At 38.5% G+C, this 72,089-nt stretch overlaps 1 protein-coding gene and 1 pseudogene across 4 annotated transcripts; both read left to right on the top strand.

The window, feature by feature from the left end:
• Positions 1-15,153: 15,153 nt before the first annotated feature.
• Positions 15,154-52,035, top strand: LOC145167267 (dammarenediol II synthase-like). Of its 4 annotated transcripts, none has more exons than XM_079086412.1 (14): positions 15,154-15,354; positions 17,991-18,179; positions 45,066-45,155; positions 47,580-47,774; positions 47,892-47,976; positions 48,101-48,267; positions 48,439-48,627; positions 49,231-49,584; positions 49,680-49,841; positions 49,957-50,003; positions 51,036-51,179; positions 51,270-51,528; positions 51,622-51,705; positions 51,777-52,035. In XM_079086412.1, exons 1-14 carry the CDS (start codon positions 15,154-15,156, stop codon positions 51,885-51,887), a joined length of 2,277 nt encoding a protein of 758 aa, XP_078942538.1. In that variant the 3' UTR covers positions 51,888-52,035. The 4 variants fall into 4 exon arrangements, with proteins under 4 accessions (XP_078942538.1, XP_078942539.1, XP_078942540.1 ...); XM_079086413.1 differs by having other exon boundaries at positions 51,768-51,850; XM_079086414.1 differs by lacking the exon at positions 15,154-15,354 and adding an exon at positions 17,491-17,678.
• Positions 52,036-57,614: 5,579 nt separating this feature from the next.
• LOC145164668 (secreted RxLR effector protein 161 pseudogene) lies at positions 57,615-58,259 on the top strand (annotated as a pseudogene).
• The last annotated feature ends 13,830 nt before the right edge of the window (positions 58,260-72,089 follow it).

The following is a 72,089-nucleotide window of genomic DNA, read 5'->3' as shown; positions in this document are numbered from 1 at the left end:
GTCGGGTCAAGTACATACCAGAAATAGTTATGGACTTAGACACCTTATCCAACAACGATTTGTTAATATATTATAAGTTCTAATATATTAATATGAAATCATATTATTTAATTAGTATTGATCAAGAATTAATTTGGAATTAATTTTGTGATCAAAAGGAGACTAATTAAATATATGGGGATTGATTTGTAAATCATTCATTCTTATGTAGTAGGCTTATGGTTAATGATTCACTAGATTGGGCTAGGACCCATTGGGTGCTCCATGGATGCTCAATGGAGGTTATAACCCATGGATCATGAAGGAAATGAAAAGCCATGCACATTAGGGTTTACATGGTGTAACCCTACATGTGGCACACTATATAAAGAGCTCCATAGCTAGCAAAATCGGCCACTACTACAAGATAAGGAGGGCTAGCCGATTTTGTGATCAAAGTGTTCTTCTCTCAAGTTATTCCAAGAGTTGTGGGTGTTGTGTGAAACATTTGGGGTGCTAGGCTCACAAGGTCTTAAGGAATCCAAGCTACAAGAAAGGTATGTCATTCTACTAGTTTTATATTACAAGTACCCCATGCCATGCTAGTTAGGATGTAAACCTTGGAAAATTCTTATTTGCATGAATATTAGAGAAAAAATAGATCCAAGGTTTCTAGGGTTGCATGTATACGTTAGGAGTGTTAAAATGCTCAAAACCCATCAGTGGTATCAAAGCCTAGGCTTGATTTCTTTGTATTTGAGGCAAACTGCTTGAAAAGGTCGAGAATTATGCAATCTGAACAATGAACTCGTCGAGTCCATGAGGGGACTCGACGAGTCCATGGCAAAATGCATCCTACTTGTCGAGTAGGTTCTTGCACTCGACGAGTAGGAGCCCATGTGTGCAGAATTTTGAGTTTTGCTGCTGGAAATGGACTAGAATCATTACCCTAAACTGTTTTGGACTTGTAAAACTTGTTTTTGATGGTATAAAGACTATGCTAATCCATTTTCAATTGTTATTATCAAAATTTCAAGTGTTTATATGTGTTTATAAGATTCTTGAAATTGTTGATATGGATGTTCATACTTATGAGTTTTAGAAGATCATAGAAGTTATTTGCAAATTGTTTGTTAGTGTAATTCTTGATCTTGATGCCTATTGATGGAGCCCATAATTTGTCCTCAAGTTATGGATTACCAAAAGTCACTTCTTTAAATTGTCATTAAAGAGCCATAGGTTACATAATATGAAGAGTCTTCATTTTAATAAACCATTAAATCCATAAGTTATGAACATGAAAGGTTTTGAATAGTTTCAAAACTTGCCCTCAGGTTTTGGAATTTGTAAAGTCTTTTAGAAAACTTTAATTCCAAACCCTAGAGTTTTAAAAGTTAAAATTCAACCCTTATACTTTATAATATTATAAGTTAATAATATATATATATATATATATATATATATATATATATATAAGAGCAAGTCAGTTCTACCGTTAGTAGGCCTCATTCACGAAGCCGGTCTACAAGGGGGGTATAAGGTTGTTGCCTATAAAATGGCAGCTTAATGGGTGTCCATTCTCACCCACCGCTTCCTTGACTGGTGGAGGGTCGTTAGCCGAACGGGTAGGACAATGACTATAATTCTCATTAAAAGTATAATGAAATAAATAAAGTAACTAAACTTTTATAAATTCCCAATCTTAGTTACTTTAGGAAAATGTGAAATTGATGCTAACCCATGAAATTACACTTTGTACCTTACCAAGTCGTAGGTGGAGCGTGTGTGGGTAACCGGCACACTAACATGGACTAGTAAGAGTGGCAAAGGGTGACTTAATATTTATCATAGATCGGTGGAGCGTGTGTGGGTAACCGGTACATCGATTAGGTGATAAAGATTAAGGGTACCAAGTAAATTTTCATGGTTATTCACACCTTGTTTGTGATCCTCGGCATCCCAGTCACAAACTTGAGAGGGCACAATCGAGATTTAAACATGCCATTGAAAAGTTCAATGAATCTCAAAAGAATCTAGGAGTTTCAATCCAATTAAAACCTAATAATTCATTTAATTTTTCATGGTGGAAATTGGTGAATCGTTATTCACCTACCTTCAAATATTTCATAGCTTGGATTACGGCATCCCTCTTCCAAGTTATGAAGTATTATGTTGGGTCCTAGCCTTAATATTACATTTGGGTGTCTTATTAAGGATTCTATATCTAATCTAAACTTGTCTTTCTTCTTTTTCAGATGTCTTCCAACAATGTTGCTTCTGGCTCAAACCCTACCGGCTCCTTCTCTCTCATGAATCTTTGTGGGAGAGTCATCTTTGATGGTTCAAACTTTGATGATTGGATCAGGAACATCAGGATGGTCACTCGTTATGAGGACAATGAATATGTCCTTGACAAGGAGCTGAAGGAAATTGATGAGTCTACTGTTACTCCAGAGGAGATCGCTGACTTTATGGCACATGAGAGAGATGCTACCAAGGTGGCATGTATCATGTTGGCCACAATGAAAGTTGAACTCCAAAAGTCCTATGAGGACTTTTACCCATTTGAGATGCACATGGACTTGATGGACCGCTACCATCAAAGTGCTCGTCAAGAGAGGTATGAAATCATCTCTTCCATGATAACAACCCGAATGAAGGATGGTGAACCCATCACGGGCCACATGCAGAAAATGCAAAGGTATGTGGACCGTTTTCTCAAGTTGAATGTGAACTTCCCCGAGGAGTTGGCTATTGATATCATATTGCACTCCTTACCTACTTGTTATGATCAATTCCAAATGACATATCACATGAACAAGGAGGAGGTCACACTTAGAAAACTTCAAGGGCTCTTGAAGACCGCTGAAACTGGTCTTAAGGGCAAATCGGTTGTTACTACTTCTACTCCTACCGCCGCCCCTGTTCTGGCAATCGGGCAAAGTAGAGGGAAGAAGAGGAAGAACCCTTCGAAGGGTACCAAGGGAAAGTCTCTTGATGGCTCCTCTTCAAGTGGAACCAAAGGTGGTTCTGTCACTCCTTCTTCCAACCCAAAAGAAGCTCAATGCTTCTATTGTCAGGAAAAGGGGCACTGGAAACGAAACTGCCCCAAGTACCTGCAAGATGTTAAGGATGGGAAGGTCAAACCTACCCATGCAGGTATTTACACTATATTGTCTAATAACTCATCACATTCTACTTCTTGGGTTCTTGATACAGGTTGTGGTATTCATATATGTTCTGATTTGGAGGGCCTAAGAAGAAGTGAGGATGTGGAGCACGGAAAGATAAAATTGATCATGGGGAATAGGAAAGTTACACCTGTCACCAAGATTGGAGTTTATTCTTTGTTGCTAAGTAGTGGGTAAGTGTTAGATTTGAATAAGTGTTGTTACTCGTCTGAAATGGAGAAAAATATTATTTCATTTCATGGCTTGTACAAACAAGGATTTACTTTTTCATTTGATAATGAAGTTGGTGGTATTAATGCTTTATTATAATAATGTTCTTTATTTTAAAGCATTACCTTATGATGGTGTATATGAAACTGTGTCGGTTGTAGACAATTTAGGAAATAATGTATTACAAATCGATTCTTCCACTTGTTTGGATAAAGCATCTTTCTGGCATTGTCGTCTTCGACATGTTAACAAGAAGCACATAGGCCAACTCCAGAAGGCTGGAGTCTTGGAGTCATTTGACTTAAAGTCAGATGACAGTTGCGAGTCTTGTTTGCTTGGAAAAATGACAAAGTCTCCCTTCACTGGTACTTGTGCTAGGGGTGAAGGTTTGTTGGACCTCATACACAGATGTGTGTGGACCCTTCAGAACCACCACAAGGGATGCTAACCACTTCTATGTGACTTTTACTGATGATTACAGTAGATATGGTTATGTCTACTTAATCAAGCATAAGTCAGAAACCTTTGAAAAGTTCAAAGAGTTTAAACAGGAAGTGGAGAACCAGTTGGGCAGGAACATTAAGATGCTTTGATCCGATCGAGGTAGTGAGTATCTTAGTATAGAGTTCCTTGACTATCTTAAGGAATGTGGGATTGTCTCACAATTGACACCTCCCAGAACACCACAGCTTAATGGTGTGGCTGAGAGGCGTAGTCGAACATTGTTGGACATGGTTCGTTCCATGATGAGTCAAGCTTCGTTACCAATCTCATTCTGGGGGTATGCCTTAGAGACTGCCGCCCATATCCTTAATCTAGTCCCTACCAAAAAGGTCGCTAAAACACCTCACGAGATGTGGACTGGGAAAGTTCCCAATTTAGACCACATCAAAATTTGGGGTTGCGAGGCTTTCGTGAGACGTGAGACTCAGGATAAGCTCGAACCTCGAAGTGAGTGATGTATTTTCATCGGCTACCCACAGAATTCCTTTGGTTATCTCTTCTACAAACCCAGTGAGAATGTGGTCTTTGTGGCAAGAAGAGGGGTCTTTCGTGAGAGAGAATTCATAAGCCAAGGAAATAGTGGGAGGCAAATTGATCTTGAAGAACTTCAAGAGTCAAGCGGTGAAGGAACCTCAAACCCTAACAATCAACCGGAGGAGGAAACTCCTGTTGATGAGTCTGTACCTCTGAGGTGTTCCACAAGAGTTAGGAATCCACCTGAGCATTACTATGGTTTTCATATTACTGCGAAAGGTGATGAATTTATCAGTGACAGGACACTGGTAAATCTAGATGAGCCTAACAACTTTAAGGAAGCCATGGCAGGCCCTGAGTCCACCAAATGGAAAGAGGCCATGGGTAGATAAATTCAGTCCATGTATAACAATCAAGTTTGGAACTTGGTTGACAATGTACCGGGTCGTAAGATAGTCGGGTGCAAATGGATCTTCAAAAAGAAGACCGACATGGATGGAAATATACACACTTACAAAGCGCGACTGGTTGCGAAGGGCTTTACTCAAACTCCGGGAGTTGACTATGATGAGACCTTCTCACCAGTAGCGAAGATTAAGTTTATTAGGGTTTTGCTAGCCATAGCTGCATTTCATGATTATGAAATATGGCAAATGGATGTCAAAATCGCTTTCCTTAATGGAAAGTTGGCTGAGGATGTTTACATGAGTCAGGCAGAGGGTTTTGTCGATGCAAAGCACCCTAATAGAGTGTGTAAGCTTGAGAAATCCATCTATGGATTGAAACAAGCATCTGGCAGATGGAATCTTTGTTTCGATGAGAAAGTCAAAGAGTTTGGTTTTTCGAGGAGCGAAGATGAGTCATGTGTATATGTTAAGGCTAGTGGGAGTATAGTTAGCTTTTTGGTATTGTATGTGGATGACATACTGCTCATAGGAAATGACATCCCAACCTTGCAGGAGGTTAAATCCTGGCTTGGGAAGTGTTTCGCTATGAAGGACCTTGGAGAAGCTGCCTATATCCTAGGGATAAGATTATTGAGAGAAAGGAGTTAGAGACTAATTGGACTTAGTCAGAGTACCTACTTGGATAAGGTGCTGAAAAAGTTCAGCATGTAGGATTCCAAGAAAGGTGACTTACCAATCCAGAGCAACGTCAAACTGAGTAAGACTCAGAGTCCGAGTACAGAGGCTGAGATAGCTGAGATGAGTCATGTACCATATGCTTCCGCTGTGGGCTCAATCATGTATGGTATGACTTGTACTCGCCCTGATGTGGCCTTTGCTTTGAGCATGGTCAGTAGATATCAAGGGAATCCGGGAAAGGCTCACTGGACTGCGGTGAAGAATATTCTTAAGTACCTACGGAGGACTAGGGACTGGGTCCTTACCCTTGGTGGGAGTGATGACTTGAGAGTAGTGGGGTATAGCGATGCTGGTTTCCAGACTGATAGGGACAATTTGCGCTCTCAGTCGGGCTGGGTCTTTACCCTAAATGGAGGAGCAATCACTTGGAAAAGTTCCAAACAGAAAACAATTGTGGCTGATTCAACTTGCGAATCAGAGTATATAGCGGCAAGCAAGGCAGCAAAGGAGGCAATATGGCTAAAGAACTTCATTGGATACCTTGGAGTTGTACCAGCTATTAAGGAACCTATGGAGATTTTCTGTGACAACGAGGGTGCAGTTGCCTTGGCTAAGGAACCAAGTGATCACGGCAGATCCAGGCACATCGACAGAAAATACCATTTCATTACACATCGGATAGAAGAAGGAATCCTCGTGGTAAAGAGGGTATCATTGGATGAGAACCCAGCAGATCCCCTCACGAAGGGACTGTGTAGGGTTAAGCATTTGCAGCATGCGAGGCGCATCGGGCTGAAGGATGATATTAGTTTTACAGATTAGATAGTTATTTCTGAAACTTGTAAAATATAAATTGACATTTGATGATTAAATAAAAGTTGTTGTTTATTTATAAGTAAAGTGTTGCTATCTTGTGTCAATTATTTACTATTGTTTCAATTTTGCATGTTTTGACTTCCAGAATAATTTCTTTATCCAAACTCTCCACAGTCAGTTATATGTTGGAAGTAGATATGAATCAAGATTGTCATGAATTGGGTTTGTAGATGTCTAAGGTGCTAGACATAGCAAATGGTTGCTACAACATTCATAAGTGCTCATAAGTTCTGAGTATGGGATTCAACCCACGCTCACTTGTATCACTTCATGGAATTTATCTCGAGTGATCGTGAGACGGTAATATCATATAACTCTTCAAACCTAGAGATATGAGTTGTTGATTACGATTTGGTTGTGCATTGAATATACGAAAACGCATTGGTAACTCGATGTTATAAAACGTGCTTTTGTGTATGATTCAATAAGTGGTTAGTACAAGCATATGAGTCGAAAGTCCTTGGAGAATTAGAAGTGATATCTGGGCCCCTCGATGATTTTGTTTTGACCCATGTACCGGGCCCGGTCAGAACCAAATTGATGTGTTCAGTTTAGTTCTATGTCAAACAAATCGGAAATCGGGAAACAAACTGCTAGACAATAAGTACGACATTGTTCCATGTATTTGTCCGGCTGATATCTAGAACAGAGGATTATATGATCACTTATCTTAAATGGCGCATCATCATCTCAGTTCCGCGAGACTTTGAAAGAGCTACGATTGCTGGTCGGTTCCTGAAGTCATACCTGTAACTATAGTTATTAGACTTATCCAAGTGGGAGACTGTTTGATAAGGTGTCTAAGTCCATAACTATATTTAGTATGTACTTGACCCAGCTTAGCATGGTCCATTTGGGTTGCATCTTCATCTCAACTGTTGGATAGACAAAATGAGAAAAAGGACACTTACGATTTGTTAATATATTATAAGTTCTAATATATTAATATGAAATCATATTATTTAATTAGTATTGATCAATAATTAATTTGGAATTAATTTTGTGATCAAAAGGATACTAATTAAATATATGGGGATTGATTTGTAAATCATTCATTCTTATGTAGTGGGCTTATGGTTCATGATTCACTAGATTGGGATAGGACCTATTGGGTGCTCCATGGAGGTTATAACCCATGGATCATGGAGGAAATGAAAAGTCATGCACATTAGGGTTTACATGGTGTAACCCTACATGTGACACACTATATAAAGAGCTCCATAGCTAGCAAAATCGGCCACTATTACAAGACAAGGAGGGCTAGCCGATTTTATGATCAAAGTGTTCTTCTCTCAAGTTATTCCAAGAGTTGTGGGTGTTGTGTGAAACATTTGAGACATCACATTTGGGGTGTTAGGCTCACAAGGTCTTAAGGAATCCAAGCTACAAGAAAGGTATGTCATTCTACTAGTTTTATATTACAAGTACCCCATGCCATGCTAGTTAGCATGTAAACCTTGGAAAATTATTATTTGCATGAATATTAGAGAAAAAATAGATCCAAGGTTTCTAGGGTTGCATGTATACCTTAGGAGTATTAGAATGCTCAAAACCCATCAAGCCCGACTCCAAGCGTCGCGTGACCGGCAAAAGAGTTACACTGACAAACGACGAAAACCTCTAGAGTTCCATGTCGGGGATCGGGTGCTATTAAAGGTCTCTCCTTGGAAAGGGATGATACGTTTTGGGAAACGGGGAAAACTAAACCCACGATATATTGGGCCATTCGAAATTCTTGCCCGAACTGGTCCAGTGTCTTATAAGTTGCAGCTACCTGCGGAGCTCAATAATGTACACCCCGTGTTCCACGTCTCGAATTTAAAGAAGTGCTTATCAGATGAAACTCTTGTCATTCCTTTAGAAGAGATCGAAATAAATGAGAATATCTTGTTCATCGAAGAACCGGTCAAGATTATGGACAGAGAAGTGAGGTGTACAAAATTGGGTAGAACATAAAAGATTCGCGGAATCTACAACTATATATATTTGTTGGTGAAATCAAGTGTTGATACATTTGATACCTCGTGCAAGTTCTAGTTTATAACCTGAAAGAGAGTCGTATTCCGATTGTGAAGTTCGATGAACGCCAAGCGTGGACCAGAATTCACATGGGAACGCGAAGACCAAATGAAGCAGAAGTACCTTCACTTATTCTCTCATTCATAATCCTACCTTCCAAAAGAATTTCGGGACGAAATTCCCTCTAACGGGGGGGATGATGTCACAACTAGTATTCTCGGCTAGGAAATTCTGTCTACATGTAATCAACTTTTGATGTATTCTGCAACTTTAAGCTTGACAATATATGATGTTCATTCCAAGAACCAAATTCAATGTATGTTACATTCAACACTGGGTCGTAACCCTAATGGTTCAATTCAATCTCAAAATGATCCATGATCTTCTTACTGGGCCTAATGGGTCAGTAAACCTCCAATTTGGTTATGTTGGGCCAAGGAACTCTATTGGGGCTCTAATTGGACCCACCTTTATTAAGATCTAGTCTTTTGGGCCATATTGGGCCTAGAATGGTTCATTTTATTTCTAATGGGCCATAATTGGTTTTAAAAGCCCTAATGGGCCATATACTCCATTTCTTTTATCCTATTGGGCCGCGAACCCTCATAAGGGCCCAATGGGCCGAGAACCATCCATTTGGGCCTCATAGTATCGAAGTCAAGCATGTAAGGCCCAAACTACTTCTCCTTTCTTCTCTTCTCCCTTATTCTCGGCCCAACTATAAAAAAAAAATTGCATGGAGTTAAATGGTGACACCTCATTGTTGTTTAGAGGATAACCAAGCCATTTCACATCATGTATCTAAGCATGTGTTAACCCTACATGTAATAACCTAGTTAACCCCTCCCTCTCTTCTTCTTAATCTTCGGCCGAACCCACCCCTCACCACCTTCAGTTTTCTTTCAAACTCTCTCAAATATCCTCTCAAGAACTCCCCTTTCCTCCTCAAAATTTCGTGAGTTTGTGTGTGTGTTTCAAGAGAACCTCATCAAGAATTCATCCATTTTGGTAAGCTACTCTTACTCAAGAAGTTTAACTTCATGATTTTGTTAAAACTTGTTACTCATTTTCTCTTCAAACCGTGATCTATGCACCATGAAGCTCTTAGAACTCGAAGAACTCATCAAGGGGGTAGACTAGGCCGAAAACAACATCATTTCCTCTCATCTCTTCATCAAAACCGAATCCAAACCCCAAAGTGAGTTCATACCCCTTGTTTTCGGTTTTACTATGTTTTGGGGGAGGATACAAGTTGGTTATGTGATAGATCTATGTATTTGTGCATGTTTATGTATGTTTTCTAAGTTATATGTTGTGATTGTGTGAAGAAACTTCATAAATCTCGAAAACTCTATCAAATCTTGACAATATTTGTAAACTAAAACACTTTATGCAACTTACCATAAAGATGAAAGTGTTAAATATGTTAAGGATGTTGAAAAACTAAACAAAATCTTGTAAGGGACCATTTTCGACAAATGAACAAAAAGATGAAGCTTTTATGATACTTACGGTTTTTTTCAAGGAACAAAGAGTCATTTTTGTATAAAAATGGGTCTTTATGATATTATGGTTTTGAAAAGGGCCAAAAGAGTAATTTTTTCACAAAATGGGCTTAAATTGGGCCTTCACAGTTTTATGGACCAAATTTGGAAAAATTATGACTTTTGTGGACTAAATTGTCATTTTAAACAAATTTGAGCCAAAAATGTTGTTTTTCGGTTAAAAAAGGGCTGAAATTGCCAATTTTATTAAATTGGGCCGAAAATGTCAATTTTTATATAATTGGGCCAAAAATGTCAATTTTTATATAATTGGGTCGAAGATGTCAATTTTCATAATATTGGGCCGAAAATGTTATTCTTAACAAAAGTGGGCTAAAAATGTCATTTTAATTGAAATAAGCCCATAAATGTAAACTTTTGGTCTTAAGGGACCTAAAGTGTCAATTTTGTCAAAAAAAAGGTGCCTAAATTGTAAATTTTCGGCTTAATGGGCCAAAACTGTCATCATTACAAAAAGTGGGCTTTTTATGTCATTTTGGAAAACAATCGAGCTAAAATAAACAATGTAATAACAAACTAACTAAATACATTGATTACATGATTATTGGACATAATACTTACATTTCATGTTTATTGGGCCTTGGTGGTCTGCTTATTGGGCCTGGACTATACATTACATGTTTATTGGGCCTTAGTGGTCCATTTACATGATTATTGGGCCTGGAAATAACTCACATGTTTAGTGGGCCCTAGTTGTCCTTTTACATGTCTGTTGGGCCTCGTACATTCACATACATACTCGTTGGACTTTTCTATCATAAAACGTACACGGAAACATTATACATAACATAATACAATATTCATGTAAACTTGGTTAAGGATCTGGTGAGACATGTCGGTTGACACCTCTCGAGTGTACAATCGTAGCCTGTAGTTATAACCAGAGTCTCCTAGAGGGAGAGCGAGAGCGAGAGGTTGTGTATAGATCTATACGGGGTGACACCCTACACCTGAGCTGTTCGCTACAGTTAGACTAGGTCAGTCTAGGGTGACAAACCTTACTTTAAACAAGCTGGCGCCTGAAAACGCCACGACAGACGAATTCGTGATAATCAAGTATGGTTAAAACGGCTCACATAGAGATTCTCTCCATCATAATTTTACGGAATACATATAAAATCTTGTCGATACGAAAACATACATACATTGATAATCGATCTTAGGGTTTTGAGACCACGACACTTTTATAAACAGAAAATATCGGATTTTCTGGGGAAACATACAGTTAAACAATACCTTCTACTTACAACAGAAAATACAAGATTTTTTTCCGGATTACATTTTTATATACATTCCAAAAACAGAATACACACATGCATTAATACTTGATTTTGATACATCACTATCAAACCATATTACAGAAAATATCGGATTTTCTGGTGTTTCACGAATAATACAAAGTTTTTCATTCAAACATGCTTATGAACTCACCAACATTATATATGTTGACATTTTCAAAATAACTTGTATTCTCAGGGAATCGTTAAGCAGAAAGGTCAACAAGAACATGTGAAATTTGTCGTATTTTGTTACCATCATACATTGAATATTTTGACATGTAATTTATGATACTATACTTGATGTAAACAATGTTGGTTGTATTTTGATATGTATGATGATGTTGTTGTCTTGTTTCAATTATATACATTGTGATGATATTACAAGATGAAGTCACCCAAGCCCCCAGACGTTTCCGCCGTCTGGTTCGGGGGTGTGACAGTTAGGGTGAATATCAAGGATCAAAAGAATATATTAATGCTAATTTTTCAAAATCTATAGAAACTACCAAAAAATATTTTGGATTTTCAAAAAAGGCCATAAAAATACTCAAAGAACAACAAACCAAAAAAAATATCAAATTGAAATGTACTGATGATACCTTTTTTAGATGCTTTGAACGAAAATCCAAAGAAATTGTGATTCCAATGTCCATCCCCATCATCTAGTAGGTCAAATCCCAAATCAAAATAAAATAAATACACATTCTTTCAATAAGAACCCAAACCTGGAAATTTTATAATCATTGCTAACCTAATATTACATCCTACCATATCAGATGTTGAACATAGCATATTTCAGGAAGGCATCATCTTCTTTACATCAATAACATAAATCCATGCTCTTTGGTGAATGTTTTGTTATCTGTATAAGATTGTGTGTAATTGTGTGAATTGTTAAAACAATAACATTCAGTGGAACTCTGAAATTGAAGAGCTACAATAGAGTAATCAATTACTATTGATTTCTATAACAGATTCCACACACCTGAAGCAACTTATGAGTTTGCGTAGGCTTAGCTTGCTCATGTGGTCCTCCCACATGTTTCCCTCTTCCAGTCTTTTGATGCTCTTTATTCCTTGTCGACTACATAAAACCCTCAAATCAATACCTACAATCAGTTTTACACTTACGAGAAACAGAGAGAGATTGACTGACCTTCGAAGGAGTAGCCTCAGATAGGAATTCATAGGGATCGAGACCGTATTGTTTGAGCAAGTCCCTCTTCTCTTCCGTGGAATTAGGTGATTCTGGAATCACCCCCCCCCCCCAAAAAAAAACACCAAATTAATCCGTTATAGGTGAACAATTGGAGAACCAAGAAATGGATTTTGTATATATAGGAGTGGAGATGGATTTGAGAAACTTACTGAGAGATGTCGAACATATGATCGTTGAAGGCCGCCGGGTAGGGCGCTTTAACCAGAACCTCAACGCATCGACGACAGTATCCGGGTGCACCCAGACCGCAGTCCGCGACAGCAGTAGCTAAGGCTAGGGTTTGCGTTTGTTTGTGGTATAGCCAAAAAAAGGAAGCAACAGTTGGTGGCGGCTGGTTGTTTGTTGTCGGTGTCGGAGGTTGAGAATATGTTGCTGATGGCGGTGGTGGACAGTCGCCGGTCTGAGCGACGCACAATAAGTTTTTTTTTGTAGAGAGAGAAGTGCATAATCGGAAGGGAGATGGAACCGATGTGAAAAGAGAGATCGGCGTAGAAGAAGGTTAGATAAGGGTTTCTTGCATCTGATTGGTGAGGGAAGGCGGTGGTAAACAAAAAAAAGAGAAGAAACAGTAAAGTAAAAAGAAAACACGGAGGAAGAGTATTGGAGGAGGATGGCGGCAAACGAATGTGAGGAACAGAAGATAACGATGACAAATTGTAAGGCGGTTTGTGGTAGAAAAGAGAAAAAAAAATTTGAGCGGGCAAGTGAAAAAGGAAAATTGTTCGGTTAAGCTTTTTGACAATTAATAGTATAAAATATTGGAGTCGGTGTAATGGAGGGGAAAAAATATTGGAGTCGGTGTAATGCAGTCGGTGGAGGATTGAAGGGGCTAAATTTAAATTTTGAAAAGCGTTGTGGCAAATGTTTAAAACTCAGAAAAACTTCTGGCAGAAATCTAAATCGTAAAAGATTCTTGTTCACCAACTTTTTAACAATTAATAGTATATACAATATGTTAATATCTCTTACCTATAACAATCGTCAAAGTTATATATATATATATATATATATATATATATATATATATATATATATATATATATATATATATATATATATAGAGAGAGAGGAGAGTTCAATTGAGAAAAAAAAAAGGTTGAGAATGAGGGAATCATTCTCAGCCACACATTTATTTTGCCGCAAAACACTTAGGCGTACCGGAGGAATTTGTAACGGATACACATGTGTTTTTCCAATCAAACATGTTTCTTTAAAGTATGCTAATCATTACCTTAATATATAAAAAAACATTTTTTTTGTTTTCTTTTTAGAATGCTATTTTCATCGAAAATTTATTTTAAATATATCAAAATTCATAATTTTTTATTCTCTATAAATAGACATCTATATTGATATAGTTTTAAGATAAAATAAAAAAAATATTTTTTTTAAAGTTTCAGCTATCGTTATTCATAAGTGAATAAAAATGCATCAGATTTTATTAAAGTACATTCGTTATTCACTTATGAATAAAACACATTCTTAACTTTTTTACAGTTTAAGTATTGTTTATATATGAATATAGCACATTATAAAGTTTTCTTACATAAAATATATTTTTTTACATCATCTTTCGTCACATGTTATATTTATATATAAATAAAACGTATATTAATTGTCGTAATATGTTATATTCATATATTAATAAAACATTTTTAAGATTTTTGTTACAGTTCATTTGTTATTCATATATAAATAAGTAGTATGTTAAAAAAAAGATGAAGTGTTTTGAAATTTTGAACTACTTATTCATATAGGAATAACAATTGAACTGTAAAAAATTATGATAAATGTGTTCTTCGTATATAAATATAACCTGTGAGGAAAGTCAATACATGTTTTATTCATATGTGAATATAACATGTGACGAAAGTTGGTGTAAGCTGTAAAGAGTTTATTATATGTTATATTTATATATGAATGATACTTAATCTGTAAAAAAAATTAATCATATTTTTTATTAATAAATGAATAACGAATGTGCTGTACTAAAAATCTGATGCACTTTTATTCACTTATAAATAACGAATGCTGAAAATATAAAAAAAAATATTTTACTTTAAAACTATATATCAATATGGATGTTTATTTGTAGAGAATAAAAAATCATGAATTTTGGTATATTTAAAATCATTTTTCGATAAAAATAGGTTCTTAAAATTTTAAAAAACGAAAAAAACTATGTTTTTGTATATATTAAGGTAATGATTAACATAGTTTAAGGAAACATGTTTTTGTTGGAAAACACATGTGTATTCATTTCCCATTTCCATTGGTACGACGGAGATTTTTTAGACAAAAATAAATGAGTGACTGAGAATGATTTCCCTATTCTCAACTTTTTTTATTTTTCTCAATTGAACTTTTATAATATATATATATATATATATATATATATATATATATATATATATATATATATATATATATATATATATATATATTGTTATATAATAGTATTATTTAAAAGATAGGTTTTGTTTTATCGACTATCCATAAATACCCCTTGTTCAAACATAAATAAACATTTATTGGTGAATGTGTAATTCATTTCGTAGGACCGTTTGACTTTTTTTACTTCAATGAGTGTGGGACTGCCCTTAATCAGTACCCAATATGGGATAAAAATAAATACGACAACTACTTGTTTACGTAAATAAAAATAATCTACAAAAAAAAATAATAAAATCTAAAAGTACTTCAACACTATAAAATATAGGGAACAACCCATCGCTTTTACAAAGAAAGAAGATGTGGAAATTGAAGATTGCGGAAGGGGACAATCCCTACTTGTATAGCAGCAACAACTTTGTTGGCCGCCAAACTTGGGAGTTCGACCCAGATGCAGGAACACCGGAAGATCAACAGGAAGTCGAAAATGCTCGTCAATATTTTCTAAACCGACAAAAGGAAGGTTTTCAAGCGTCCAGTGATTTGCTCATGCGGAAACAGGTATGTATGGTCATATTCTAAAAATAATATAATCTTAATATGGAATGTTGATGGTGTAAGACAATTTTATACAGAAACAATTTTAAAAGATAACAGAAGGAATACTAACTCCTCTTAATTTTTGTTGCTCAAGTATGTCATTTATAGAATCACTATACAGTTGTTAACTTGAAAGCGATTAATCTGAAAAGTAAATCTATATTCTTTATCAATAATATTATCATTTTTGTTCAATAAGATATCAAAATGGATGATTGATTCATTTAATACTAGAAATAATAGAAGTAAATCCTTTAATAGTATACATTGCTCATACTTAAATAAATTGAGAAAATTGCAATAAAGTCCTTACATATTAGCTTAATAATCGATTTAATATTTATATTTTTTTTATTCAATTAAGTCCCCAAAAGCGGTAATAGTATTCAATTTAACCCTTTTACCCGGTTAACAGACCATCCAACTTTAAAAAAATACATTTTTGGCCCAGATTTCAAAATTTATTACAAATTTTGTCCAAAATTTACACTTTTGGCTCAGATTTTAAATTTTATCATAAATTTGGTCCTAAATTTACCCTTTTAGCCCAAATTAAAACTTTGATATAAATTCATTCTAACTTTAGTTTTTTTTACAACTTTTTTTTCTCAAAATTTTGTTTCGAATACATTTTTTCTTTATAAAATCATATTTATATAAAAAAAACATATTTTCACATAAATATCTTATATTTTCTATATAAAAACTTTTTTTTAAACATTTTTGTATATGAAGTATCTATTTATAAAAATAGGTATTTATTAAATACATAAATATATACAAATCCGTTTTTATATTAAAAAAAATGTATACAACATGTATTTTATAAAAAAATGTATACAAACACCTATTTTATTATAAATACATTTGTATACAAACACATATTTATAAAAAGGTGTAAACAAACATCTATTTTCATAGAGAGTGTGTGTGTGTGTGTGTCTCTCTCTCTCTCTCTCTATATATATATATATATATATATATATATATATATATATATATATATATATATATATATGCACACATGACAAGTGATTATGATTATCAATTTTTAGTTTACTGAAATATACCCACAAAGTGTTTGTTAAAATGTCAAGGTGAGTTTTTAGTTGTTACAATCGATATTTGCCTTAAACCTTTTTTTGTTATTATGTGAATTTGTGATTTCATGAGAAACACGGTGGTGATGGCTGGTGATATAAGAACGAGAGAGAGAGAGAGAGAGAGAGAGAGAGAGAGAGAGAGAGAGAGAGAGAGAGAGAGAGAGAGAGAGAGAGAGAGAGAGAGAGAGAGAGAGAGAGAGAGAGAGAGAGAGAGAGACCCTTTTCATATTATTTCATTTTTTTTAAATAAGAGAAAACATCAGAAATGGTCAATGTGGTAGTGAAATGACGAAAATGTCATTCAGTTAACGGACAAAACTTAACGGAGTTAGCAATAAGGACCAATCGTCAAAATTTTTGAAAACACATGGACCATCTATGATGTTTTTAAACCACGGGAACTAAACTTCAGATCTGAGGAAACCACATGGACCATTTATGATGTTTTTTCTAATTAATACAAAATACTAAACAGTGCAAACATTCTGTTATAAAATCAAATTTTCTTTCACACTTACAGATTCTCTTCTAATAAAGATAATTTTTTGGAGTAAAACAAAACAAAACTACTTATTTTTTTGTTTTTGAAAAACTACCTGGTTTTTGTTTTTGAAAAGTTTTAATTATTTTTTCATTTTGAAACTTTTATAAAGAGTCAAATATGTTAAAATTTTATAATTTTGTTACAATCTTAAAATTTTACTGGTTGTAACATTCTAAATGGTATTGGGCATAGAATATATATCATTAGAATTAGAGTAAATTACACTGATGGTCCATATGGTTTAAGGTAATTTGTCCGTTGGTCCCTAACATTTTCTTAAGTGTTTCCTATGTTTGGTTTTATTGTGTATTTGGTTTCTATTACGCCTAAAATTACTATATTGTCCTCAATATTTTTTTAAAACAATTTATTAACTATTAATTATTTAATTATATATTTAAAGTATAAAAACAAATCCTCAAACGCCACGTTCGCACCCCACTACTACTCCAAACCAACTTTCTCTTTTTCTAATCATCTGATTCCTTCTTCTCTAACCATTCATTGACACCATTACTATCATCAACTGAGAAACATTTGGGGTGACATCGATAACCATTAGGGCACCTCCACCGGTAACTATTAGGCCGCCGCTACAATCTACATCAAACCCAAGATCCATCGCTGCTGCTATCATGGTTATTTACAACGAACAAAAACCAGAATAGACGTTTACAAACTCAATATCATGTCGTCTCCGCTACTAACATGAGTTTTTTTTTCATATTTTTTGACTATGAGATGTATGCTAGAAATATTCTCTTTTTTATCACAAAGCGAAGGCATAGCTTCAAACTAAGATATATATATATATATATATATATATATATATATATATATATATATATATATATATAATTCTTAAACCTCATTTCACGGAGTCTTACGTGAAATATAGTCGTTTATATTCTTTTGGTATATGAATTTAAAATGTGGATAACATTATGCAGTTGATCAAGGAAAGCGGAATCGATTTATTGAGTCTACCACCGATAAGGTTGGGAGAGGAGAGGGAAATTCATTATGAAGCGGTGACGACGTCTATAAAGAAAGCACTTCGACTTCATCGTGCCATCCAAGCTAAAGATGGTCACTGGCCTGCTGACTATGATGCCCCCTTGTTCATCACCCCACCCCTTGTGAGTTTTTTACCGTTAATTAAAAATTCGGTCTTTAGACTACTTACATTCGTTTGCTATTAGAAATGGATTGCATACCGTTAATTAAAAAGACTACTTACATTCGTTTGCTATTAGGAATGGATTACATACACTTTCACAAGAAAACAGACTAAATTATATCTAAAAGATAAAACTTATAAATAGAAGTGACTCATCTACGCAACTTAGTTTTCAATGGCTTGGTAACCCTTTTTGTTTGCCACGTATCTGTATTTGTTATTTCATTTATATTTGGGTTGTAATATTAGTCATATACGAAAGGGACAAAGGCACTCAGGTCAATTATATATATATATATATATATATATATATATATATATATATATATATATATATATATATATATATATATATATTCTAAAAATCAATTTTTTATGAGCTCAAAGCTGGTTTTTGCAAAAACCTGTCGGTTCTTACTGCTTCCAAATCAGACCGGTTTTGGAGATTAAGAACAACATGAAAGAAGAAGTTTAAAACAAGGTTTTCTCATAAAATAACATCTACGGTTTGGGTTTAGGATTTAAACGTAACCCCTTAAAACTTAAGAACCATCAGAAGGGTTGGAGAATTAAGTACACTTTACCGCCACCATGGCATAGTGGTGTCATGGTGTTGGTACAATTGTTATATGTTGGTTGAAATAAGACTAGAAAAACTTACTAAAAACTTCAGTCATAATTAACTGTCAATATTTCGACCTCCAAACCTTGAAATATAAATCTCGTCGGTCAAAACCTTCATATATGACTTAGGAGGATAGGTCCAAAACTCATGATGATCCAACGATTTAAAATCCGGCGATCGTTTGAGTACTAAGGTTGTATCACCTTTTTCTTGATCAGCGTCTCTCTGGATATGCACTCTCTCTTGAAGATTTTTTCAGCAGTTATTACACTAAATTCTCTAGGAACGTAGATGAACATATAGACCATGATGCTAGGGAAATTTCTAGTATCTATGCTTAAAACTGATCGTTTCCTTATTTTCGTGACTCACAAATTATGATCTCAACCCTAAGGTATTGTGGCTATCAGAAGAAAATGAAAAGCTTACTTGGTAAGAATGCAATGGCAGCCACAAGAGACCTCTTCTTCCTCCCACATTCTCCAACCTTATACCTCCTACCCTAAACCTTTCCAATTTCTAATCCTTTCTCGCTTCTTTTTCGCTTGGTTCTTTCTTTTTCTTTGTCGAATATGCAAACCAATGTTTAAAAGATAATATAATCTTTAAACTTAAATAGTTTTTAGTTATATCTAATTTCGATTTAATGTTTTCTTCAACTATTTGTGTTGTTATTTAAGTTAAAAACTATTCTACTCGATCTAAAATAATAGTCTTTAGACATTTTACTAGTTTCTTTGACATTTAATACAATTTTTAAATTAATAACTTAAGTATACTGAGTTGAAAATTTCGAAAATAATATCAAAACTAAAGTAATATAGAGTTTTAATTTAAATAAATCAAATTTCAATGGTACATAATAAAGATTTATTTTTAACCACATGAAAAAAAAAGTTATAAACATAAGATACACCCAAATAACTAATATTAATTAATATTAGAGTAATATAGAATATCTTCCATCATATTTATTTAAAACTTCTAATATTGATTCGAAAATTACATATATATATATATATATATATATATATATATATATATATATATATATATATATATATATATATATATATATATGGAAAAGTTCAATAGAGAACCATAATTATTGGTTTTTCAACGAACCAAATCTTTTTTTCAATTTCTAGAGTTTATTCTTTATCGAAAAAAAATCTAAAAATGTCTAAATTCATATATTAACATTGTGAATGTGAAAAATATTTTTCAGATTCACCGTGTGAATCCGGATTCACATTGTGAATTTGACGTAAAAAAAGAAAATCGAATTTGATATCATTGGAAAAAGGATAAAAAATTATGAATTTCTGTATTTTTAGTTTTTTTTTTTTTTTTGATAAAAAATAAGTTCAAAAAGTTGAAAAAAAGATTGGTTCCTTGGTTAATTATGGTTCTCTATTGAACCTCACCATATATATATATATATATATATATATATATATATATATATATATATATATATATATAGAGAGAGAGAGACCAAATCCGGTGAAAACTACGAGGATAATTCTTAGCCTATCGATTTATGAAGGGTAAATTTGTTAAAATTAATTAAACAAAGTTGGGTTATATGTTACAGCCAAACTGGACCACAGCCAAACTGGACCACTAACGTATAGTTGGACTTTACGTTGCGCGCCGCCGAAACTTAGCCGCTTCCTTTTTATTGGATTGAATAATGTTGGGTCGAATATATATCTTTGCCAAATGCCTAATCAAATTATGAAGGCGTGAAGTTTTTGTGTATGTGGCCCACGAGTCTGTGCAACATAAAATGAAACTAAATCAATATTTTTCTTTTGAACGGACGCTATAACATTATAAGGGGTGTTTGACAAAACTTAAAAAATGAGCTTTTTGACTTATTACCGGTTTTATATTGGTATAAGTCAAAAAAAGTGTTTGGATAAAAAACAACTTATAACTGTTGGCAACCTCTAATAAGTGAAAAAGTGATAAGTAACCTATTCCGTACTTATTAAAAACTCTTTATTTCACCAAAATAAGTTATAAGTCAAAAAGTCATAAGTATTTTTAAATAAGCTTTGTCAAACACCCTCTAAATGCATTCCATTTGTCTTTCCTTTAATATTATATAGTTATATGATTATAAAATTAATTAAATTTTTATTAATAAATTATTATAAATAATTTTTTTAATTAAGATATATATATTTTTAATTATGTAAAATTATAACCGTTGATTCAAATAAATATATGAAATTAATTTTGAAGATATATGAGACACTCTTTATTTGTGAATTAATAAAAAAAAATAATGATATTATATAATAAAATATTAAATTTATTATAAAAATAAAACAACCACAGTAAGTGAAGTAAATTAAAACAAATAAGGTATATTGTTAAACTGGACATATGTAATTAAATAATTTTTATTAATTTTATTTATTTTTAAAAATGATATCGAATTTTAAAGTTTGAGACATTCTGTTTATCAATTAAATGTATTCATATTAGTTGATTTAGATATAGCAACATAAACATATATATATTAATATCTTTTTAGTTTTTTTTGTTTAAATATGTTATTTTATATTAGTATTTAAATAGAAATAACTATAAACAAATAATTATGACAATATAGTAACTCTCTGCAGATTTATAGGGATTATTATTTATTATAGGAGTAAGCATGTGAGTGACACGTGATAAGCATTAAAATTGGAGATATAATAGACTGACATGTGACAAATAATTAATATGGAGGTGTATTAGAATGATACATGACCAAAAAAAAACTATTCGTTTATTAGTATTAGTAGATTTGTGCAAATCAAAATATATATATTTCTTTATGATATTTCTCTTTTCTTATTTTTTTAATTTTCTTTTATATAAGTTTTTTAATTTAAATTTGTTTTGGATCGTAAGATCATATAAATATTATATTAGATTATAACTTTTTGTATCATATTATTAGATCATTATTAGGTCATTTTAGATGATAAATTGCTTTAAATTATTATATTTTTTATATTTTTTTATTTTTCTTCGTTTTTTTGGCTTTTTTATGTTTTATTTTTGTTTTTTATTATATATTATGAAGTTATTAGTGTTTTTTGTTTTTGTTTATTTTTTTTTTATTTTTTTTTTTTGAACTGAATATCGGTTAAAGTTTTTGATGTTTTTATAATTATAAAAGTTTCGAATCATTAAGATATTAAGGATAAAATTTTGGATCATAAAATTTTAGATCAAATCCTTTTGAATCATTGTATTTTGTACCATTTTAATTTTTAATGATCTAACTTTGAATCCATAATATATTTAATTAAATAAAGTTTTTGTTCATAACAAATTTTAGATCAACATATATTTTAAATCATTTAATTTTGAATCACAAAAAATATAATTAAGGTTCATAAATTATATGAATCAAAATATTTTAAATTATAACAAATTAAAGATCATAAACATGTTGAATCATAACTATTTTGAATCATATATTTTGGATCGTATTATGTTCAACTTTTTTTTTTACAAAAACTTATAATTTTTTAAAATAAAGTTTGATATCTAAACAACCTTATTTTTTTAAATTTTTTTTTTGGAAAGTTAATAATATATGATATATAATAAACCTTTAAACAAATTTTCACTTTGGAGAATGAAAATTTTCACATCTTATTTTTTATAAAAAGTTAGAATCATTTAAACAAAACATTAGCATCCTAAACAATAATATTTTCAAAAATTTCTTTTACAAGCTCACTAAAAACTTTTACGAAGAACTATATCATTTGCTTTTTTAAATTTAGATAAAACAATTTTCGTTATATTTTATAAAAAAAGAATTCTTTAAATTAAAATATAAACACTTAAGGATCATAAAATGTTGAATCATAAACTTTTTGGATCATAGTATTTTAAATAATCTTACTTTAAATCATATTATTTTCAGTTTTATATTTTTTTTAAAAATTGTAATCTTTTAAAATAAAGTGTGATAGCTAAACAATCTTAACAATACTATTTTCAAAAAAAAAAATTTATAAGCTCGCTAAAATAGTAAGACCAATAACTTCTTCCTTCGCTTTTTTGAATTTGGATAAAAAATCGTTATATTTTATAAAAACTATTCTTTCTTAAAATAAAATATGAACACTTTAAAAACTTATTTTTAGATAATTATTTTTAAAAAGTCACTTTTATAGTAAATAGAAATATCACTTAAACTTTTATGATTTTTGGAGATTTTGTTTTTTATTTTTTGGTTTTTTACAAAATAAAAAATTAGAAAAATATTTTTTTTTTCAAAATTTCATTATTATGTTCATTTTTGTAGAGAATTACATTTTAAGAATTTTAGTATTTTCAGATTTTTTTATAATGAAAAAAACAAGTTTTGGTTAGAAAATGAAATAAGTAAAAAATAAAACAATCTTGCAATAATATAGGACAGAGAGGTGGTGTATCCATCTCTTTTCCTTGGCACGCACATCTGATGACATAAAGTGAATTAGTTACATGCAAGTGACAGTTCAGCCTGTCACAGTCCAAAACAAGAATATTTTTTTTTCAAGTTTTTAAAACAAATATCACAGATATAAAAATTGTTCCAAAACCATCACAACGTATAAATATTACGTCATTAGAGTACAATATCTAAAATGCGGAAATAACAAAGAGAATGTTGTGCCATCATGTCGGGCCCTTCCCCTTAGTAACGGAAGTACTTGAAACCATAAACACAAACTGTAAGCAAACACTTAGTAAGTTTCCCCCAAAGTACCACATACCAACATGCAAATTAATGCTATGGGCCAAATCATAGTCTTACATATATTTCTTGCCGAGGGCCAGATCCCGGTCTTCCATAAAATTGCTAGGGGCCAAATCCTGGTCTTTCATGCAATTGCCTGGGGCCAAATCCTGGTCTTTCATGCAGGTGCCATGGGCCACATCCTAGTCTTTCATATAAATGTAAGGGGCCAAACCCGAGTCTTTCATACACATATCACACAATAAACCGTATCCTATAACACAAATAATGGGTCGGCCTTGGTGCCTTCGACCCATTGATACATTGAGGAAACTCACCTCAGTCTGCTGGAAACAAGAAGATGCTCGGCTACTGATGTAACATCCCAATTTTCAAGTCCAAAAATTTCTTTTTAATTAACCGGCTTATAAAAACATTCATAAGAAAATACTGTGAAAACACATCATCTCATAAATAATGAATCATGTCTGAAAACCCAAGTCATAAAGTAATAACATATCAGAGTACAATCCCAGAAAACTCCATGCGGAAATCATGTGTGTGTGTGTGTGATGCGATGCTACGCCGCCGGCTCCTTCCCCTTAGACGAAGAGGTACCTGAAATCAAAAACGAAATCGTAAGCACAAAGCTTAGTGAGTTCCCCCATCATACCATATACCAAGCAATATCATCGGTATCTTTCAACCGGTAATCATCATCGGTATCTTTCAACCGGTAACCCTCGTCGATATCTTTCAACCGGTAACCCTCGTCGGTATCTTTCAACCGGTAACCATCATCGGTATCTTTCAACCGGTAACCGTCATCGGTATCTTTCAACCGGTAATCATCATCGGTATCTTTCAACCGGTAACCATCGTCGGTATCTTTCAACCGGTAACTGGGGACTATTCCACCCCCTACCACTAGCATACAACAGCAAGGTACAAACACGCAGTCAGGCATATCCGGGTACTGACCTACCCTACGGCCCTAAGGGCCGCTGTCAGGGAACCTAATCCCTACAATACACGTAACATATCATGCAGATAATACTCGTGACCAAAGCACATAACCAAACCAAGATAATTATCACAAAGACAATCATCTTTTGAATACTCCTCTTTGGTGGGCCGGCATTGTGGCCTTAGACCCACCCCTACTGGAAGGTAACTCACCTCGTACAAGAAGTTGCTGATAATCTGTGCGGGAAACCTCCGTCCGCTGCTGCTCCGGAAATCCTCCGGCTACAATCCCCACAAACACTCAGTTAGAAACTGATATCTACTCTTAGGGTAAAATGACCATTTTACCCCCAACCAAGTCCAAGTCAAAGTCAACTTCCAGTTGACCCGACTCGCCGAGTTGGGCCGTCAACTCGTCGAGTCCCTTCCCTTTACTCGTCCTTATCCACGACTCGACTCGTCGAGTTTGGCAACGACTCGACGAGTTCCCCTTCCTTACGAACATCAATGAACCTTCATCCGACTCGCCGAGTTGTATGAACAACTCGTCGAGTTCATCTTCAACCTTAAGAAGATTGCCTTGGGCTCGCCGATTCTGTTCTAGCACTCGTTGTGTTGGGTCACTCTTTCTGTCTTGTTACAACCCTTCTAACACCCAACTGAGTCCTTTTAACCCTCAACAGATATGGGACTCAAAGCCTTGGACTCGTCGAGTCCCAAGAACGGACTCGCCGAGTCGATGACATCCACACACTAAATCCTCGATTTCTGAGGTACAACACTTGACCAAAAGGTAGATCTGGGCTCCTACAATCGTTCTAGCACGTAAAGTTACAAACTTTACGTGCATGCATGGGACTTTGAGTCCAAAAGGTCCTACAACAAGCTCTTGGGTTGCATGGAGTCTTTCTTGGGCGTAAAAGCACCCACTTTCTGCCTTGTGACCCCTTTAAGGACCTAGATCCGAAGCCTTGTCCCCAACCACGCTTTCATTCATGGTTGGCTACCTAAAATGGCTTTAAAAAAAGCCCTAAATCTCCACAAAATGTGATCTAGCAAATGAACAAGCAAGTTAGCAACTTTATACCTTCTGATGGCTGAAGATGAAGCACAAACTCGAACCCTTATGGTCTCCTCTTGTTTCCTCAAGCCTTTCTCCTTCCTTCTTAAGACTATCAACACCAAAATCCACCAAAATGGATTAGATTGCTTCAACAACGGCTAGGGTTTTCTATAGAGGGTTTTTGGGAGCATAAAGGGGCGATGGAGGCTGTATAAGGTTGTTTAAATAGGGTGCAACCCTCATATTAGGGTTTTGTCCATACAGAGCCTACTCGTCGAGTCCGGGACCCGACTCGACGAGGCCATCACTTAAATCCCGCGTCCCATCCCGCTTCTACTCGGCGAGTTGGTCCTTCAACTCGCCGAGTCCAAGGCCAAAAATGCAAAAGTACTTAAATAAAATACATACCAGGAACTAGGTGCTACAAATCTCCCCCACTTATCTTAGACTTCGTCCTCGAAGTCTGCTGCTCGATCCTGGAATAACTCTGGGTAATGCTCCATCATCTCATCCACCGGCTCCCAGGTCCATTCTGAGCCCTTCCAGTGCTGCCATTACACCTTCACGAGCTCCACCTTTTTGTTCCTCAGATCCTTCGACTTCCGGTCGAGAATCGCTACAGGCCGCTCAATATAATTCAGGCTGTCATCGACCTGAATATCCTTTAGTGGTACCACCGCCGAGTCGTCCACCAAACATTTCCGTAACTGGGAGACGTGAAAAGTGCTATGAATCTGACTAAGTTCGGCTGGTAGATCCAACCTATAGGCCACTTTGCCCACCCGGGCTATAACCCTGAAGGGTCCAATATACCTGGGACCCAACTTGCCCCGTTTCCTGAATCGGATGACGCCCTTCCATGGCGACACCTTCAGGAGAACCATATCCCCGACCTGAAACTCCAGGTCCGATCGCCGCTTGTCAGCATAGCTTTTCTGCCGACTCTGCGCAGTCTGAAGTCTGTTCCTGACCTGCTGAATCCGTTCGGTCGTCTTGAGCACTACATCAGTGCTCCCCATGACCCTCTGGCCAATCTCGCCCCAGCATATCGGGGTCCTGCACTTCCTCCCGTACAACATCTCGAAGGGAGGTCGATCGATACTCGCATGATAGCTATTATTATACGAGAACTCCGCCAACTGAAGGTAGGTATCCCAGCTACCTCCGAAGTCTAAAACACATGCCCGCAACATATCCTCTAGCGTCTGGATGGTCTGCTCGCTCTGGCCATCTGTCTGCGGGTGAAAGGCGGTGCTAAAATGCAGACGAGTACCCAGCTCGTCATGAAACTTCTTCCAAAACCTGGAAGTAAACCGAACATCTCTGTCTGAAATCACCGACACTGGCACCCCGTGCCGCGCCACCACCTCTCTGATATAAATGTCGGCCAGCTTCTCGGCCGAGATGCTCTCCTGAATCGGAATACAATGAGCGCTCTTGGTCAATTGATCGATGATGACCCAAATCGAATCCACCCCTCGCGCGGTCCTGGGAAGCTTTGTGATAAAATCCATCGTAATATCCTCCCATTTCCACAGCGGGATATCCAACGACTGCATCTTGCCATGTGGCCTCTGGTGCTCGGCCTTGACCTTCCTGCAGGTTAAGCACCGCTCCACGTACCATGCTACGTCCCGCTTCGTGCAGGGCCACCAATAATCAGGACGAAGATCTCTATACATCTTCGTCGCTCCGGGATGGATAGAAAATCTGGATTTGTGTGCCTCCTCCATCAGGATCTGGCGTACGCCTCCATGATAAGGGACCCACACCCTATGGTGAAGAGTCAATAACCCTCGGCTATCATAGTCGAAGGAGGAAACCTGTCCCACAATCCGCTCGCTCTTCCGATGTTCCTCCTTCATGGCCTCCTGTTGGGCCTCCCGAATCTGCTCCAACAACGGAGTCACCACCGTCATCCTCAGACATATATCCCTGATCGGCGTTGCCTTGCGGCTAAGCGCGTCGGCCACCACATTGGCCTTTCCCGGGTGGTAGAGGATCTCACAATCATAATCCTTTACCACATCAAGCCACCGACGCTGCCTCATATTCATATTTGGCTGGTCCATGAGATACCTCAGGCTCTTGTGGTCCGTGTAAATCATACAAAGAACCCCATAAAGGTAATGACGCCAAATCTTGAGGGCGAACACAACAGCCCCCAGCTCCAAATCATGCGTCGGGTAGTTCGCCTCGTGAGGCTTCAGCTGCCTCGAAGCGTAAGCAATAACATGCCCTCTCTGCATCAATACTGCGCCCAAGCCCGAGATGGACGCATCACAGTACACGACGAGATCCTCCATGCCCTCTGGCAGGGCTAAGATTGGCGCCTCACACAATATCTGTCTCAGTGTCTCGAATGCAGCCTGCTGCTTAGGCCCCCAACGAAAGACCACGACCTTCCTCGTTAGCCTGGTCAGGGGTAAGGCTATCTTGGAGAAATCCTGGATGAATCTCCGATAGTAGCCGGCTAATCCCAGGAAACTCCGAATCTCAGATGGAGACCTCGGAACCTCCCATCTCATCACGGCCTCCACTTTGGCCGGATCTACCGAAATCCCGTTCTGGTTGACAAGGTGCTCAAGAAACTGCACCTCGCGCAACTAGAACTCACACTTAGAGAACTTAGCATACAAGCTCTCCCTCCTCAAAGTCTCCAGAACCTCTCGCAGATGCTCCTTATGCTGCTCTCGCGTCTTGGAGTAAACCAAGATATCATCGATAAACACTATCATAGACCGGTCTAACATCGGTCTACACACGCGGTTCATGAGGTCCATGAACGCGGCAGGAGCGTTGGTGAGCCCGAAAGGCATCACCACGAACTCATAGTGGCCATAACGCATCCGAAACGCCGTCTTCTGTACATCCTCCTCTCTGACCCTCATCTGATGATATCCTGAACGCAAATCAATCTTGGAGAACCAAGATGCTCCCTGTAGCTGGTCAAAGATGTCATCAATCCTCGGGAGTGGGTAACGGTTCTTCACCGTTACCTTATTCAGCTCCCTATAGTCTATACACATCCGATGCGACCCGTCCTTTTTCTTCACGAACAGAATCAGGGCTCTCTAGGGAGAACTACTCGGTCTAATGAATCCCTTGTCTAACAGCTCCTGCAGCTGTGTAGACAACTCCTGCATCTCGGGAGGAGCCAACCGATACGGTGCCTTGGCTATCGGAGCCGCACCAGGGACTAGGTCGATCCTGAACTCCACCTGTCGCTCCGGAGGTATCCCAGGCAGCTCCTCGGGGAATACGTCCGCGAACTCTCGCACCACGGGCACATCGCCCACCGTCGCCCTACCCGCCTCCCGGGTATCGATAACATAGGCGACATAACATGTGCAACCCTGCTGGAGGTAGCGCCTAGCTCTCGCTGCTGAACATAAAGCTGGTCCTCGCTGTGGCCTCTCGCCCTGAATCACCAACTCTCCCCCACTTGGGGTCCTGATCCGCACCAACTGTTGCGCTCAGTCAATCATTGCCCCATTGGGGCTCAGCCAATCCATACCGATAATAACCTTGTTCCCCCGTAAAGGTATGGGAACCAGATCTACCAGATAACGCTCCTCAAACAGTCGTAGGACGCAATCTCGGTAAACCTCCGACGCTCGTACCGACCGGTCGTCCGTAATCTCGACCTCCAGAGGGCAATCCAGCATGCCCGAAGACTCGGGAAAGTTCTTGCTAAGCGCAAGAGAGACAAATGATCGGGTGGCACCCGAATCAAACAATACCTGAACTGGGATACCGTTCACATGGAACGATCCTAAACAGTGCACATACATAACATATCAAGATCACAGCGCCATAACATAAAAGCATAAGAAAGGAACCATACCCGTCACTACATCAGGTGCAGCGCATGCCTCCTCAGCTGTCAACTGAAATGCTCGGCTCCGCACCACTAGAGCCTCTGTCTTGGCCTTCCGGCCATTTGCAACCCGCGCTGTCGCTGAGACCGGCGCCACTGCTGGCGCCGCTGCTGACGCTGCTGACAATCTCGGGCAGTTGGCCTTTTTATGGCCCCTCTGATTGCAATGGAAGCAAATCAGGTCTGTCATCTGTACCGCAGGAGTAGGGGCGGTGCAATCTCTGCCAAAATGCCCAACCTTGCTGCACTTATAGCAGCCTGAACCCGACCCAGTGCGGCAAGCTCCCTCGTCTGACCGACCACATTTCCCACAGCGGTCCCGCCCAGACTGGCCCTTCGGCCTACCATCGGATCCCTTGGGCTTCTTCCCCGAAGCCCCCGTCGTCAGCCCCTCCACTGCCTTCCTTTTTCGGATGTGCTCCAGATCAATCTCCCTCTCCCTAGCCCTGGCAATCATGGAATCCAGGGTAGGGCAAGCTGAGAAACTGACATGCTCCCGGATGTCAGCTCGTAACATATCATGGTAGCGGGTCCACCTCATGTCCTCATCACCCGCATACTGGGGCACCAGCAATGCCCTCTCCCAGAACTTGGCGGTGATCTCCGCCACAGTCTCCGTAGTCTGTCTCATGTCCAAGAAATCTCTGGCCAGCTGTTGAAGCTCCACAGCTGGCGCAAACTCCGCCCTGAATCTGGTCACAAAGTCTGACCAGGTCATAGCCTCAACAGCCGAGGCTCCCCATGAGTCACCAACAGACTCCCACCAATCTCTAGCTCTGTCCCTCAAACACCCTGTTGCATATCTCACCTTCGACCCCTCGGGGCAGAAGCTGGTCAGCTGCGCAGACTCGATGTCTGCGATCCATCTCCTAGCAGCAATGGGGTCTTTCACCCCATGGAAATCCGGCGCATCACTCCTACTGAAGTCCTTAAAAGACAGTGTGCACGTACTCGTCTGGCTAGACGCCATATCACTCCTGAATGCTCGGAGGCGATCCTCCATCGGCTCAACAATCCCTTCCTTGATCGAACCGAAGATAACTGGCGTCGCATCAAGGATACCCCTCGTGATCTCGGATGCGATGAACTCGCGTAACCCATCATCAACCTGCTCGGATCCTGTAACTGAGCCCGATCCTGATCCTGATCCGGAACCTCCTGCTCCATGTCGTGTGGTCACCATGCTGAAAATACACGCATAAATGTCAGGATCATACATACTTCCGAGAGGCCTAACACACTCTCCAAGGTTCCCGGTTCCATCTAGGCCCTCCTTGATTCGAGTACGGGTCCTCTGCTTTCGGTAGTACGGGCCCATACTACCTTCCACATCTACCCGTACTTTCCCCAAGGATTGCTTCGACTTCACCAAGTCCCTTTTACCGATACCCTTTCCACTGACCTCATCCTAGGCTTCCCTAGGGCACTCTCCGACCTACCCTCCGCCATCAGCTGCACTAGGAGTCCCCACCACTTCCCCCTAACTAACTTGCGGATACTGTTACACATTCGTTCATTAGCTAGTTGAAAATGGCCAGAACCCCCATAGCACAAAGCAAGCAGCATTCGTGCATTGGGTAACCAATCAGGCATAACCTACACAGGCCATCCTACTGCTGTCTAAACAGTCCTAGCATACAGCTCATATAACAGGCATATAAGGCATCCTCCTAGATCCTTAGCCCTAACTAGCATGCAATTCTCAGAATCATATATCAGGCACACAAGGCATCCTCCTAGATCCTTAGTCCTATTCTAGCATGCAGTTTTCTGAATCAAAACCATATAGCATAACATATCAAGTATGGGTATCTTGGGGAAAACTTACTTGAGCCCGGCCGGTCGCATGCATCACACACTTCGTCTTTCTTAAAATCCTCTCATTTAGATTTTAGAAAATTATTTTCCTTGTAAAAACCTTTTAGCCCCTCAGTTTGAGTCCAGACACCCCCGAGGGTGTGTCCGAATCCCTCAAACCAGGGCTCTGATACCAACTTGTAACATCCCAATTTTCAAGTCCAAAAATTTCTTTTTAATTAACCGACTTATAAAAACATTCATAAGAAAATACTGTGAAAACACATCATCTCATAAATAATGAATCATGTCTGAAAACCCAAGTCATAAAGTAATAACATATCAGAGTACAATCCCAGAAAACTCCATGCGGAAATCATGAGTGTGTGTGTGTGTGTGATGCGATGCTACGCCGCCGGCTCCTTCCCCTTAGACGAAGAGGTACCTGAAATCAAAACCGAAACCGTAAGCACAAAGCTTAGTGAGTTCCCCCATCATACCATATACCAAGTAATATCATCGGTATCTTTCAACCGGTAATCATCATCGGTATCTTTCAACCGGTAACCCTCGTCGGTATCTTTCAACCGGTAATCATCATCGGTATCTTTCAACCGGTAACCATCATCGATATCTTTCAACCGGTAACCGTCATCGGTATCTTTCAACCGGTAATCATCATCAGTATCTTTCAACCGGTAACCATCGTCGGTATCTTTCAACCGGTAACTGGGGACTATTCCACCCCCTACCACTAGCATACAACAGCAAGGTACAAACACGCAGTCAGGCATATCCGGGTACTGACCTACCCTACGGCCCTAAGGGCCGCTGTCAGGGAACCTAATCCCTATAATACACGTAACATATCATGCAGATAATACTCGTGACCAAAGCACATAACCAAACCAAGATAATTATCACAAAGACAATAATCTTTTGAATACTCCTCTTTGGTGGGCCGGCATTGTGGCCTTAGACCCACCCCTATTGGAAGGTAACTCACCTCGTACAAGAAGCTGCTGATAATCTGTGCGGGAAACCTTCGTCCGCTGCTGCTCCGGAAATCCTCCGGCTACAATCCCCACAAACACTCAGTTAGAAACTGATATCTACTCTTAGGGTAAAATGACCTTTTTACCCCAAACCAAGTCCAAGTCAAAGTCAACTTCCAGTTGACCCGACTCGCCGAGTTGGGCCGTCAACTCGTCGAGTCCCTTCCCTTTACTCGTCCTTATCCACGACTCGACTCGTCGAGTTTGGCAACGACTCGACGAGTTCCCCTTCCTTACGAACATCAATGAACCTTCATCCGACTCGCCGAGTCGGATGAACACTCGTCGAGTTCACCTTCAACTGATGAACAAGTCCTGACCTTGACTCGCCGAGTTGTATGAACAACTCGTCGAGTTCATCTTCAACCTTAAGAAGATTGCCTTGGACTCGCCGAGTCTGTTCTAGCACTCGTCGAGTCCCATGAACTCCAGGTCTAAAATTAAGTCCAATGCGTTGGGTCACTCTTTCTGTCTTGTTACTGTTGGGTTATGAGCATTCTAACACTCCTAAGTGTACATGCAACCCTAAATACCTTGGATCTATGTTTTCTCTATTATACATACAATTATGAACATCCAAGGTATTATCCTAATCTAGCATACAAAATAATAAATATAACAAGATAGAATACATACCTCTTTGATGTAGAATGTCTTCATGAAGCTTGAGTGCCTAGTGCCCTAAGTGTGACACCTCAAATGGTTCCCACAACACCAAATACACTTGGAATAACTTGAGAGAAACTTGAACACTCCTTGGAATCGACTAGCCCTCACACTCACACATTAGTGCACCATTTCTTGAGCCATGGGATTCTTTTATATGGTGGCTATTAGGGTTACACCATGTAACTCATAACTTTACCCATTCCCTATGCTCCATGGATTTTAACCTCCATGGAGTATCCATGGGTCACCCCATGGACTTAGTCCAACATAAGGAATCTTGGATCACAAGCCCACATATATAAGAATGAATGATTTACACAATCAACCCATATATTTAATTAGTCTCCTTTTGATCACATAATTAATTCCAAATTAATTCTTGATCAATACTAATTAAATAACCTTATTAATATATTAGAACTTATAATATATTAACCAACCTTAAGTGTTATTTCTCTCATTATAGTCTATCCAAATGCATGATGCCATGCAACCCAAATGGACCATGCCGGGTCGGGTCAAGTCTTACCAATTATAGTTATGGACTTAGACATTAATCCAACAGTCTCCCACTTGGATAAGTCTAAAACTATTATTGCGTATGACTTCAGGAACCGATCAGCAATCGTAGCTCTCAAAAGCTTCTGTCGAACTCTGACCTTGTCGATGAACTCTGACCTTTGTCAATGACTTGTCCATTAGATAAGGGATCATATATTCCTCCATTCTAGATATCATATGGACTGAGACATGGATTATCAATCATTCTCTCTGTCCATTTGTTGTTTCCCGATTTCCGATTCATGATGACTGACTGATTGAACAATCAAATCAGTCCTGGCTTGGCCAAGCACTCACATGTATCATCTTTAAATCATCGAGGGGCCCACAGATATCGCTTTTATCCCGAAGGTAAAAGGAATGGATAAACTTCGACTCATATGGCTTGTTCTACTACTTGTTGAATCATACACAAATGCACGTTTTATAACATCGAGTTACCAATGCGTTTTCGTGCAATCAATGTATAACCAACTCATAGTAACAACTCATATCTCTAGGTTTGAAGAATATAAGATATTATCGTCTCATGATCACTCGTGATAAAATCCATGAAGTGATTCAAATGAGCGCGGGTTGAATCCAATACTCAGAACTTATGAGCACTCATGAGTGTTGTAGCACCACTTTGTCCACCAACTTGGACCTCTACAAACCAACCCATGACAGTCTTGATTCATATCTACTTCCAACATATGACCGACTGTGGATGGTTTGAATAACTTAATCATTCAGGAAGAGCGACTTAGTTATTCTGGAAGTCAAAACATGCAAAGTGAAACACAAGAATAAATGAATCAAATATGGTATCAAACCCTATGAATATAAATAAACACTTTTATTTATCACCATACTGATTACTCATTATTCATTGTTTCGGTTTTATCAACTTTATACTTGAATTTAAAACAATAGTTGTCCCATGCTCCAAGCATGTACACTATGTTTTCTAAACACTAGTCATGCCATACACCAAGTATGCATACTATGTTTGTCTATGATCTTTACTTAGTAAAATAGATCAATTGAACATCACTCCAATGATCCTCTTTTCACAGTCCCAAATCCTTACTGCAAATGCAAGAATTCCAAATTCATGCCATTTACTGAAATCTGTTAGATTCTAAACTTATATGTATTGATCCTCTTAATGATTATGCACGAAGTCAGAAAGACTTGACAACAATCATTACAGAGCATTCCAAAGGAGATCAGCTCCTTGGAAACATCCTTCTTTCATTAAGTTTCCTAATCTTACACAGATTGAATAATTTCTAACTTTGAAACATTTCCATATTCCATTTTGACTATCACTTCTGAACAAGAGTTGCCTCCTTACAGATTATGTCAATATGGTCCTTCCAGAATTAACATTATACTTCCAACTGTCCTTAAGCAACCAATCTTTGGTAAACCTCAGATTGTCCTCGACAATTGCTTAATCATTTTAGTCATATCCAATTCTAGACCTTTTCCCTTCTTAATGCCTCTAGGCATTTGGAAAAATTTAGAAATGACAAATATTATAACACATGCAATCGATCCTGTACCCAAAGCAAATGGTACACGATTCATGATGTCTCACATAAACACATGATTCTAGACCAGTCTTTTGCTACAATATTTTTATTTGCCATGTTTTCAAAATTTGACTATGAAGAGGGATGCCGTAATTATAATCGAATTTTGAGAACGCAATATATAGAATTTCCTTAAGTTGAACCAATCCAACATGAAATTCATATATATATTCTTGACTAAAGATGATTAAGGTCTCAATCTAAGCCTTTAGAACTGAAATGAAGTATATCCTCTCCCTTAATTATAGCAAAACAACTTTTTCAATCCCTGCAGCCTCACGAATTGAAACTTTTGTTTTCTATAATTAACATTGCTAACTTGCAACACTAACAATAATTATCATGCTCCCACTAACATGATGATTATTAGCATAACACTTATGCTCCCACTAGCTTTGACATGTACTCAGAAATCAGCTGGACTTCTAGAAATCAATACTTTATTGACTTTCTTACCAAAGTTCAGATTTCTGATACGAGATGCTTTGATAAAACTTTATCAAAATCATACACCTTTCCTTAGATAGCATGCATGTGTGTCTAAACAATTTCAGAACTATGAAAAGGGATGTCGTAATCATAGTCTCAATTGTTTAGACCTTTTGCCATCTGCTTCAAATCTACTTAGTGGAAGTGTTTCCTCACCATCATTTTCATGAATCGGAGAGAAACCTTATGACCCTTAGATTTTATGGTGTATGTGTTCTTATCCATGTGAATCGTCAAAACCAAAGTCACAAGACAAGGATAATGACAAATCCAAACTCATATGGACTGAACTTATGCAATCTTAACTTCTTGCCACCTGGCAGTACAGGGCCTGCCATTGCTTCCAAGTTGTTATGCAACCAATTGAGAACTTTCAAAACTCCTATGCAAAGCCAACTTTAACTGGAATGGGCACAGAATATGTCAACACGATAGGTTATAAACCTCAAGTCGTGTGCTAGTGAAGAACCTCAGGTTTTATTCTTGATTAGTTCTTGAAATTCTTTTTAGGATCTTTAAGACTCCCACTGTCCTCTTGACATATAAGACTATCTTGCCAAATATTCAAGAAATAGTGCAGATTCTTTATCAAGACAAACACTTCACACAAATGGCCTTAGTTGGTCTTTGTTTTATCCAAAACATCACAACTTACCAATTTCAAATGTACAAGAGTAGGACACTTTTACTCTTACATTTGACAAGTGTTTTAAACCTTTATTTAAGATATGTCACTCAAGTTACAATCTTGGAGTATGACTCTAAGAATTGTTTTGGAATGAAGTATGACTCATCTTCCTGATCTAACCATTTCAACAATTCATGACTCCTCTTCTTAGTCATAAGAATGCACTAAGATGACCTTTAGAGAACTAATTGTGATATGATTTGTAAATCATTAAGATGATCACAAACATGATACTAAAGTACTCTCACATCTTTTCAGATTTGAGAAACTTTTATCTTTCTGCCTAATTTGATTCTTCCCATTCGTTCTGCCATACATTGAGACTTTTCCAATGTTTCAGAATTATACTTAAATTTGTAAGTATAACCATATTTACTAAACTTTAGTAAATCAAATAGTCTTAACGAGCTTTGTGGTGGACATGACCAGTGCACAAGAATGTGTACTCGATCCCTTTAGTCCTTCACTTGACTCACACATCCATGTGCACAAGTAATTAGTCTTGATTTTCCAATGCTTGAAAGTTCTCATTCATCATACTATTCAACTTGCATGATTCCAAGTTTCGGTCCAATTGAAACTTGGGCGATGAGGAACTTTCCTGATTTGGTAAATCTAGACACTACCACAAATGAAAGAATCAAATCCATTTTCCAATATTGCTGTCAGTGGAATCATATAAGCAACAATTTTCCACAAATGCCATTGTAAGGATACTTCAAATAAATAAAATTAAACAATTTTCTTTTATTTTAAAACTTTGCGGAAAAACTTATCCTTACAATCCACATGGAAAATTGTTGTTATGTATTCCTTAGCAATATATCATAACTTCTTAAGCAACTGCTCAAAATTCTGATGCGATCGAAATCCACCTTCGTGATCAGAATCAGCATATACTTCCTTTAAGATTTCTCTCTATTCTTTGATTCTTAAAACATCAACATGTGACCCAGTCACATCATGTAATGAGGATCTCAGAATAGAACTTAACAGAGTTAGATAATGGGCTCTACCTGATGTAGAGTCAAATTTATTGACTTTAACATCATTAGGTAAATTTGGCAGCTTTGCAATCAACGCCCCTTCCTTTGGCAAAATAAATATATGGACCCTTTGGTAATGGGACTATCTCAGACTTAGCCTTTCTCTTTACCATTTGGTCAACCGGGTTGACTATGGCCAATCCCTTTCCATTGGGAAGAGAATGCTTTTTCTGGATTTCCAGTGTCACCATTGTCACTGTCCATAAAGTTTTGGGAAGTTGATCTTCTAATCAAATTTGCTTTAGTATCGTTCCAAATCATTGCTGATTCAGCAGCACCAAGCAAATAGATATGATCATTAAGGTTCATGTCATAGTCTGTTTCATAGTAGTCCCAAAGGAACTCACTATGTGACTTAGAAAGTGATTGAACATCCAACTTTCTCAAGACTTTGACACCCAACTCTCCCGGCTTGTCAATATGTGACTTCATCTCTAAGATGTGATCACACATAGACCTTGCTTGCCATTAGGGCTTGAGTGACCTTGAACTTGTGGGTTAGGGAGAATAATTGGAGGAGGTGGAGGAAGTAAAGTTCCAAGAGACTTGGGAAGATCATAGATGTCTGAACTAGACATCTTTTGGGAGATATTCAAGATAGTTGATCTAAAGTCCTTAATATAACACCCAATATGAAATATTAAGGCTAGGATCCAACAACCTATTTATAACTGGAAGAGGGATGCCGTAATCCGAGTTATAAAATAGTTGAAGGTAGGTAAATGACGATTTACCAATTTCCACCATGAAAAACGAAATAGTTTAATTAGGTTTTTACTTGGATTTGAAACTCCTAGATCTTTTGAGATTCATTGAACTTTTCAATGGCATGTTTCAATCTCGAGTGTGCCTTTCAGGTTTTGTGACTGGGATGCCGAGGATCACAAAACAAGGTGTGAAGTAACCATGCAAATATACTTGGTACCCTTAATATTTACCCCTCAATCGATGTGCCGGTAAACCACACGAGCTCCACCGATACTATGATAAATATTAAGTTACCCTTTGCCTACTTTGTTAAATCCAGGTTAGTGTGCCGGTTAACCACACACGCTCCACTAACGGTTTAAACAAAGTGCAAAGTGTAATTTCATGGATTAACACCTTATTCACATTTTCCTAAGTAACTAAGATTGGGAATTAATAAAAGGTTTAGTTACTTAGTATTTATCATTAATACTTTTAATGAAGGGAGAATTATAGTCCTTGTCCTACCCGTTCGGCTAACGACCCTCCACCAGTCAAGGAAGCGGTGGGTGAGAGTGGACACTCATTAAACTGCCATTTTATAGGCAGTAACCTTATACCCCCCTTATAGACCGGCTTCGTGAATGAGGCCTACTAACGGTAAGACTGACTTTACTCTTATACATATATATAAATATTATTAACTTATAATATTATAAAGTATAAGGGTTGAATTTTAACTTTTAAAATTCTAAGGGCTAACTTGGAATTAAAGTATTCATAAGTGAAAACTTTTCAAATTCCAAAACTTGAGGGCAAGTTTTGAAACTATTCAAAACTAATTAATTCCATAACTTATGAGTTTAAAGTAGTTTTAATTAAAAAAAAAAACTCTTCAAGTTCCATAACTTGAGGACAAGTTATGGAACTAATTAAGGTTACACTTTTTTTTTTAATTTAATGAAGAGACTCTTGAACCTCCATAACTTGAGGACAAGTTATGGAGTCATAAAACCATTTAATTAGAACTAGACTCTTCATTTTGTAACCTTTGCCAACTTTTATGAGTTTTATGATTCTTAAATGTGACTTTTCATATAACTTGAGGACAAGTTACAAAAACACACTTTGGAATCAACTCTTAGATTAAAATGGATTGAAAACAACTATTTCACACAACTTTTCTATTAATCTAAGAACCTCATAAGAACAAGATAATTCAAATCATCAATCTTCAAGAAATTAGCATGAACATACAAACTAATACAAATCTTGAAATTATGACAATTATCTTAGAAATTGGATTAGCATGAACATTACCACATCAAAAACAAGTTTATAAGTCCAAAAACATCTTAGGTTAATGTTCCTAGTCCAATTCCAGCCAAAACAATCGAATATATGCATCCAACTCGATTTTTCAGCTACTTTTGCAAGTATAACAAGAAAACAAACCTGGCTCTGACACCACTGTTGGGTTATGAGCATTCTAACACTCCTAAGTGTACATGCAACCCTAAATACCTTGGATCTATGTTTTCTCTATTATACATACAATTATGAACATCCAAGGTATTATCCTAATCTAGCATACAAAATAATAAATATAACAAGATAGAATACATACCTCTTTGATGTAGAATGTCTTCATGAAGCTTGAGTGCCTAGTGCCCCAAGTGTGACACCTCAAATGGTTCACACAAAACCAAATACACTTGGAATAACTTGAGAGAAACTTGAACACTCCTTGAAATCGTCTAGCCCTCACACTCACACTCACACATTAGTGCACCATTTCTTGAGCCATGGGATTCTTTTATATGGTGGCTATTAGGGTTACACCATGTAACTCATAACTTTACCCATTCCTTATGCTCCATGGATTTTAACCTCCATGGAGTATCCATGGGTCACCCCATGGACTTAGTCCAACATAAGGAATCTTGGATCACAAGCCCACATATATAAGAATGAATGATTTACACAATCAACCCATATATTTAATTAGTCTCCTTTTGATCACTTAATTAATTCCAAATTAATTCTTGATCAATACTAATTAAATAACCTTATTAATATATTAGAACTTATAATATATTAACCAACCTTAAGTGTTATTTCTCTCATTATAGTCTATCCAAATGCATGATGTCATGCAACCCAAATGGACCATGTCGGGTCGGGTCAAGTCTTACCAATTATAGTTATGGACTTAGACATTAATCCAACAGTTACAACCCTTCTAACACCCAACTGAGTCCTTTTGACCCTCAACAGATATGGGACTCAAAGCCTTGGACTCGTCGAGTCCCAAGAACGGACTCGCCGAGTCGATGACATCCACACACTAAATCCTCGATTTCTGAGGTACAACACTTGACCAAAAGGTAGATCTGGGCTCCTACAATCGTTCTAGCACGTAAAGTTACAAACTTTACGTGCATGCATGGGACTTTGAGTCCGAAAGGTCCTACAACAAGCTCTTGGGTTGCATGGAGTCTTTCTTGGGCGTAAAAGCACCCACTTTCTGCCTTGTGACCCCTTTAAGGACCTAGATCTGAAGCCTTGTCCCCAGCCACGCTTGCATTCATGGTTGGCTACCTAAAATGGCTTTAAAAAAAGACCTAAATCTCCACAAAATGGGATCTAGCAAATGAACAAGCAAGTTAGCAACTTTATACCTTCTGATGGCTGAAGATGAAGCACAAACTCGAACCCTTCTGGTCTCCTCTTGTTTCCTCAAGCCTTTCTCCTTCCTTCTTAAGACTATCAACACCAAAATCCACCAAAATGGCTTAGATTGCTTCAACAACGGCTAGGGTTTTCTATAGAGGGTTTTTGGGAGCATAAAGGGGCGATGGAGGCTGTATAAGGTTGTTTAAATAGGGTGCAACCCTCATATTAGGGTTTTGTCCATACAGAGCCTACTCGTCGAGTCCGGGACCCGACTCGACGAGGCCATCACTTAAATCCCGCGTCCCATCCCGCTTCTACTCGGCGAGTTGGTCCTTCAACTCGCCGAGTCCAAGGCCAAAAATGCAAAAGTACTTAAATAAAATACATACCAGGAACTAGGTGCTACAATTGAACAGGAAAGTCCCACACTATCACAAACAAATAGCCCTAATCAGAATTAGGTCATAAACCCAAATCATGGGCCTAAACCATAAGTCCAAACTCCTAAGATAAGGGCCCATTTGCCTTTCCCAAAATGGGCCTAACCATTCTTGGACCAAACGAACATAACAGGCTCCAAGGCCCAAAAGGCCCAACTACACCACTTAAGGCCCATTAGCAGAAGTCAAAGGCCCACCTACTCTAAGCAGAACAAAGCCCAAAACCAACTAAGGCCTAATGATCCAAAAGCCCAACAAAAGTCCAAAAGCCCATTGGGGCCCACCTACTCTAAGCAGAACAAAGCCCAAAACCAACTAAGGCCCAATGATCCAAAAGCCCAACAAAAGTCTAAAAGCCCATTGGGGCGTACGCGCTGCGTAATCTCAGTACGCTCGGCGTACTCGATTGCCATGCAGTACGCGCTGTGTACATCTTGGTATGCTCAGCGTATTGAGCTGCTCAACACCTTTAGCCATTTGGTGCTTAATCCATGCAGCCACTTAATCTAACTTCCAGATCTCGGTCATTAAGGGGGTCCTAGGGCATAAAGTTGGCAACTTTATGCCTTAGCATGTCTTATGGGAGTCCAACATCCATTTTTGTTCATCAAGGCTCACATTAAGGACCTACATCCATGCATGGTTTCATATCAACCACCAAGATAACATTTTTTATGCTTCTAACACATCATAGGGGCTAAGATCTAGCATTTCTAGCTTCTAGAGTTGCCCAAACTCCCAAAAGAGAATCCATGGACCCAAAATGAGCTTATAAACAAACCCTAACTCTAACTATTAAAAGGATCAACAAGGTATGAGCTTTTTACCTTCAAAAGCTTCCTAAGATGATGTAGTTTCAGGATCTTGAAGCGCAACCACGTCTAAAGCTTGATCACCAAGTTCTTCTTCTTGCAAACACACCAAAAAGGCCACTAAAGTTACTTCCAAGCTCAAATATCACTCTCAAAGGCAAACTAGGGTTTTAGGGACGTTAAAAAGCATTGGAGGATGATAAGGGTGAGGGTCTACAGGTCATAAATATGTTTAAATAGGGCTCATGCCCTAAAATTAGGGTTTTAACTTAGGCTACGTACACCTGCGTACGCTTCGTATGCCCCGCGTACGTGGCTCAGATTCCCGATCCAACATGCCCATGTACGCTAAGCGTACATAGACGTACGCCCAACACATGAAGGGGCCTCTTTCGTAATTATATTTTTATTTCAAGGACTTAAAAGGAAAATATCTACATTTGATTGTTACAAATCTCCCCCACCTAAATTAGACTCCGTCCTCAAAGTCTGTTGTTGTAAACAAATCCGGGTAGTGCTCCCTCATCTTGTCCTCCAGCTCCTACGTCCACTCAAGAGATCTTTCGGTGCTGCTATTTCACCTTCACTAGATTCACCACCTTGTTACATAGAGTTTTAGTTTTCCTGTCGAGAATTGCAATGGTCCTCTCCACATAATTTAGGCGTTCATCCACCTGAATATCATCCAACGATATCACAGCTGACTCATCAGCTACACACTCATCAGCTCATCAAGAAGATCCAACCGGTACGCTACCCTGCCTACCCGTTCAGTAATCCTGAAGGGACCGATAAACTCAAGGTCTGAAGGGCGTCGGTCAACATAACTCTTCTGAAGACTCTGCGCGACCCAAAGCCTGTCGCGCACATGGTGAATCAATTCGGTAGTTTTAAGCACCACCTCAGTGCTTCCCATGACCTGATCACCGAACTCCCCTTAACAAACTGGGGTCCTACACCTCGTTTCATACAACATATCAAAAGGAGGTCGATCAATACTAGGATGATAACTGTTGTTGTAGGATAACTTTGCCAACAGAAGGTAAGTATCCCAACTTCCTCCAAAATCCAATACGCAAGCCCGAAGCATATCCTCAAGTGTCTGGATCGTCCGCTCTCGGCAATCGGGATAAAATGTGCACTCTTGGTCAACCTGCCCACAATGGCCCAAATAAAATCAACACCCCACGCCGTCCTGGGCAATTTTGTGATGAAATCCATAATGATCTCCTCCCACTTCCACATAGGGATGGGTAATGGCTTTACATTGCCACGAGGTCTCTGATGTTCAGCTTTAACCTTTCTATAAGTCCAACACCGCTCAAAGAACCACACAACTTCCCTCTTCATACAGGGCCACCAATAACTCAACCTTAAATCTCGGTAGATCTTCGTGGCCCCCAGGTTGATAGAAAATTTTAATTGATGCACCTCCTCCAAAATCGTCTGTCTCGCTGCATCTGATGCCGGAACCCAAACCCGACCACACTATGTCAACAATCCCCGACTGTCTCTAACAAACAAAGGAACCTGCCCTCTAATCCACTCAGTCATCAAATTTTTTCTTTTTCAATCCTTCCACCTGAGCCTCCTTGATCAAATCCATCAAAGGTGAAGTGACAGTCATTCTCAAACAGGTATCTCGGATAGGCGACCTTGCCACCTTGCATCTCAGAACATCGGCCACTATATTGGCCTTTCCAGGGTGGTACAAGATCTCACAATCGTAATCCTTCACTACATCCAACCATCTCCGTTGCAGCATATTCAAAGGTCCATCAAATATCTTAAACTCTTGTGGCAGAGGTTAAATCTCAAGATCTCTACTTTTTTTCGAAATCTCAATGGAACCAATCATCTACAAAGGTTCTTTTGGTATTTAACCAAATAAATTAAGGATATTCACTTATATATATATATATATATATATATATATATATATATATATATATATATATATATATATATATACCCTACAAGGTACATATGCCTAGGTATCTAAACACAGAATACTACGCCGTTTTGGTATCGTATATATGCATTATCATCTTCCAAAGTTGTTAAACTTCATCTCCTAACTTGATTTACTTTTAATATTTTCGAAATTTCACTATTATTTTCCTTTTTCATAACATCTTTTGGTCGAACATCTACCATGTATATATATATTATAGTTGCAAATGAAAATTATGTAAGAGGAAGATAATGATGAAATTCTAAAAATTTTGGAATTATATCAAGTTAGTAGTTGAATTTTAACAATTTTGGACGATTACAATTCATATATGATATAAAACAATGTACTATAATGTGTTTGGGTATATAAGCTTATATACCTTGTAAGTTATTCACTTTTTCATATATATATATATATATATATATATATATATATATATATATATATATATATATATATATATATATATATATATATATATAGAGAGAGAGAGAGAGAGAGACTTTCTTTATTAATGGAAGGATGTCATTTACTTCGTCTTGTTGACTGTGATACTCATTGGTGAAATATGTAGTGTGTATCTTTTCTTTCTAATACTAATAGTATTGTTCATGCGTTAGATTTTTCGTTGCATCTTTTAGTATATTTCTTAAATAAGTGTACTTGTGGCAACAAAAATTATGGTACCTATTTTATCAATTAAGATATTGCAAATATGATACATTTTTTATTCAGAAACCAATTTTATAGGTTAATAAACCATCATTTTTTTATATACTTACTCATTGTTTTGACACAACTAACGCTAAATTCACCCCATTGTATTAAACCAATCATTTTTTACACGATATTACAAGTTAATTCTTTTTCTTTTACACCATTTAACAGTAAAATTGTTATGTTCATGACTGATTAGACTCTGTCATGGCCATTTTTTCTAGGCAACACTATCCATGCCCACCACCTCTAGGCTCTAGCAACAAACAGAGCCTTTTAACCACCACAACCACCCATCTCCACCATTAACTACCACCAAACTGATAGCTCATTAACATACATAGTTATTTTATTTTTATGCATTAACTTTTAACTTCATCTTTGTGTATGCAGCTTATTGTCTTATACATCAGTGGAACCATCAATACACATTTAACAAGTGAACACAAGAAAGAAATGAAGCGTTATATCTACAACCATCAAGTAAGACATTATATGTTGTTATTATTATATTTTGAATAATGGGTTTTGGGTATTTATATATCAAAAATATATTTTGGAAAAATATAGAAATCACATATACATAAAAATACACACACAGAATTATAAAAATTAAATAGATTGTTATAGCCAAGGAGGATGATATGAAAAAATGCTAATCGTTTTAATATGTTCTCATTAAAAGGAGGGATATTGACATAAAAGCCCCTAATTTTACACAAATAAACCGGTTATTGTGACATCCCCATTTTCACGGCCATAAAAGACCGATTTGTTTATGCTTTGTTTTAAAATCAGAGTAATCGTTTACAGAAAACAGTTGCGGAATTTGTTCCCAAAACAAAATGTGATAATAATTTATCAAAGCATTTCTTTAAAGAAATGTATTTTCATTAAATAACAAAATCTCGGGATGTCATGTTCCGATACAGACCAAAAGCATAAACAGTATAAAATAGACCTTACAACAATTATTTATAACTACTGATCTATAATCCAAAATCTCTCGTCAAGTCCACCAACTTATACTCTTGTGCCATTACCTGTAATGCAAAGAAAACTGAGTGGGTCAGTCTTGGGAGCCTGGTGAGCATATAGGGTTTTCAACCCACAATAATATAATTATTATATTTAATCATCAAACAATCAACCCAATTACTCATCCCCATTATCTTCTTTATTTCTTAAGGTTTTACCCTAAGAATCAACTATCCTTTATTCATTCGTTCCTAAGGATTGACCTAAGGAATTGGCACGAAGTCCATTGCTGCCAAAGTTTATCTATCAGGTACTAAGTCCATATCTATCAGGCGCTAACTCCATAGTCACCAAGGTTCACTTAACAGTAGGCGCTAACTCCATAGTCACCAAGGTTTACTTAACAGTAGACGCTAACTCCCTAGTCACCAAGGTTTACTTAACAATACTACATCCATAGCTATCATCGTCTATCTATCAGTACTAAATCCATAGCTACCAGCGTTCGTCTATACGGTACTAAATCCATAGCTACCAAGGTTCATCTATACAGTACTAAATCCATAGCTACCGAGGTTTGTCTTTACAGTACTAAATCCATAGCTACCAGCGTTCGTCTATACGGTACTAAATCCATAGCTACCAAGGTTCATCTATACAGTACTAAATCCATAGCTACCAGCGTTCGTCTATACGGTACTAAATCCATAGCTACCGAGGTTTATCTATACAGTACTAAATCCATAGCTACCAACGTTCGTCTATACGGTACTAAATCCATAGCTACCAAGGTTTATCTATACAGTACTAAATCCATAGCTACCAGCGTTCGTCTATACGGTACTAAATCCATAGCTACCGAGGTTTATCTATACAGTACTAAATCCATAGCTACCAGCGTTCGTCTATACGGTACTAAATCCATAGCTACCGAGGTTTATCTATACAGTACTAAATCCATAGCTACCAGCGTTCGTCTATACGGTACTAAATCCATAGCTACCGAGGTTTATCTATACAGTACTAAATCCATAGCTACCAGCGTTCGTCTATACGGTACTAAATCCATAGCTACCGAGGTTTATCTTTCGTCTCATCCTCAAACTCATCCTTCATCACACACCAACTATTTCGTCTACCCATGTTCTACCCAACATATTTGTAGATATAAAATACATATAAAGTTTAACTCATTTAAAACCTATATAAAACATCCATTCCACGCTTATCTCAAATAAACAACAATATATAAACACATAACACGTATTTCGTAGCAAATACTTAATACTTATATGTTAGAAGATATAATCCAGATCCACTAAGGGAATGAAGCAGATAATCCAGATCCACCAAGGGAATAGTCCTTTCTTCCATCTATTTCCACAAACAACGAATTGAACTAAACATTAATCAAATACGAAGCCAAATCAATTAGGAAAAGTTACTATAGATAGGAAGACTTACTATAGAATCGCGCAAGACGAAATATTGCCAAAAAATCTTTAAAGAAGAGAAAGCCGATGCCAAAAAACCAGTGCTTGACATAAAAACTCCTTAATATAGGCGAACCAACTACCGAAGAGAACAGATAGCTAAAGAAGACCAACTGCTAAAGAAGGGCTACATGTTGAAAAGAGCTATCTGCCAAAGAGATAAACAACTAAAGCACATCATCATTAAGCAAATATCACCAAGGTCATCACCAAAACCATCAACTCTATATTGAGCTATATGCCAATCATATGAACCAATAACTCCACCAGAAGTTACCATGATACTTATTTATAACATCATTATAAATTTTCATTATTTCATAAGCTTTTTGAGTTTAGTATTATTAGTTAATATTTCACTTGTTATGATTCAGCAAATATTATAATTTCTTTTTGGAGCTAGTATGGTAACAAATGTCCTTTTAATGTTTGTTAGAATAAAGATGGGGGATGGGGATTTCACATCGAGGGGCACAGCACCATGATGGGATCTGCATTGAACTATGTAGCACTACGACTATTAGGAGAAGGACCAGATGACGGAAATTGTGCAGTAAGCCGAGGCAGGAAGTGGATACTTGACCATGGGGGTGCAACCTGTATTCCTTCTTGGGGCAAAATTTATCTTTCTGTAAATATTTTGACTTTCTCATAGATAAATTAAAACGCATGAAAGAAAATTCAACTTTATGATTTTCAGCAAAACCCCTTACTGATATAATTAAACTAATTAAGATGTTTGTGTTAGGTGCTCGGAGTGTATGAATGGGACGGTTGCAACCCCCTACCACCAGAATTTTGGCTTTTCCCTGAAGCGTTTCCTTTTCATCCAGGTACATAGACTTCCACCTTTTAGGAACAAGAAACAAACCCATGATTCCATGAAATAAGATCTGAAAATTTAGTGAATTGAAATTGTCCAGTTGATCTAACCAAACTTGTTATAATATGTTGTAGCGAAAATGTGGTGCTATTGCCGAACAGCCTATATGCCCATGTCTTACTTGTATGGGAAAAGGTTCCATGGTCCGATCACTGAATTTGTTCTCCAGCTTCGAAAAGAGATGTATTCTATCCCATATGACGAAATAAATTGGAATAAACATCGCCATAATTGTTGCAAGGTTAGCTTCGTAAACAATAAATTTTTATAAGCATGTATGTATACAGTGAAATACGTTTAAGGAGATGATGTTTTTTGGTTATCACGACCAGTGATTTCCATTGAGCGCATCACAAAAGTTTAGAGCTTGATGAATTCATTACGAAATATACTTGTTGATAATGGAACACAGGAAGATCTCCTTTACCCTCATTCTACAGTCCAAGATCTTTTGTGGGATGGTCTTCATTACTTTGGTGAGCCGGTCTTTAAATATTGGCCTTTCAAGCAACTACGAGAAAGAGCTTTAAAAAGAACGATTGAGTTGATTCGTTATAGCGCCCAAGAAAGTAGATACATAACCACAGGAGCTATTGAAAAGGTAAACTATCAAGTCGGCTTAATATTTGATTATTCACTCGAACTCACGAGTTCAAGTCCATCATGCCCTAATTTACATTTCATATACTCTTACTAGTACTATACACAAACATTTTAGAGCTTATAAGCGGGTCCCACGTATTTATTTATTTGTTTAATATATAAATTTTATATCAAGTATTTAAAAGAAAAACAAAATATTATTTATCCATTTATTAAGATTTTGATAAAATATATTCAATTATTAGTTTTTATAAAAGATAAAAATAAAACTTATAATAAAAATGTTTATTGAAATATAATCAACCTCAGTTTAATTTTAAACGTATTAACTAACTTTATCAGCAATAGCTTTTGGCTTAACGGTACAATTAGATACCAACCTTTTAATTAAGAGGTCGATGGTTTGATTTTAAAAGTAGATCAAAGAATGTGTGTGTTGCGTTAAAAAAAACTTAATAACAATTAAGTTAATTTTTCTTTTTTGGTGATAAATATATAATTTTTTTCGATGACTATATATACTTGTTGGAGTGGTTGGAGATGTAAAGTACCTTAATCAGTCTATGCAATGTAATCAATTTGTCTTTGGTTTTGGATGCAGTCCTTGCAAATGATGGTTTGGTGGGCAGAGAACCCAAGTGGTGATGAGTTCAAGCACCACCTTGCTAGATTGCCTGATTACTTATGGCAAGCAGAAGATGGAATGAAGGTGATGCCGAGTGGTGGTCAATTATGGAATTGCGCGCTTTCAACTCAGGCAATAATTGCTAGTAATATGGTCGAAGAGTATGGGGAATCTCTGAAAAAGGCCCATTTCTTTATCAAAGAATCTCAGGTCAAAAATAATCCGGCTGGAGATTTTACTAAAAAGTGTCGGCAAGTTACTAAAGGGTCATGGACATTCGCCCAAGATGATGGATGGGCGGTCTCAGATTGCACATCCGAAGCACTGAAAGTAATACCATGATCTCATCTTATATGTTATTATTTTCTAAACCTTTGCAAAAATAATTTGTTCTCATATTGTGTATATATAAACCATCCATGCAGTGTCTTCTGTTACTATCTCAAATGCCAGTTGAAATTTCAGGCGAACAAGATGGTAACATTGAGCGATTATATGATGCTGTTAATTTCATCCTTTTTGTACAATCTCCTACCAGTGGAGGATTTGCTATCTGGGAGCAACCAGTCCCACAACCATATTTAGAGGTACATTACGTAAATGAAACTATTGACTTTTTTTTTTTAGAAATGAAATGTCATTAGTTTCTTTCTGAACTTTACAAACAAGCTAAGAGAAATTCTAACGTTTTCCTAATCACAGATGTTGAACCCTTCAGAGATGTTTGCCGACATTGTTGTTGAAAGAGAGTAAAGTCTTACGAACCCTTGACTTTTATGGAATTATGAAAAATGCGAACATTAGGTTGCGTTTAGTTACGGAAAAACAGTTTTCATTTTCTGTTTTTCGTTTTCCCTTTTCAGTTTTCGTTTTCCATTTTCGGTTTTCATTAGAAAATTTAGAAAACGTTTTTAGTTAAAACTTATTCATTTTTCATTTTCAGTTTTAGAAAATTAGAAAACGTGTTTAGATGTATATATTTTTCTATCGGTTTTCATTTTTAGAAAACGGTAGTGGTGGTAGGGTGGGCGTGGGGACGGTGGCGGTGGTGGGGGCAACGGCGGGGGGCAGTGGTGGTGTTATTGATGGCGACGGTAGTGGTGGTGGTGGTGGTGATGACAGGCGATGGTTGTGGGGGTGCGGGTGGGCTTGTGGGTGTTAAGGTGAGGGAAGGTAGAGGTGGAAGGGGTTGAGAGTGGGTGTTTATATTTTAGAAAAATTTTGGAATTAGAAAAATGTGGAAAACAATGATTATCGGTTTTCCAAAAATTTCCAACTTCTTTGTAATTTTAGAAAACGGAAAATTTTCATTTTCCGTGAAAAATTTAGAAAAATAGACGAACTAAACGCGTTTTCAAAATTCTCTTTTTTCTTGGAAAATTTTTCCGGAAAACGACTCATTTTTCCGCAACGAAACGCACCCTTAGGGTGCGTTTGGTTGTGGAAAACTGTTTTCATTTTCTATGAAAATGTTTTCAGAAAATAGGGTTGAGTTTTCATTTTCAAATTTCAATGAAAATGCATTTGGTTGGAATGGGTAGAGTTTTCATTTTTCATCTTAGAAATTTGGAAAACTTTGGAAAACTGTAAAAATCTCTTTTCTAATTTACATACAATTTAGAAAACTGAAAATTTTCATTTTCTTAGAAAACTTTGGAAAACTGAACGAACCAAACGCGTTTTCAAATTTTCCATTTTTCTTGGAAAATTTTCCTAGAAAACTGGAAAATTTTCTACAACCAAACGCATCCTTAATTTCTTATTTTGGATGATCCAATTAGGCATCTCGAGAACACGGCATCGATCATCCAAGCTCTGGTAGCGTTCAAACGTTTGCATCCAAAACATAGGGAGAAAGAAATAGAAAATGTTGTGTCAAAAGCAGTGCGTTTTCTTGAGAAAAGACAACGCCCTGATGGTTCATGGTAAGCGATATATTCACCTCTATCATTAATTCTTGACAACGAACAACTAGGACTAAGTTGATATAAAAATTCATGAAACCTGATATATAGGTATGGCTACTGGGGGATATGTTTTCTATATGGCACGTGCTTTGTTCTAAGAGGCTTAGAAGCCGCTGGAAAGACATATGACAACTGTGAAGCAGTTCGTAAAGGAGTCAAGTTTTTGCTTTCAACACAAAATGAAGAGGGTGGATGGGGAGAAAGCTACAAGTCTTGTACTAGAGAAGTATACACACCTTTGTTTGCAAATCGGACAAACCTAGTTCAAACTTCATGGGCCATGCTTGGTCTCATGTCAGCTGGACAAGTTAGTTCTGTGTTATCACTGAACCTTATATTCTAGCAAAAGTTATTACTTTTTATTGTCTAAAAGCCTTCATTTCTGCCAAACGATCACTAGGTTGAACGAGACCTAACACCGTTACATAAAGCAGCAAAACTGTTGATCAATGCACAAATGGACAATGGAGATTTTCCTCAGCAGGTAACTTTTAATCTTAATTGCTACAATTGGTGAAGTGATCGTTGCTATTAAACATTGACAAGATTTGGTAGGAGTTCACTGGAGTCTCCATGAAGAATTGCATGCTGCATTATCCGCTATACAGGAATATCTTCCCATTACTAGCACTTGGAGAATATCGTAGACATATTTGGGCTTGCTAAAATATTAAAGTCATCACTGAAGTTCAAAACATGAATAATGGGACTATAAAATTGTGTGCACATGACTACCCAATCTCCAAAAATTAACGTACTCTAGTGTGATATATTTGTTACTCTGTAATAATAATAATAATAATAATAATAATAATAATAATAATAATAACATCTAGTATGATAAATAATGAAATGTGTGTGAGAATGTTTGAGTTCCAAGTTAATGTTCTATTAAAGCCAACAGTGATACAGATCAGTCATATTATAGTCTCTCAAACTGCAAGAATGGAAGAGAATGCTTGAGTCCCGGTTATTGGTCTATTACATCAATAACGGGAAAAGAGCAATCAACATCTTAGATTGGGCTGCTTGACTATGTCTATTAACAATCACTCCCAATCAATCTTAAATTAAATTATTAGTTTCTTACTAATCCACCTACACAGTCAAACTGAGTCAGAGGCTGAAGTCTACATGTAACTGAAACTCATAAAAACATCAAATTGATCTATCATTCTTGCCACTTTGATACAAAAAATCATACAAAAATCGATTCAATGAACATTTAAATTGAACATACTGATGGATGCGTCCATCGAGGGGTATATGGAACCATCCATGGAGGGGTCGATTAAACGAATGAATCAATTGAAGGGTAAATCGATTTCACAAGTCCACTTCATTAAGGATATGATTTCAACAGAATCGGTTGAAAACTTAATACGAACCTGTCGATTTTAGGAGTCCACTTCATTTGTTTTCTGTCAATTTCTTAGAGCTACGACTAGAGGAGGCGCCTATATAGGGTTGGCATCACCGAGAGGAGTCGCCGGAGATGGAGAAGGTATATCCAACATGTCATTCACTTCATACCTGTCGATTTTGGTTGAGTGAATGAGAAACGGGATCAGCCAAGTTAGGGGTCAACCGATGGAGATGGAGAAGGTCGTCTGGCTTTCTAATGATAACGGACTGATCAATTCGATTTCAGAACCTTAGTGTTGGTGATTTTAGTGTACTGTGATTTCAGTGTCACTCATTTTATGTAACTGAAATTAGGGGTGAGCAAAAACCAAATCGCAAACAGAAAAAACCGCATTAACCGAAACCGAAACAAAAACCGATGTTGCAGTTTTAGATTTACAAAAAACCGAAAACGTTCGATGCGGTGCGGTTTTTAGTTTTGCAAAAACCACAGAAAACCGAACCGCACCGCATATATATAATTTTAACTCCTTATATATGTATATATATATATATATATATATATATATATATATATATGCTTCATTTAGTTTATTTATTCTAAAATGATAAGTATCTCAAACTAATCAATGTATAAATTCTCTTGATGAATAATTCATAACATATTTTATCTTGAAGCATAGTGTAACGCCCGTAGATCAGGGCTAGTCAATTTAGAGACAATGAGCATCAAAAATGACTTTTTGATAGAAGATTATTTAGAATGAATAATCTTAACTAAGTTGTAGTGGTCGTCACAAGGATTCCGGATATATAAAGAATGTCGAAATCCGAGTTATAACGAAGAAGTTATGACCTGTCGAAGTTTCGTGACAGAACCGACATGACACAGCGCGACGTAAATAGTGAAATTACGTTATAGCGATATTTGGCCTTATCGATCTAAATGAAAGTCGTAGAATACGTTAAACCGAGAGCGTGCATAAAAAGAACGTCCAAATCTGACTTCGTATGAGGAAGTTATGATTTTTCTAAGTTTCAGCTTAGCAGTATGCAGCCCGAAGTTGGAATATGAGATCGAGGGATTTCTAGCCGAAACAATCTAAACGAGAATCGAAGATCTCGTCGATAGTAGTTCAACGGTAAAAAGACAGACGAAAATGGACGTCGGATGAAGAAGTTATGAGTTTATAACGGAGTTTTCCTGTCCCGGCCTACTAAAAATAATATAATAAAAATTAAGTTCAAAAGTAACCGACGGAGTCTAAACGAAAGTTGTAGAGCATAATCTCGCCTACGCGTGGATATAAAGAACGTCGAAAACGGAGCTCGTATGCAAAAGTTATGAATTTCTAAAGTTCGGGGCGCGAACCCCAACAATATGTCAGAGTTCACGACGTGAACTCAATGCTGACGTCTTCTGGAGCCTGACAGACTGAACATCGCAACTACGCACCTGATGACGTCCAAGGCCACGACGTGAAATGATGGTTCACGACGTGAAAACTAAATTTTCAGCCCTATAAATAGAAATTGAAGGCAGCCGGTTTTGGTTACTAATTTCTCAACCTCTCTCCTACTCTACTCATCTTTAAGCCATCTTTTAGCCCCCCGAAGCCCCGGTATCATCCCCGATACCCGAAGCGAGTCCCGACGCTCCGAAGATCCCGAGAAGAAAAGAGTTTCAAGCCGAAGCTCTGCCCGCGAGAAGCCCGGTGTGTGAAGATATCCCAGTTTCACCAAAGAATAGTACTTGAAGAGTCGTAGTGCTGTCCGAGCATCGTCTAATCAAGTGAGTGTATAGTTACTTTCTTCTAACACATAAATATGAAGTGTTTTCCATGAAATACGTGCTATGTGTTATATATATTGTTTGTGTATTTGAGATGGGTGTGGGTTTGATGTTTTATACAGGTTTTAAATGATTTAAACTGTATATGTATTTTATATCTACGAAAATGTTGGGTAGAACAGGGGTAGATGAAATAGTTGGTGTGTGATGAAAGATGGTATGAGTAAACTTTGGCGACTATGCGATGTAGTGCCTATTGAGTAAACCCTGGCGACTTTGCGACGTAGTGTCTATTGTATAAACCCTGGCGACTATGTGACGTAGTGCCTATTGAGTAAACCCTAGCGACTATGCGACGTAGTGCCTATTGAGTAAACCATGGCGACTATGAGAAGTAGCGCCTATTGTAAAAACCCTGGCGACTATGACACGTAGTGCCTGTCGTGTGAACCTTGGTAGCAATGGACTTTAGATAAATTCCTTAGGTCAATTCTTAGGAATGAATGGATGAAGGATAGTTGATTCTTAGGGTAAATCCTTAAGAAATAAAGGAGATATGGGGATGGGTAATTGGGTTGATTGTTTGATGATTGAATATAATAATTGTATTATTGTGGGTTGAAAACCCTATATGCTCACCAGGCTCCCAAGTCTGGCCCATTCAGTTTTCTTTGTATTACAGGTAGTGGATCAAGAGCATAAGTTGGTTGACATGACGAGAGATTATGGATTATAGGCCAGTAGTTATAAATAACTGATGTAAGGTCTATTATGTTCTGTTTATGCTTTTGGTCTGTATCGGAACATGACATCCCGAGATTTTGTTATTTAATGAAAATCCATTTCTTCAAGAAAAGTTTTGATAGATTCTTATCATATTTTGTTTTAGGAACAAATTCCGCAACACCTTTTGAAAGATTACTCTGATTTTATTTTAAAAAGCATAAACAAAATCGGTCTTTTCTGGCCGTGAAATTGGGGATGTCACACATAGCTATGATTAAAAGCATAAAACAAATTAAGAAAGAGGATTATGTGTAATTATTTAATTACGTGATGTATATATGTTTGTGTAAATAATTAAAAAAACATAAATAATATAGATAAGGGGAAAAAATAATGAAAGAAGAATGATTTCTAGCATTTAGGTTGGGAATTTGTCCCACATCACGGGTGAATGAATATAAAGGGTGGATGATTTATTATAAATAGCTCCATATATGCGCATCACTTGAGTGATGCATGAAGCATGGTTTAGGCTGCAACCAGTTGGTCCTAGTGAACCACATGCTTTCTTTAGTTGAATTAGAAAATTAGTGACTGAGTTGAAAAATAAAATCGAACAAAATGGTGATTATTTGTAACAAAAGTCTAGAAATAAATGAAAGATAACAAAATTATTTATAATTTTAAATTATATTCAACAAAAATCTGATCTAGATAATAAAAACCGCACCATTTTGACTTCAAAACCGCACCAACTCATTTTGTGGTTAAAAACCGAAACCGAACCGAAATAACCGCAAAACCGAACCGCATAAAAACCGCAAATTTCGGTTTTCCAATTTAAATAACCACAAATGCGGTTTGCGGTTGCGGTTTGGTCCAAAAACCATACCGAACTGTACCATGGTCACCCCTAACTAGAATTAACATGTGAGCTAAGGGGCTTCATAATTTGTACTCTAATATATGTACGGGTTTGTGCGGAGTGCACGTATGCATAAGATCGAATTAGAAGTCGGTTCGACGACAAGTCGTGGGTCCGGGGGCAGCGCCCCTAGGTCCGGGGTTTCCAAAAGGGTGGCGCCCCTTTAGCGGGGTCTAGGGGCAGCGCCCCTAGCGGGGTCCAAGGGGCAGAGCCCCTGGGGTCCCTTAGATGTCTTTGATAAATTCAAAATATACAAAACCGAGGTGGAATTGAAATTGGGCATTCCGGTTAAATGTCTTAGGACTGATAGGTGAGTTGAATATATGGATCCCATATACTTCCAATCAGTGTGTATCATTCATGAGACCACGACACCTTACACACCCCAACAGAATGGTATTGTTGAACACAAAAATCGAGTTTTAAAGGAAATGGTAAACTAGATGTTGTCATACTCGGGATCGAGTGAAGGATTATGGGGAGAGGCCATGTTAACGTCTTGCTATTTATTAAATAGGGTTCCAAATAAAAGGAACAAAACAATCCCATATGAACTTTGGTTCAAGAAAAAACCAAATTTGAGTTATTTTCGGGTTTGGGGATGTCGGGCAGTTGTAAAACTCACCGAGCCCAAAAAGAAAATTTTGGGAGAACGTGGAATTGATTGCATATTCATTGGATATGTTGAACATTCCCAGGCATATAGGTTTTATGTAATAGAACCTAATGATTCGATTTCAATTAACAATATTATCGAATCACGGGATGCAATTTTTGATGAGATGCGTTTTTCATCGATCCAAAGGCCTAAGGATCTGACTTTTGGTACTACTAAAGTGCAAAATTCAGAAAGTCAAGATGATGGTAATGTACAAGAACCACAAGAGCTTCGTAGAAGCAAATGAGGCCAATTTGCGAAAATTTCGGATCCGACTTCCAACTGTATTTGGTGGAAGGTTCAAGGGATGAAATTAATCTTGAATACTCTTATTGCTATAGTATTGAAGATGATCCTAAGACATATCAAGAGGCCATGGAGTCTCGCGATAGTGCCTTTTGGAAGGAAGCAGTTGATGATGAAATGTCATCAATTCTTGAGAACAACACATGAGTATTGTCTGATTTGCCTACAGGTTCTAAACAACTTGGTTGCAAATGGATTTTCAAAAAGAAAATGAATGTTAATGGGACTATTGACAAATTCACAGCCCGGTTAGTCATTCAATGTTTTAGATAAAAACCCGGTATTGACTATTTTGATACGTATGCTCCAGTTGCACGTATTTCTACTATTAGATTATTGATTGCCTTGGCCAGTATCCACAATCTGGTTATTCACCAAATAGACGAGGAAGTTTACATGAAACAACCAGAAGGTTTCATTATGCCCGGTAAAGAGCATATGGTTTGTAAACTTGTCAAATCTTTGTATGGGCTGAAACAAGCGCCTAAACAATGGCATCAAAAATTTGATGAGGTTATTTTGTCTTCTGGTTTCAAGACAACCCAATGTGACAAATGTTTTTATAGTAGATTTGATGATGCTACTAGAGCTGGAGTGATCATTTTCTTATATGTATATGACATGTTGATCTTTGGTACCGACCAAAATCAAGTAGATGAAACAAAGAAATTGTTATCATCTAAGTTTTCCATGAAAGATTTAGGAGAGGCTGATGTAATTCTTGGAATAAGAATTAAAAGGATGAACAAAGGTTTGGAAATGACTCAAAGTCATTATATTGAGAAAATTCTCAAACGGTTTAATTTTACCGACTGTTCTCCTGTAAGTACTCCTAAGGATCCAAGTGTAAAACTAATGCCAAATAACGGCATTCCCATTTCACAGTTGGAATACTCTAAGGCTATTGGTAGCTTGATGTATGCCATGACAAGTACCAGACCTGATATTGCTTTTGTTGTGGGCAAGTTGATCAGGTACACTAGTAATGCTAGTGCTCAACATTGGCAAGCAGTGAATAGAGTATTTAAGTATCTCAAAGGAACCATGGATTATGGTTTGAATTACTTGGGGAGTCCTTCGGTTTCAGAAGGTTATTCGGAAGCAAGTTGGATAACCAACATGGAGGATCATTCCTCAACTTCTGGTTGGGTATTCTTGCTTGGGGGAGGTTCCATTTCTTGGGCTTCCAAGAAGCAATCTTTCATTACAAACTTGACAATGGAATCTGAGTTTGTTGCGTTAGCAGCTGCTGGTAAAGAAGCATAGTGGCTAAGGAATTTAGTCTATGAGATTCCTTTGTGGTCTAAACCGATAGCGCCTATTTCTATCCTTTGTGATAGTGCAGCCGCTTTGGCTAAGGCATATAGCCAGGTTTATAATGGCAAGTCTAGACACCTAGGTATTAGACATAATATGATTGGAGAACTAATCACGAATGGTGTGATTTCGGTTGAGTTTGTGAAATCGCAACAAAATTTGGCAGATCACTTGACTAAAGGTCTGACAAGAGACTTAGTGCACAAGTCTATAATCGGGATGGGATTAAAGTCCATTTAATTCGGTAATGACGAGACACCTAATTCCCTCCTAGTATAATGTTAGGAGTTGAATTCAATATGGCAAGCTCACACTTATAGATTGGAACACATGAAGTATTCATCTCAGGTATGTGTTCGGTTCTGCAAGTTATCCAGGTTGAAGTTTAACTTCTTAATAATTCCTTTGATAAATGTATGTGCAGATAAATGGAAAGGAGTTACCTACGTGATTGTGAAGTGTAGCCGCATTTCTAACGCCCAGTTCCCGGTACGTATTTAGTTCATTAAATGCTCATTTTATAAGAGCTACTCGATGAGTTGGTAGCCCTAACTCTTCGAGTAGAGTCCAGTTTAATCGCGGGGTTTAAGTGGACTCCTCGACGAGTCAGGAATGGACTCGGCGAGTAGGTCCATCAGGAGGAAACCCTAATCCTTAGGGTTTGCACCCTATTTAAGCAACATTATGAGTCTTCACCCCAGCCCCCATCACCTTCACAGCCTACTCTCGAAACCCTAATCAATCTTGTGCATCCTTGAGCCATTTTTCCTTATATTTGTGTGATTGAAGTTAGGAGAAGGAAGGAAACCCTTGGTGATTCAAGAAGTGGCAGTAGATCCGAAGCTTCTCGTGCATTTTAGAAACTTTGAAGGTATAAAGCTTATACCTTGGCTTATTTTCACTTAGATCTTCATGAAAGCTTGTTTGTTGCCACTTTTGAGCCAATTCCAAGCCCATTTTCGAATAGTGAGCATTTGGGGAGGTAAGGACTTCAGATCTAGACACTCATGAGCTCCAGAAGCTTAAAGTTGCCACCTTTATTCGACCATGTCCCCATTCTATGCATTTAACCTCCATTTATGGCTATGTCTTGGTGTTTAAGCTCCATATCATCATGCATGAACGTAAAGTTAGCAACTTTATGTGTAATGCTAGCTTAGGGAGTCCAGATCTATGTATTGGAAGCATCGAAATGGATTAGAATCGACTGAATAGATATGTCACAAGGAGGACTCGGCGAGTTGTTCTCGGACTCGGCGAGTCGGGTCGAGAACCCTAACTCCTTTTCTGATTTGGAATAGGACCAGTGAGTGGAGTGGTGAGTCAGTGGGTGGAACATGACTTAGACACGAAAGTTGAAGAACTCGACGAGTCTACCAAGGGACTCGACGAGTTAGAATCGATATGTCCCTTTCCTGATTACCGTAGGACTCGGCGAGTCTAAGGACGAATCGACGAGTCAGTTCGACCAGTCGCGATGTCAGTTAGCATGAGGACTCGGCGAGTAAGTCAACTCAGAATGTTGACTTTGGTCAGGACGTTGACTTTGACCAGGGGTAAAATGGTCATTTTAACCTAAGAAGGATTATCAGTTTTTGATTAAGTGTTGTTATGGAATTATAGCCGGAGAGTCGCCGGAGCAGCATATAGGGATCCCTCACCCATTTTTTCAGCAGTCAGCCATACGAGGTGAGTTTTCCTTCCAGTAGGAACGGGTCCACGGCCCAATGTCGGCCCGTTTAAGTTGTAGAGTATTCCGGGGTGAGCCCGATGCCGGGGTTAGCCCGAGGCAGTTTGTATGATTCCGGACCTCGGTCCGATGCCGGGGCGGTCCCGAGAAGTAGTTATGTATGCTTGATGTCTTTGTGATTCATGCATGTTATGTGTTAGGTGTTATGTGTACCGGGGTAAGCCCGATGTATGCTAGTTTATATGTTATGATATTATGTTTCGGACTTCGGTCCGATGCCAGGGCGGTCTCGATGCAGATCATGGGATTATGTTATGTGTTTATGATATATGTTATGTTGTGTATGTGTCGGGGTAAGCCCGATGTCGGGGGAACCCGATGCCGGGGTGAGCCCGATGCCCGATGAAGTCGGATGGCGGGGTGAGCCCGATGCCGGGCAGGAGTCCGATGTCGGGTAAGCCGATGCCGGGATTCGTCCCGATTCAGTTGGGAGTAGTCCCAGAGTTATGTTATTTTCTATACGTGCTTGTATGGTATGTGGTAGTTTGGGGGAGCTCACTAAGCTTCGTGCTTACAATTTCAGTTTTGGTTTCAGGTACTTCAGCTAGCAAGGGAAAGGGCTCGGGATGATGGCATGGCACACACCACAAACTGAGGAAGTGGTATGAAAATTTTAAAAAGGGATTCGTGCACACTCTCGGGTGTGTCTGGACTCAAACTGAGGAAGTGGTATGAAAATTTTAAAAAGGAAAATCATTTTTAGAAAGAGAGCTTTGAGAAAAGAAAATAATTTCTAGAAAAAGAAAAGAGTTTTGAAAAGAGAAAATAATTTTGAAAAAGAGAAAAGGGTGTGGTGCATGCAATTAGCCGAGCTCAAGTAAGTACTCCCAAATTACCCATACAAGTTTATGCTATGTTATGATTATTAGCTTTATTAGAACAGCATGTTAGATTAGGACTAAGGATCTAGGAAGGATGCCTTATGTGCCTGTTATATGTGTTCAGCTTTGTGAGAACTGTATGCTAGTATAGATTAGTCAGTATGAAAGCCAGAGTAGTAGATGCTTGATTATGTGTACTCGATGCTCGAATGCTGCTTGCTTTGTGCTTTTAGGAGTCTTAGTTATCTTTCACTAAGTAGTAAACGAATATGTTACGTTGCATATTGCAAGGACTAAATAATTTCAGAAGGTTAAGTCTAGCTCTATTTCGCAGCTCTTGTCTGAGTCCAACCGTTGTAGAGTAGGATCTCTCATTCGAAGAATTATCTAGTCTGAGTAATATGTAATAGTATTCGCGAGCTAGTTAGTGAAAGAAAGCAGGGACTTCTTATGCAGCAGATGGCGGAGAGTGGGTTGGTGATTACCCTAAGGAAAGCCTAGGAAGAGTTTAGTGTGAGATCAGCAGTAGTAGTAGTAGAAGGGACTTGGTGGAGTCGAGGTAGTTCTTGAGGAAAGTACGGATAGATGTGGAAGGTAGTATGGGCCCGTACTACTGAAAGCAGAGGATCCGTACTCGAATCAAGGAAGGCTGAGATAAGACCAGGGAACTAGTAGTGTATGTGATCCCTCTAGTTATATTAGCATTCTGATGTTTGTTATGATGTATTTCAGAATGGTAGTTTTGCGCTCTAGACCAGCAGTGGGTAGCTCATGTGTAGGAGAGGGATCGGGCTCAAGCTCTGGAGCCGGGCAGTTAGATGAGCAGACCAGGGAGTTTATTTCCTCAGAAGTCACACGCAGCATACTAGACCAGACTCCTGTGATTTTTGGGTTGGTCAAGGAGGATATCTTAGAGCTTCTGGACGAGAAGCTGAGCGCCTTCCGTACTGAGATAGCGGCCATGATGGGAATGCGCACATTGACCGTCAGGGAGTTCAGAGCTTGTGGAGCTCCCGACTACCATGGGGCTCGGGACCCCATCGCGAGTACCAGATGGTTGGCAGATGTCGCCAACGCGTTCCGTACCAGCAAATGTCCCAAGGGAGACAAGGTCAGATTAGCATCCTGTCTTCTGAAGGACAGGGCACGAGATTGGTGGGAGGAGGTCGGGAGAGCCATTGGAGATGACACTGTTTTGGATGCCATGACCTGGAGTGATTTCACGACCAGGTTCAGAGCCGAGTTCGCACCTGTTATTGAGGTGCAACAGCTTGCTAGGGAGTTTCAGGACCTTCAGCAGACGACGGAGACTGTGGCAGAGATTACCGCCAAGTTTAGGGAGAGGGCCCTTCTTGTTCCGCAGTATGTGGCGGACGAGGAGATGAAAAAGGCCCGATATCACGAGATATTGCAGACTAATATCCGCCAGTTTGTGAGCCGATCCAGCTGTAAGACGCTGGAGGATATGATAGCGAGGGCTCGAGAGAGGGAGTTGGATTTAGAGATGGAGAAGAAGAGGAAGCCAAAGGTAGTTCAGTCAGGAGGTTCGGGCAAGAGGCCCAAGGTATCATATCATAGATCTCGGAGCCAGTAGAGCCACGGTCGCTGTGGCAAATGCGGCAGGATGCACGAGGGGACGTGCAAGGCAGGGACTACTACAAGTGCGGCCGAACGGGTCACATGAGCCGAGATTGTACAGCTACTACCACCACCACACCAGCATCAGACCTTATTTGCTTTCAGTGCAATCAGAGGGGAGACAAGCGGTCCCAGCGCCCGAGCTTAGCAGCAGCAGGGAAGGTAGCAGCACCTTCTCCTGCCACCTTGAGGATTACGGATGGCCGTCAGGGCCGGGCTGAGGTGTCTACGGCGCGGAGCAGGGCTTTCCAGCTTACTGCAGAGGAGGCACGAGCAGCTCCTGACGTGGTGACGGGTATGTATTTTTCTCTTACCTCTGTATTTGATATTATTTGTTTCTCATGATTATGTGTTGTGTATAGGGTCGTTCTTAGTGAACGACATTTCAGCTATGGTATTATTTGATTTGGGGGCTACCCGATCATTTGTGTCGCTCGCGCTTAGCAAGCGATTTAGCAGAGATCCAAGGGAGCTGGATTGTCCACTCGACGTCGAGATAGCTGATGACAGGACCGTCAGGGTCACGAGAGTTCATACAGGATGTACTTTGCAACTATTTGATGAGCAGTTCTCAGTGGATTTGGTTCCTATTCCCCTGCGAGGGAACAAGGTTATAGTAGGTATGAACTGGTTGAGCCCCAATGGGGTAGTGATAGATTGTGAGAAGCAGTTGGTTAGAGTTCGCACTCTCAGTGGGGGAGAGTTAGTGATTCAGGGCGAGAGGCCACAGCACGGACCAGTTTTCTGTTCTGCAACGAGAGAGAGACGTTACATTCAGCAGGGCTGTGCAGGATATGCCGCGTATGTTATGGATACCCGAGATAAGGGTAAGACGACAGTCGATGATGTGCCAGTGGTACGAGAGTATCCGGACGTATTCCCGGAGGATTTGCCTGGGATACCTCCGGAGAGACAGGTTGAATTCCGGATTGACCTGGTCCCTGGTGAGGCTCCAATAGCCAAGGCACCATATCGGTTGGTTCCTCCCGAGATACAGGAGTTGTCTACGCAGCTACAGGAACTGCTAGACAAGGGTTTTATCAGGCCGAGCAGTTCACCATGGGGAGCCCCGATCCTATTTGTGAAGAAGAAGGACGAGTCGCACCGTATGTGCATTGATTACCGGGAGCTGAATAAGGTAATGGTGAAGAACCGTTACCCACTCCAGAGGATAGACGATTTGTTCAACCAGCTTCAGGGAGCATCTTGGTTTTCCAAGATTGATCTGCGGTCCGGATATCACCAAATGCGGGTCAGAGATGATGATGTGCAGAAGACCGCTTTTAGGACCCGCTATGGTCATTATGAGCTTGTGGTGATACCATTTGGGCTCACCAATGCTCCAGCCGCGTTCATGGATCTCATGAACCACGTGTGCAGACCGATGTTGGATCGGTCTGTGATAGTATTCACTGATGATATCTTGGTTTATTCCAAGACTGAGGAGCAGCACGAGGAACACCTGAGGGAGGTACTCGAGACCTTGAGGAGGGAGAGACTTATTGCAAAGTTCTCCAAGTGCAAGTTTTGGTTGCGCGAGGTGCAGTTTCTGGGGCACCTTGTCATCCAGAAGGGTATATTAGTATATCCGGCCAAGATTGAGGCCGTGATGCAGTGGGAGGTCCCGAGGTCTCCATCCGAGATTCGGAGCTTCCTGGGTTTGGCAGAGTACTACAGGAGATTCATCCAGGATTTCTCCAAGATAGCAGTTCCGCTGACCCGACTGACCAAGAAGTCGGTGGTGTTTCGTTGGGGTCCTGAGCAGCAGACAGTCTTTGAGACGCTAAGTCAGCGACTGTGCGAGGCGCCGATTCTCACCCTGCCAGAGGGAATAGATGACTTTGTAGTCTATTGTGACGCTTCGATCACAGGTATGGGAGCAGTATTGATGCAGCGGGGGCATGTGATAGCTTATGCCTCGAGACAGTTGAAGCCTCACGAGGCTAACTACCCGACGCATGATTTGGAACTGGGGGCGGTTGTGTTCGCCCTCAAGATTTGGCGGCATTACCTCTACAGAGTCCGGTGTACTATCTACACGGACCACAAGAGCTTAAGGTACCTCATGGATCAGCCGAATCTGAACATGAGGCAGCGTCGATGGTTAGACATGGTAAAGGATTACGACTGTGAGATCCTTTATCACCCGGGAAAGGCCAACGTAGTGGCCGACGCCCTGAGCCGCAAGGCGGTGGCGGCTCCGATCCGAGATATCTATCTGAGGATGACAGTGATCACTCCACTGCGGGAGCATATTAGGGAGGCGCAGGTTGAGGGCCTGAAGGAGTAGCGTCAGAAGTGTGAGAGGATAGTGGGCCGAGTAGCTTCGTTTGATTACGATAGCCGAGCATTATTGACCCTGCATGGGAGGGTCTGGGTACCGTACCGGGGCGGAGTATGACAGGTGTTGATGGATGAGGCTCACAAGTCTCGGTTCTCCATCCATCCAGGGGCGACGAAGATGTACAGAGATCTTCGACCCGATTACTGGTGGCCCTGCATGAAGCGGGACGTGGCTTGGTATGTGGAGAGATGCCTGACTTGCAGGAAGGTCAAGGCAGTGTACCAGAGGCCCCACGGCAAGATGAAGCCGTTAGACATTCCTGTGTGGAAATGGGAGGATATCACTATGGACTTCATTACTAAGCTTCCCAGGACCGCACGTGGGGTTGATTCGATATGGGTCATCGTGGATCGGTTGACCAAGAGTGCCCATTTTATACCAATCCAGGAGAGCATCTCGGCCGAGAAGTTGGTCGAGATTTATGTGCGAGAGATAGTGGCACGTCATGGAGTGCATGTCTCACTGGTGTCAGACCGAGATGTCCGGTTTACTTCCAGATTTTGGAAGCGGCTTCACGACGAGAGAATGATTCAGACTCTCGAGGACATGCTTCGAGCATGTGTGCTAGACTTCGGTGGCAGTTGGGATACGTATCTTCCGTTAGCGGAATTTTCGTATAACAACAGCTATCACTCCAGTATAGACCGACCTCCCTTCGAGATGCTCTACGGGAGGAGGTGCATGACCCCAATCTGTTGGGGTGAGGTCGGTCAGAGAGTCATGGGGAGTACGGAGGTAGTACTCAAGACCACAGAGCGGATTCAGCAAGTCCGGAGCAGGCTCCAGACTGCTCAGAGTCGGCATAAGTGTTACGCCGACAAGTGGCGTTCGGACTTGGAGTTTCAGATGGGCGATATGGTCCTCCTGAAAGTGTCACCCTGGAAGGGTGTTATCAGGTTTTGGAAGCGGGGCAAGTTGGGACCCATGTTCATTGGTCCATTCAAAGTTTTGGCCCGGGTAGATCGGGTTGCCTATCGGTTAGATCTTCCAGCAGAGCTCAGCCAGATCCACAGCACGTCCATGTTTCTCAGTTGCGGAAGTGCTTAGTGGATGATACAGTAGTGGTACCCCCGGAGGACATTCAGGTTGACGATAGCCTGAAATACATTGAAAGACCTGTGGCGATTCTAGATCGCAAGAAAAAGGAGCTGAGGAACAAGAGGGTAGAGTTAGTGAAGGTACAGTGGCAGCATCGCAAGGTTTCGGAGTGGACGTGGGAGTCCGAGGAGGAAATGAGGGAGCACTATCCGGAGTTATTTTCAGATTTAGCAGACTTCGAGGATGAAGTCTGAGACAAGTGGGGGAGAATTGTAACGCCCCGTTCCCGGTATGTATTTAGTTCATTAAATGCTCATTTTATAAGAGCTACTCGACGAGTTGGTAGCCCTAACTCGTCGAGTAGAGGCCAGTTTAATCGCGGGGTTTAAGTGGACTACTCGACGAGTCAGGAATGGACTCGGCGAGTAGGTCCATCAGGAGGAAAACCTAATCCTTAGGGTTTGCACCCTATTTAAGCAACATTATGAGTCTTCACCCCAGCCCCCATCACCTTCACAGCCTACTCTCGAAACCCTAATCAATCTTGTGCATCCTTGAGCCATTTATCCTTATATTTGTGTGATTGAAGTTAGGACAAGGAAGGAAACCCTTGGTGATTCAAGAAGTGGCAATAGATCTGAAGCTTCTAGTGCATTTCAAAAACTTTGAAGGTATAAAGCTTATACCTTGGCTTATTTTCACTTAGATCTTCATGAAAGCTTGTTTGTTGCCACTTTTGAGTCAATTCCGAGCCCATTTTCGAATAGTGAGCATTTGGGGAGGTATGGACTTCAGATCTAGACACTCATGAGCTCCAGAAGCTTAAAGTTTCCACCTTTATTCGACCATGTCCCCATTATATGCATTTAACCTCCATTTATGGATGTCTTGGTGTTTAAGCTCCATATCATCATGCATGAACGTAAAGTTAGCAACTTTACGTGTAATGCTAGCTTAGGGAGTCTAGATCTATGTATTGGAAGCATCGAAATGGATTAGAATCGATTAAATAGATATGTCACAAGGAGGACTCGGCGAGTTGTTCTCGGACTCGGCGAGTCGGGTCGAGAACCCTAACTCCTTTTCTGATTTGGAATAGGACCAATGAGTAGAGTGGTGACTTAGTAGGTGGAACACGACTTAGACACGAAAGTTGATGAACTCGACGAGTCTACGAAGGGACTCGACGACTTAGAATCGATATGTCCCTTTCCTGATTACGCTAGGACTCGGCGAGTCTAAGGACGACTCGACGAGTCAGTTCGACCAGTCGCGATGTCTGTTAGCATGAGGACTCGGCGAGTCGTAGGGTGACTCGGCGAGTAAGTCAACTCAGAAGGTTGACTTTGGTCAGGACGTTGACTTTGACCAGGGGTAAAATGGTCATCTTACCCTAAGAAGGATTATCAGTTTTTGATTAAGTGTTATGGAATTATAGCCGGAGAGTCGCCGGAGCAGCAGATAGGGATCCATCACCCAGTTTTTCAGCAGTCAGCCATACGAGGTGAGTTTTCCTTCCAGTAGGAACGGGTCTACGGCCACAATATCGGCCCATTTAAGTTGTAGAGTATGTCGGGGTGAGCCCGATGCCGGGGTTAGCCCGAGGCAGTTTGTATGATTCCGAACCTCGGTCCGATGCCGGGGCGGTCCCGAGAAGTAGTTATGTATGCTTGATGTCTTTGTGATTCATGCATGTTATGTGTTAGGTGTTATGTGTACCGGGGTAAGCCCGATGCCGGGGCAAGCCCAATGTATGCTAGTTTATATGTTATGATATTATGTTCCGGACTTCGGTCCGATGCCGGGGCGGTCCCGATGCAGATCATGGGATTATGTTATGTGTTTATGATATATGTCATTTTGTGTATGTGTCGGGGTAAGCCCGATGCCGGGGCAATCCCGAGATCGGGGTGAGCCCGATGCCCGATGCGGTCGGATGTCGGGGTGAGCCCGATGCTGGGCAGGAGTCCGATGTCGGGTAAGCCGATGTTGGGATTTGTCCCGATGCAGTTGGGAGTAGTCCTAGAGTTATGTTATTTGCTATATGTGCTTGTATGGTATGTGGTAGTTTGGGGGAGCTCACTAAGCTTCGTGCTTACAGTTTCAGTTTTGGTTTCAGGTACTTCAGCTAGCAAGGGAAAGGGCTCGGGATGATGGCATGGAACACACCACAGTTTTCTTAGCCAGGGAGTTTACTCTGATATGTTATATGAGATTGTGATATGATGACAGATTTTATGAGATTTGAGATACATGTTTTATGATTTTATACTATGGCGATGATATTTATGTTTGTTAAATGATTTTGAAAACGAAATTTTTGGCTAGTATTTTTGGGACGTTTCAGCATTTCAAGAGGTCGTGGACTTGACCTTGATACGATCATGAGAGGATTGGGACACATGGCTTAATAATAGTGTCAAGTTTTTTTTTTGCTAGAAATTCAATAAACTAGTATGTATTTTACTTTCTGGTATTCAAATGGGTTGATGGGTTCAATTCTTAGAACACCCTGATTCTCGAGTATTTGTAAGAGTATGATACTAAGTGGAAATTCAGTCGTTTCGATATTTTCATTATGTACTAGTTTGGTTTGTTTTGATAAGGTTTTGTTTGTTTAAGGGTTACACCAAAATGGGGGAGGATTGTTGGTGATTTTATTGTCGCCATATCATTTTATGTAACTGGAATTAACATGTGAGCTAAGGGGCTTCATAATTTGTACTCTAATATATGTACGAGTTTGTGCGGAGTGCATGTATGTATAAGATCGAATTAGAAGCTGATTTGACGACAAGTCGGGGGTCCGGGGGCAGCGCCCCTAGCGGGGTCCAAGGGGCAGAGCCCCTGGATGGGGTCCCAAAAACTCTTCGAAAAATACATATGGGAATATAGTGGGAAATTCATATTCTTGAGGGTGATTATGGTAAAACTAACGAAACTCGTTAGTTTTGATAACCCTAAATCCTCATTAAAATCCGGATTACCCTGACTTGCTTCCAAAGCAACTCATGACGGCCCAACCCTAATGAAACCCTAATCTCGTTTATTATATAAACGGCTCTTCCTTTTCATAAGAGACACCCAAAAATCTTAAGCTCTCGTTTCTCTTCAAACACTCACAGAATCCTTCTAGCAATTTGGCTTACGATTTCTGTGCCTAGAATCGTAAGTGTCCTCTTGGATTATCCTAGGTTGAATTTCTTGCAACCCAGGCATAGAGTAGAAATATTATTTCGGAAAGTGTTCACATGATCCAAGTTGTATCCAGATCTCCATATCAAACACTACGTTTTCCAACATGAGGCGTGATTATTCAATAGAGAGTTTTTTTTTACGTAAAGGGGCAAAGAAGGAATGGAGCATCTTATTTCTCAGTTAGCGTTATTATGTGTATGACCCAATCATATGTTTAGGAGTGAATAAGAGGCATGAATTGGACGTATCAAGTGCTGACTCCGACCAAGTTAGATGTTGCATTTTACGGTGCTGACTGCTGACTCCGTCCAACCGAGTTATGATCAGGGCCGGTTTTTGATTTTGAGGGTCGGATAATATAAAATGGGCATGTAAATAGGAAACTGAGGGCCTAATAAGTAAAAAAAATAGGTTTGCCAATCCTTGGTTACTTAGAAGGAGAAAGAAAAACGCACCTCTTATAATTGGCTGAGCTAAAACACATTTTGTTCAATTTTTACATAAACAGTTATATATTATATAGGGGAATCAAGAAACGGATTAAAATAACAAAAAGTGATGGATCAAGGAATCAAACATGGTTGTTTTAAACGAGAGAGTAAAAGCCGCCTCCCCTTAAACAGTTATATATAATATATTAAATATATAAATTGGCTAAAACCCGAGTCCTATTTATTTCGGGGCCCTTTGTGTTCGCTAGGGATGAGAATTTGGCTCGAAAACCCGAACCGAAACCGAACCGAATTAGGCCTGAATAAGCAATTTGATTCGGTTTTCGGGTACTTATATGAGGCTTATTCGGTTTTCGGGTTATTCAGTCCGGGTTACCCGAATAAGGGCTTATTCGGGCCAAAAGGACCGAACCGAATTTGAAAAGTCACAATTATTATTTTCTTTTTCAGCATGTTTGCAAATTTTTAGTCAACTTTAAAGTGTCATAACGTCTTCGTTATTTGTCTGATTAGCCTGATTTTTTTCCAGCTTGTAGTTCACAATTTAAACTACAGTTAAAACTATTTAAATGCGTTATTTGGCTGTATATCCAGTGAGATACAGACCCCTAAACATGGGGTATTAAAGCTGAGTTTTTCTATTTCAGCATGTTTGCAAATTTTTAGCCAACTTTGAAGTATCATAACGTCTTCGTTATTTGTCCGATTAGCACGATTTTTTTTCCAGCTTGTAGTTCACAATTTAAACTATAGTTTACACTATTTAAATGCATTATTTGGTTGTATATCCAGTGAGATACAGGACTCTAAATATGGGGTATTAAAGCTGAGTTTTTCTGTTTTAGCATGTTTCTAAAATTTTAGCCAACTTTGAAGTGTCATAACGTCTTCATTATTTGTCCGATTAGCCCGATTTTTTTTCCAGCTTGTAGTTCACAATTTAAACTACAGTTTACACTGTTTAATACATTATTTGGTTGTATATTCAAAGAGATACAGGCTCCTAAATAAGGGGTATTAAAGTTGTTTTTTTACAAAAAAAATACTAACATTTACTTTATTATAATAGATCCTACATATGTTCGAGATGTTTTGACCCCTGCAAAAGAAGATTTCAACATTTGTAGAGCTATGGTTGGATTTCTCGAGAAATTCAAGGTGAAAACCGACATAGTATCAACGTCAACAAAACCGATGGCACATCGTTTTTTTGGAGAAATATGTGATGTGTACAAACACAAATTCTAACTCTTGCACCTTTGAAACAATTATATATACTTTGTATTATTTTTAATTAGCAAATTTGTTTCTTTAAAAGATTTGTTATGAAATCATAAGCTACAAAAGTCATACAAAATACAATATTTATAAGCACATTGTAAATGTTATTTGGGTTATTTGGGTTATTCGGGTTATACAATCATAATACGGTTTATCCGGTTCTTTTCGGTTATAATAGGTCATTAATCATCTTGTACATGTTATTTGGATTATTCGGGATGGAACCGAACCGAACCGAATAATACCCGAACCGAAACGAACCCGTATTGCTAATTTGGTTTGGTTTTCGGTTCATACATTTACCCTTATTCGGTTCTCAGGTAGAACCCTGTTCAGGTCGGTTCGGTTCGGTTCCGACCCGAATAACATCCCTAGTGTTCGCACACCCCACATACCCTTATGGTCGGGCATGGCTATGCTTAGAAGTCGGAACAAGGTTTTTCATATATATTATGGATGAGAGTGAGAATATGTAAATTATTTTAAGTTTTGCTTGGTTCAACAAATTTAATCCTTTTTGTGCATGTTTATGATTAGCAATGTTGATCTTTATGTTTATTTCCATAAAACAAAATTACAAAATGGTCCCTGTTGATTTTCGAAAATTGCAACTTTAGTCCAAAAGGTTTTGGACTAACACCACAGGTCAAAAATAAGAATTTTATTTTTGTATTGATCCAAATTTTTAATACATAAAATGACTAATTTACCCTTTTTATTTTGTTTTCTATTTTATTTTTATTACAACAATTTTAAAAAAGAAAATATAAAATACTACCCCTACCCCACTCCCCCCCCCCCCTCTTTTATAATGGTCAAATCATTATTGTTAGGAAGATATCTGACAAGAGTGCTTTATAAAACCGAGACACTTGACATCTCTTATGTGAAATATCAGAAGGAGGTGGCTTGTAAACCTCTTTATGAAGATCTCCATTCCAAAACGTTTTTTTAACACCCATTTGAGATATTTTCCACCAACAAAAAGAAGCAACTACAATTATCATACGAATAAACATCATTTTTGGAAACTAGTTAAATGTTTCTTCATACTCCATGCCATACTACTATAGTAACCTTTAGCAACAAGGTTGGCCTTGAACCTTTCCATATTCCTATCAAATATTGTTTTGATCTTGTAAACTCAAAGATAACCAGCAACAATTTTTTTTAAGATATAATGAAAACAAATCCAATGCATGGATTTATGAATAGTAGTGAGTTCTTTAGTTATAACATCATGTCAAAGGGGATCAA

The sequence above is a fragment of the Lactuca virosa genome, chromosome 3 (genome assembly GCF_052849685.1).
Source record: "Lactuca virosa cultivar CGN04683 chromosome 3, Lactuca_virosa_CGN04683_v6, whole genome shotgun sequence".
NCBI classification, from domain to species: domain Eukaryota; kingdom Viridiplantae; phylum Streptophyta; class Magnoliopsida; order Asterales; family Asteraceae; genus Lactuca; species Lactuca virosa.
The sequence above is the reverse complement of the archived record's forward strand: the minus strand, read 5'-3'. Positions and strand labels throughout refer to the sequence as shown.

What these genes read in the sequence shown, in the direction of transcription:
- LOC145167267 (XM_079086412.1), top strand. Translation starts at nt 15,154, where the DNA reads ATGTGGAAATTGAAGATTGCGGAAGGGGACAATCCCTACTTGTATAGC. An exon ending in TGTTCATCACCCCACCCCTT is followed by an intron (nt 18,180 to 45,065) that starts GTGAGTTTTTTA and finishes TTGTGTATGCAG; the next exon opens with CTTATTGTCTTATACATCAG. An exon ending in CAACGCCCTGATGGTTCATG is followed by an intron (nt 51,180 to 51,269) that starts GTAAGCGATATA and finishes CCTGATATATAG; the next exon opens with GTATGGCTACTGGGGGATAT.